Consider the following 70359-nt stretch of genomic DNA (forward strand, 5'->3'; position numbering starts at 1 on the left):
ACTGAGGTGCCCTGGCTTAAACACCCGCGTGCGGGGCAAACATTTCGGGAGCAGCCCTTGCGGCGGCCGAAGCCCCGGTGCGAGTCCCCCAGGGAGGGTCCGGGCGACCCCGAGCTCGCCCCTCGCCGTGGGGTCGCCTCGCCTCCCGCGCCGGCCCGCCAGCGGTCCTCCTGCGGGGCCGCCCCGCCCGGTCTGGGCGACCTGCCCCCCACCCCCCCCCCACCCCCCGGAGCCGCGGGGGGCAGGGCCAGGCGCGCGCCGCCGCTTCCCGCCGCTTCCCCCCGCGCCGCGGCGGGCTCAGTCGTTGCGGGCGGGCGGGCTCGGCGGGGCGCCATGGCCCGGAGCCTGGGCGGCCTCGCGCGGCGCGGCCTCTGGCTGCTCCTGGGTGAGTAGGGCCGGGGCCCCTCGGGGGAGGGGAGCCGGGGGGACACGGGCAGCTTTGCGGCGCACGCCCGGGAACGCGCTTCCCCGCACCTGTGCGCTCCGGGCCGCGCCGCCCCTGCGGGCGTCCTTGGGCTCCCGCGGGCAGCGGGCACCTGGCCGACTTGGCGCTGGGTCTCCGATCCGCGGCCCGCTGATCCAGAAATTAGTTAAAGCTGGGAAGCCGACTGGCACATACAGCGGGTGCCCATTTGCAAACAAACCTCCCCAGGATGTCCTTTGCAAAAATGAGACTAGCCATCCCCTCGCGGATGTTTCCACGGCTTTTTTGTTTGCTTGTGACCTTGGCCCTCTGGCTAATAGAAGTTCAAAGAGGGATTCGGCGAGGAGGCAGCATATCCTCAGCCTTGTGTTTCGAGAGAGATTATAAGCTGGCACCAGGGGCAACAGGAACGGGCACCGGACTTAGCATAATTTACCCTGAAATTGTCCTCAGGGCTCTCCTGTGGTAATGCTAAGAAGCTTTCTAAACTGCTCTAGCCACTGGAGTCATCTCATGGATGTAGTTACTTTTTAAGAAAAACTAAATAGGGCACTTGAGTGCAGGAACCCAGCCGCCCGGAACCCACAGCTACTGCAGGTGCTTGTGGGCTTTCCCCGGAACAGGTGATGTGGGTCAGAAACACCTGCAGCACGCGTGCCCCGAGTGCCGGGACTGGTGAAGGGGTGAGCGCTGTGCTGGCTTTGTAGCGGGACAGCAGCTGGGGTCTTGTGGCTTGTCAGTGGAGATGGCCCAGGACACCTGGAGGAGAGGGGCTCAGGACAGCCCAGGAGCCCCTCTGCATAAAGCCCTTAGCGTCTGCTTGCCCATAACGCGATCTGAAGACTGATCTTGCCCCTTAAAGTGTTTTGGCTGAATTTACGTGTAAAGCAAAATCTTACAATAGCATTCTCTCCTTTTGTGTTAGGATCCCTTTGGTTTGACATGGAATTTACTGTTGTAATCTCCTAAGAAATGAGCATTTCTCTGCTAACAGGGCAGGGAGCTGGGTTGTGTCTTTTTTTTTTTTAAACATAACTGACTAAATAAATGCTCTTTCCTGGACTCCAGAAGCTGCACCTTCTAAAGCCTGTGTAAATAAACACTATGTCATGAGTGCCTATAAAGACCTTCCTTGTTTACCAGGAAAATAACACACATTCTGGTGCAAGTCGAGAGTCCTATAATTTTAACATTAGTCTGAGCGGCCTGGCTAATGTTGTATCTTTATTTTTCCAAATAAACACAACTCTGTGAGGTTATCAGTAAATTAATGTCATGGAGGCCAGCAGAAATTAGTAGAATCATGGAGCACACTGTGTTTCCTCCCAAGTTGTAGCAGGAGCCAGATCTCCTTGGTGATGCAGATTTTGCTACCCAAAATAGCAATGTGGAATTTTTCTTTTTTTTTTAAGTATGCTAGTCCATAGGCTCAAGAACTTCTCTGTAACGGTTTTACAGTCAAGCTACTGTAAACCTGAGCTTTGTGCATACTCTTCTGTTTACAGAAGACTGTGATAGGACCACATGCATCTTAAATTTCGTATATAGCCACTGAAAAGCTTTTCATCAGTCAGCAGAGAAGGACGTTTCCAGAGGACCCAGGGTTATGCTGTGACGGCTGTGTCTGTCGTCAACTCTGTAGGGTGCCCAGCTGCACTCAGGAGCGCTGGCTACCACTATTCTGTGAGCTGGGCGCACTGGGGCCGTTGAGGACATTCTTGCAAGGCCGCTGTGTTTATTGAAATATGGGACTCTGTATCAGTGCAAGTGTAACTGTTTGGGACCAACGGCGATGTCCCAGGAAATGCAATATACGTGACTTCAGATTGTCTTGCTGGTTTGAATCCGGAGGCAGTTCTCACCCTGGAATCCAAAGCTGCAGGATTCTTATTTGCGAAATCACCTCAGTGTGTTCGTTTACTCTCCCTGTGTATTTAACCGCACGGAGACATTTCTGGCTTTTTGTCTCCCGTCCGTTGGCGCTTGCCGGTCAGTACGGATGTGGTGGGTCCCGGGCCAGAGCTGTTGAGTGACACTTCGGTCCACACTGGAAGTGGTCGCGAGCGACGCGCCCGGAAATGTTTTAGGTGGAATCCTTCCTTAAGGCAAAGAGCTACTTCTGTTCCTCCTGATTTTTTTTCTCCCAGAATGAACCAATTCCACAGCTTCTATTTCCTTAAAGTTTGGGTCTGGCAGAGTGTGTGATGAGGTCGCCGCTTGTGGTGTGAATTCCAGTGAAAACGTGGAGCCCCCAAGGGTGGAATCCCCGGGTTTGGCTGCCGGTGCCCCCCACCGGTGGGGGCCGAGCCCGTCCCTCCCGGCACCCCCCCCCCCCGCCCCCGGCAGCGTGGGGCTCTCCTCCCCAGCAGCCTGGACTGGGGCCTGTCCCCTGGCTTGCCTCGGAGGGCAGGGGACCCCAGGCTAAACAGTCTGCTGCCGGAGCCGAGGGGAAGCCGGTCTCTCTCCTCTCGGCTGGATCTGGGTACCGGCTGCCACATCCCAGCCTGCGAGCCGGGGGCGGGGGGACCACGACAAGACAGACAGAGCTCTCTGGACACCTTAGGAGCCCGTCGGGTGGAGCCCGTGGGGTGTTTTCACCCTGTGACCCCACCGCGTTTGCAGGACAGTGGGCGGCAGTCACGCCAGGGGCTTGGAAACCTGCCCAAGAGCCTCTTCTCCAGCAGGACTCTGGGAAGCCCTCCGGACGGACGGACGGACGGACGGACAGTGCAGAGCTGACAGGAGCGAGCAGGGGTGCGGAGAAGGGGAGCCAGGCGGAGGAGGCCGCCGTGGCTTCACCTGCGCCAGGCCCCGCGCCCCAGCCCATGGAGAGACAGAGACGGCGTGGACAGGACTCTGTCCCCACACCCAGGGAGCTGGCCTCATGCCCCGTCCTCCTGTCCTCCCTGCCGGGATGACCTCGGGCCGAGCACTGTTTCTGGAGAACTCCCTTGTTCCTAGTGAGGAGGGTTATGTCAACAGGCAGCAACAGGAGGGCTCCCAACCTAAACAGGACCTCGTTCATTTTCACATAAGGAAGTTATTGTTGTCCGCGGAAGATTCTTTCCCCTAAGATTGTTTTATCTTAGTATTTTCTTTGCTGTGGAAAGACCTGACTCCCATCACCCCTGGAAGCCCGGGTTGTGAGCAGCCCCGCCAGGGCAGGGTCCGGGGCAGGGTCCACAGAGGCACGCGGTCCAGGACTTGGCAGGGGATGGGACCCCAGGGGCCTGAGTCGCGCGGCCAGGCCTGCCTGCCTTTGTTCCTCACTAGGCCTCACGCCGTCTCCTTTCTTTCGCCCTCCCGTGACTCCCTCCCTGCCATGGGCAGATCCCACAGTGCGTCCTGGGACCAGAGAGCAGAAGCCAGCCCTCCTCCTCTCCGGCCCTCGCTTCCACTCTGCCCTCTGCTCACTGCCCTGCTGGGCCTCTCTCTCTCCACCCCTCCCAGGTGACTGCCTCCCTCGGGAAGCCTTCCCTGGTGGCCCCGCACCCTCCATCCCTGGGGGGGGGGGGGGGCGACCCTCCTCCCACTGGGTCACTCACAAGAGCTGGGGTGCTGCGGAGCTGGGCAGTGCCCACCCATGCTCTCCGGGGCTCTGCACCCCAGGCCCGCAAGGCCCACCAGGAAGGACTCTCCTGAGGCGCACGTGCCCCGGAAGGCAAAAGGCAGCAGTTGACCCAAGCAACTGGATACTGATGACCCTGCCACATTGTCACGTACTCTGGCCAGTTATCAACGGGAGTAAAAGCCATTCATGTATCACAAAGCAGAACCCCATGTTGGGGGGGAAGCGGTCTAGAAAGCATAATCACTTAGAAACCTGGTGACATGAACACCTAAGGTTGGCTTTCTCTCTGCATGGTGATTGCCCCTAGGAGAGTCTGTGGGTCTGTTTGTGAGAAGAAAGATGGCTGCTGGCTGGGTGGATGGACAGATCAGGGAGCTTTGGGGAAAGCACTAAACTATTTCTCCTGGAAACTTCCATCTGCCCTAAAGCACAAGTGGGTCATGTAGTGTCATGACTGGGAGGGGGTTCTAGTAGGTAGATACCAGAGAGGTTGGTCAGCGGCCCACTGCCTGAGGCTCTCCTCTTCAGCTTGGGACAGCCCGTCAGCCCCGAGAGAATGGCCCAGCATGAATGTCCATGGGGCCAAGGCTGAGAAGCCTTCCCTGTAAAGGACATCGATAGAGAGTGCTCTTTGCATGAAAGGAAATGAATCCATGGGAGTGGAGCTGGAGGTGGGGGCCCTTATCCTGAGCCCCAAGCACTTTGGAAAAAGCACCCCAGATTGCCAGGATGGTTATGCAAAGGCCCTGAATCTTGGAATTTTCTGGAAGCCTTTATGGCTGAAGCTTGCAGAAAAGAGGGCTTTGAGCAAGGCTGGTGTTGAAGGAGGACCCGATCCTGTGGGCCAAAGCAAGACGTTTAGATTTCATCCCTGGGCAGTGGGCAAGCCTGAATCGTGTCAGACATGGTTTAAAAGAGCCCTGGGCCACTGCACAGCCTCGGGTTGGAGGCAGGGGACCGGGGAGCGCTGGTGGGATGGGGGTGAGGGCGGAGACTTGAGATGGCAGGAAGGAGCCCAGAGAGTCCCCAAGGTACCAGTGAGGGACTCACTATGGGTTTGGGTGTGGGCCGCGAGGAAGCAGGGAGGCATCGAGAGCAGCCAGGTGCCTGGCAGGGGTGGAGGGTGGGGAGCTGGAGCTGCACAGCTGGGCTGCCAAGGAAAACATGGCTGGCTCCTAGTTAAATTCAAATGTCGGATAAACAACAAATTGTTTGGGTATGAGTATGTTGTGTGCAATAGTTACAAAATTGTTTGACACTCAAACTGAACTGGGCGTCCCAGGGTTTTATTTGCTAAAGTTGGCAGCCCCCACCACAGCAGCCACGTTGGGTTGGATGCCCCCTTGGACACCCGGGACAAAGGTAGTCAGCCAGGTGTCCACGTGAGTGTGGGGCACAGCAGAGAGGTATGGCCGGGAGAGGCGTCTGGGGGAGCCTCAGACGCGGGAAGGTGTGAGAGCCACAGACAGAAGGGATGAAGCTGGGGGGCGGGCTGGGGACACAGGCTGGGGGCCAGAATCCAAGGCCACGGACACTGAGACAGATGTGGCTGCTGGGCACCACTGGGCACTTCGAAAGGGGCCGCGTCCGTGGGCTGGTGGGAAGGGAAGGGAGACGGGGTGGGGATGCTCTGTGGGAGGGGGCAGCAATGCGACCTGGCCGGAGCTCCGGCCACCCCCCCCCCACCCCCCCCACCCCGCCCCGTGGACTTCCTCTGTGCGCCCTGGTGTTAAATATGCAGATTTCTGGTTCAGCTGCTACGTCTGCATCACTGCTTATCTGGCTTAGGACTTGTCGCGATTTGAGTGGTGACTGCCCTGACTTCTGGACCGATGGGGAGGATTAATACCAGGAGCGCCTGGTTAAGAAGCGGCAGTCGGCGCCTCCACCCTCCGGCAGGACCCCATTTCCCCTGCAGAGTCCTAGCAGTTACTACAGATGGGATGCTTTCGGGGCGCCTGGGTGGCTCCATTGCTTGAGCGTCCGACCCTTGATCTCAGCTCAGGTCTTGATCTCAGGGTCATGAGTTCAAGCCCTGCGCTGGGTTCCACATTGGGCTCCACGTTGGGCATGGAGCCTGCTTAAAAAAACCAATGGGAGACTTTCTGTGATTTATTTCCACCCGGCCACTGCTGGCATATAAGCAAGCTCCATTTTGTGCATTTGCGGTGTGGTTGGCTGTGTCCCTGTCCTCAGGGTCCAGCAGTGTCATCTTCTAGTTTCGTTCTCCCCCCGCCACCCTGGGCTTTTGCAGCAGATCCCTAGCTCATCTCAGGGAGGCTGGTCTGGCCACCTCCTCCCAGTTGGGACCCTTCATTTTGTTTTCTGCTCCCACTGGGTTGGAGGGCGACACTGTTGGGGTCGGGGGGTGACGGCAGCTGTCTCCCTTTGCCCCGGGCTGACGGCAGCCATGCCTCCAACCTTTGGTCTCTCTGCTTGGGGCAAGATGTTTTTTACTTTATTTTTTTCTTGGCTGGGTGGGAAGGGGACGAGGGAGTGAGGACGAGCCTTCTTCCTGCGTGTGAAATACGCTTTTATGATGTGAAGGAAGAATCACCGAGCAACGCCTGCAGCTGGCGGGATGGGGACATGGTGGGACGGGGTGGAGAGGTTTGCTGGCGGGAATCTCCCCGCATTTCTGGGACAAATGGAGTCTCCCCAGGTCGGGGAGTCTGCTGACGGCTGCTCGTTATCACTGAGTCAGGTTGCTTTGGCGCGCTCTGGGTTTGGCGCTGGGCGCTCTTCCCCAGAGACGCGTGTGAACCTCCGTTCTGTGTTGGGGCGGTCCCCACGGTGCCACTGCGAGGGCCCCCGAGAGCCGAGGGGTCCTTTTTTCCACCTGCAGGACCGGCTGGGTCGGGCCCTTTCTGGCCGCGATCATAATGGAGGGTCTTCCCTGGATTTCCTATTTCTTATAGCAGCGAGGTTGTTTCCCATTTTCTGTGAACTTGTCCCTGTGAACAATAAGATAATTATAGAGATAATTATCTTATTGTTGTAACTGTTATCCGTGGACATTGGCCCTTGTCAGCCCGCCTCCGTGGGCGGATAGCTGCATGTTGTTCCTTGATGGAAGGGGACAGCAGTGTATCAGTTATGTGTCCCCAGGCCCACCCCAAAGAACCAGATCTTTCACCTTCGATGCCAAATTTGTTTGCTTTCATTCTTCCTGCACAACAACGAAACTAGTCCAGTCACTCCTCTGCTTGGCCTCTGGGCTGCCTCCCCCGACTTTCTGTCTTCTGGCCACTGGTAATATTTTCTAGAGTTTCCATGTTTGTGGTTTTAATTTCCTCTTTAACGTATGAATTATTTGGAAGCAAGTTTTTAAAAATCCCAACAGCTCAGGCTCTTTGGTTTCTCCCCCAGCATTGCTGCTTTTACTGTGCTGAGGTCAGGGAGTGGGTCGCGGACCACCCCTGTGTGGGTTAGGGGTCCTTCCTGGCCTTACAAAATTTTCCTTTGTAAATGGCCCAGGAGCCCGGGGGAGCCTGAGGTCTTGTGTGTCGATTTTAGTCTTCATGGTAAACTGTTGTTACTTGGGTGTCCTTGCTTACTTCAGCCGCCCAGCCCCGTCAGTGGCTGAGAGCTACGGGAAAGCCCCGCACGCCGTGGTGACGTGGGGACAGCTCCGTGGTCGCTGGGCCCGCAGAGACCGTGGGCCACTCGCGCACCCAGCCCCGCACGCCCCGTCTTCCGGCAGCCCCCTCCTCGCTCCTTCCATTTCACTGTTGTATTTTTAATTGTGGGAAAATACACATAACATAAAATTTACCATCCCAGCCATTTGAAGGTCTGGGGCACGTTGCCGTGCACCTGCCCCACCACCGTCTCCAGAACTTTCCCGTCTCCCCAGCCTGTAACTGGGCCCATTAGACGCTCGCCCTTCGTGAGCACGAGCGCCTCCAGCCGCAGCCCCCACCGTCCTGCTTTCTGTCTGTGAAGGCGACTCCGGTGAGCGGAATCGGCGGGGGGTGTGTTTTGGGGCCTGGCTCATTTCACGCGGCGTGGAATCTTCGAGACTCGTCCACGTGCAGCGTGTGACGGGGGTCCTTCCTTTTCAAGGCTGGATTGCCGTTTCGGGCTGTGGATGGACCCCGCTTTGTTCAGCCATCCGGGTGTCGCCGGCCATCCGGGTCGCTCGCCCTCCTGGCCGCGGTGACTAACGCTGCGGGGAGCACAGGTGTGCACAGACGTGCACGTACCTGCTGCAGACGTCCCGGCCTAGAACTGGGGAACCGCTGGGCCCCAGGGTAGCTCTGCGTTCACTGTTTCCCGCCATGACTGTGTCCCCGCCAGCGACGCCGGGGCTTCTGCACACCCTCCCCGACTCGCTCTTGTCCGGGCCCTGATGGTGGCCATCCCGACAGGTGTGCGGTGCCATTCCTTGCTTTGCAGGTGGAATTGGACTTTGTCGGGGTGACGGTGTGGTTTCTCACTTCTGAGTCGCACGTGGCCGGACTCCACTGCCCAGCCTTCAGATGTCATTCTGCGTCACTTAGTTTTTTGGCCTGATTGAGTGCCCCGTTTTCTCACGGATTTGGGGGACATGTTCCCAGGTGCCCCCACATGCAGCACAGAGCAGGCGCTTTGGCGGGGAGGGGAGGAGGGGGGCAGGGTCTCTGGGCCACAGCAGGGGTCTGCCAGGCGGGTCACAGGCCCGCGACCGGCAGCGGATCTGCTTGATGAAGGCTTCGTTGGAGCGAGCTGCTGTGTGGATGGGAAGTGAAAGGGCCCGTGGGCCTGAGAGGGCGCTTCCTCTCTGCCCTCCGCCAGGCAGTCCTGGGCCCGACCCATCGGTGAGTCCCCTGCGCTCGGATCTGCTCGTAAGTCACACGCCTGTGCACTGCCTGTTCCAAATAGGCTTCTTTACCTGGTGAGCTGTGAAAATCCGTTTACAAAATCATGAAAACCCTTTGCCCTCCTCCGGCGGCGTCACACGTCCCAGCAGGCCGCCCGGGACGTTAGCGAGGGCGGCGGGCCTGAGGACTCCGAGGGCCCCGCGGGCGGCTCAGCAGGCTGGTCTCAGCTTGACCTCGCACCGCAGCCCCTTTTCAGGAGTGGTCCTCCCTGTGGGGGTAGGGGGGTCCTACCCCCGCGGCCCTGGGGGACCTGCACGTCACCGGGCCTCAGTGCCGGCTGGCTGCTGGCCACCCATCACGTGGGCCTCCCACCTCTGGAGCAAAACCCCCAAAAGAATACAGATGGGGGCTCCTGACAGAGACACGGGTGTCCCAGGGCGCCCACATACGACCTGGTGTCACGGCATGCGGCCCCAGCACCCTCGAGGAGGGACAGAAGGAAGAGTATTTCACAGGAGAGAAGAGAAAACCATCTCATGAGACCCTGGCTGAGGAAGGGTTGAGGCCCAACCCACGTTGAGCTTTCCAGGAGCCGGAAGAGACCTGAGAAGTGAAGGGGGCTGTCACAGGCGAGGAGCGGCTCACCTCCCCACACACTCGCTCCTTCATTTCCTGTGCCGTCGTCAGCCCCCTACACTGCCCAGCGCTGCATCCGGGCGAGGCGCAGGCCCCAAGGTCCTGCGGTCGGCGGCTCAGGACGGGCTCCTGCTGGTAGTTACAACGGGGTCAGAGGAGGGCTCTGTGCTGGGCAGGGCGGAGAAGGTGATAGCTCATGGGGCTTTGAGGGCCCAGTAGCACTTTTTACCGGACACATAAGAGTTTTTAATATTTTCAGTTTGTTGTTGTTTTGTTTTTTCTCATTTTCCCAAATAGGCTGAGGGCAACATGTTCAAACAGAGTTCTACGTACGTCATGCTCTGGGCACTCGGTGACAGCGCAGGCATGTCGCTTCCTGGGGATTTGGGTCCCGAGGGGGTATAACCAGGGGAGTCCTGGAAGCGGGCGGCCCTCTCCTTGCCGCCAGTGAGCAGGAAATGATTCACGGCAGCAGCAAGAACCTGCTGAGCGAGGTTTTCTTCTGATGGCTATTGGAAGACCTGCATAGAGCAGAGAGATCACATTTTATCAATTATATGCTGCTTTAACTTGTGGAAAATATAAAGGAGCATGAGGTAAAAAGTCAAGATCATCTAGAATCACACCACTCAGAGATCTTGGCATTTCCTTTGTATTTATGATGTTCAGCAGCTTCACTGAGGTATGATGGGCGTAGAATAACTGGAATATATTTGAAGTGCACAATTTGGAAGGTTCTGACACATGTATACACCTGCGTGGACTCAAGACTGAGCATATATCCCCCTTGCCCCTGAAAGTGTCCTGGCCTTTGTCATCTCCCCCTCCTGCCCCTCCCTCTGTCCTTCCCCGTCACCCCAGCTGGCCACTGGGGTCTGGCCTTGAGTGTCCCCTAAGTTCCTAAGGGTGGCTCACATTGAAAACCCCGCAGAGGTGGGCTGCTGGTTTTGAGGTGGGATAGCTTCTAGGAACAGCCCATCTTTTGGAATGCAATCCCAGTGGCCTACCTGTTACAGGAGGTTCCCCCTTCACAGAACAAGAGGTGAAGGAGCCTGCCCACTTCCCAGGCAAGGCCTTCTCTGTCTGAGGTCTCTGGAGGCTCCTCCCCCAGCTCACAGGCCCCTCGGGGACACCCGACTCGGGCCCCCAGCCGGGTCCCCCTGCAGGAAGGCCTCCCAGCAGCTACCCTTGCCACAGCTCAGCCCCACCCGTCACCCCCGCCGCCCCCGGCCCCAGCGCGCAGGGCAGTGCAGGGTCTAGGCCTCTCTCTCTGCAAATACGAAATCAGCAGCAGCAGGCTGAGCCCTTCCTGCTGGGTGTGCAGGCACCAACCAAGGACCCAGAAGATGGGACCCATCGGGTTCATGCTTCCGGGTCCCTCATCTCCATTTGAAAACCTAAACTGAAGGTCTCCGCGTGGCTGTCCTGCAGCCCGAGCCCAGAGGACCCCCTTGGGACCCCGGCCGCCCTGTCTTTCTGGCCCCCAGTCGCTTTGCCCAAGGGGTCTGCTGCCTTTGAGCAGCCTCTGTGCCCCCTCCTGCCAGGGGTGTTTTTCTGCTGTGGAGAGAGGGAGCTGTCTCTTTGAACTCTCCCCCAAAGGACACCTAATTCCTAAATAACGCACATGCCAGGGAAGGTTCCTGTGCTAACAGGCTGAGGACGGAATGCTGGCTGCTCACAGCCTCTGCACACGGCCTTTTAAAGGCACGACTTACGAGTGGTTCCATTTGCAGCCGGGCAGGAATGGGACCCGTTTGGCCCCACACAGCTGGTTTTAAAACTTTTGGCAGTTTTAGTCGGCCTTAAAACTGTAAGGTACCCTCGTTCCAGTGAAAGAAATCCCACGAGCCTTGTTTAAGGAACACATTAAGTGTTGCTCTCCGGTACCTAAAAAAGGAACCTGGTTTCCAGATTCTCCTGAACAGCCTGCCCCAGCTCATCCCAGCTGTGGAATGGCCATGGCTCTGGGCTCTCCCAGGACAGGAAAAAAAGGGCAGTGCATGTGTGGGGAGGGGTCTTTGACCCCGGGGAGCAGGGTCCCACGCTGGGGAGGCCGCAGGTGGCTCCCCGAGAGGTGGGAGCTGCAGCATCCAGGGGACTAGCCCAGAGGCAGGCCAGGGTCAAGGCCACGGGGAGCGCTGGCTGGGCTCCAGCGTCACTGTGGGGACAACCAGATGGGGCAGGCCGGGGGGGTGGGGACAGGGGGCCGTTCTCTGCAGCCCGGGGGACGACAGGAGGAGATGGGCCTGAATATACCAGGGCAGGGACACCGCAACAGGAGAGACTGTAGACTGGGCGTGCCCCTCCTTTTGGTCCCCGGGTTGGGGACCCCCAGCAGCAGAGGTGGCACCACGTCTCCCCGGGACTGGCTCTGCAGGACGATGGTGCAGCCCGTCCTTCCCTGACCCGGCAGATTCCTCTGGGGCTCACGTGAGCCCACGTGGGTTTCTGTTGAGCCACCTGACTGAGAGGCGCAATCATCTTCGTCCGCCCTGGGTCTGACCCTTGCAGAGCAGGAGCGGGGCTGGCGCTTGGAAGCACCCTGGCTTGCCTCCACCACAGAATGTCACTGACACGCAGCTGGGGTCGGTGACCCGACACCGGACAGACCCTGATGCGCAGAGTGGCTGCGTGCCAGGGAGGACCCGCACACTCGGCAGGAAGTGGGGCGGCGGAGAGGTGGCCCACGTTGTTCTGAGGAAAGAAAACTGCTCAAGGCCCTGAATGAGGCTGCGGAAGTGGGCTGGCAGGGGCCTGGGTGGGGGGCAGCTGGGAGCCCTCGGAGGGGAGGAGGCGATGGCCGCGGACAGGCCACATTTGGGCCTGGGGTTCGCTGGGGAAGGGTGTGCCTGGCGGGGAGAAGGCAGGGTGCTGGGAGCAGGGAGGGGTGGGGACAAACGGAGGGGTGACCCTTGGAATGAGGCTGGACGAGCAACTTGGGATTCCTTCCATGAGTCGGTGTCTGAGCCCTCCTGAGCTCCCCCTAAGCCCCGGCACCTCACCTGTCCACGGCAGGCGGGCTTTCTTAGGGATACCCTGATGGGCCAGATGTCACCCCTTCCCCGAGTCTGCCCAGATGGCGCCAGGGGTCATCCACAGCTGGTCCTTGGGGTGCATCCGCCGTGCCCGTGTGGGCTCCGTGGGGACACACCTGGGCTGTTGGAAAGTGGCAAGAACTCAGGTGGGTGGGAGGCTCCTGAGGGCAGGGGGGCCCCCCCGGGCTCCCAGAGAGCCCCAGGGATGTGCTCTGCCCTCCCAGCCTCCTCTGCTGCACGCTCCAGTGGGGGCTCTCTGTCCCAGGGCGTTGAGGGACGGGTTGCCTCACCTGCCTGTGGGTCCTCACCCTCCGAGAAGCTCTCCCCACACGCCAGCCTTTCGTCTCCGTCCTTTCTCCCCAGCTTCTCAGGCCTAAAGCCCAGGAGCTTTCCAGGGTGCCCTGCCAGCCCCAGTGGGACCCGTCCCCAGGGGACGCCATCCAGGACAGTGGGCGCAGGGACAGCTGGGCCTCCCCTCTACCTCCGTGTGCTGTGGGGTTTGTTGCGTGTTTTGTCTGGGTTTTTCTTTTTCTTTCATTGCTATGAAATTTTGCTGTGTCAGCTTCAGCCGCCGTCTGAAGATGTGTGCAGCCCTGTGAGTCTGTCGCTTACTTAGTTCAATGAATTAGTTCTCCTCCCATGCCCTTCTCGTATTCCGGTGGAATCAGTGGGCCTTGGGGCCTCCACATAAATCCTCCGAAAGCACGAGGAGCCCCCAGCCTCCGCTGGGGTTCCCCTGCTGTATCTCTTTCCAGAACCCCCAGGATAACAGTTCCCTCTGACCACAGTCCTCTCCTGACCCTGAGGCTTGGACCCTGCGCAGCTCAGTGTGTGGTTGCCTGCTGGGGGCTGGCCACCTGTCCTCTTCCCGAGAGCTGCCATTGCCCTGAGGGGACAGCTCTTGCCCACTTGTGACATCCTGGTCTGTCTTCCAGAAGCACAGGCTCCTGCCCAGCCTCTGTCCATCCCACACCACCTCCCTCTCCAGGGACTCTGGGAGGGCACAGGGAGGGCACACCTGAGGGCCACTTCAGGGCTTTGCTGCCAGGGCTCCCAGCTGCCGGCAGGTGGCCTCTGTGGCTGGCCTGCCCCCCCCCAGGTCCTCGGTGTCAGTCTGCCCTTTTGTTAAAGGCTGCCAGTTGGCTCTGTTACCTGTGACTGAAACTACTCTTTATCTCTTCCTCTCCCAATTTGACACCTTACCCTGTGAACCAGTTGTCACCTCTGCCCCATCCAGGGCTTCAGCTTCCCATTCAGCACTCCATTCTGGCATGGTTATGGGCTGGGTCAGAGCCCTGGTCTGCGGTTTGTGGAATTCATTCATCCTTCCGCCCAGCCACCCATTTACCCACCCATCTCTCCATCTGTCCATCCATCTATCCATCCATCATCTGTCCACCCATCCATCCAATCATCCATCCATCCATCCATTCATTCCATCCATCCACCTACCCACCCATCCATCCATTTACCCACCCATCTCTCCATCTGTCAATTCATCTATCCATCCAATTCATCTTTCCATCCATCCATCCAATCATCCATCCATCCACCCACCCACTCATCCATCCATCTATCCACCCATCTATTCATCTGTCCGTCCATCTGTCCATCCATCCGTCCGTCCATCCATCCATCCATCCATCCATCCATCCATCCAATCATCCATCCACCCACCCACCCATCCATCCATCCATCCATCCATTCATCCATCCATCCATCCATCCATCCATCCACCCATGCCCCCTCCCGTCCATCCACCCACCTATCTACCCATCCACCTACCCATCCGCCCATCCAGTAACTAGCTATTGAGCCCCCAGGAGTTGCATTCTAAAATGGCGCTTAACAGCCTGCTGTCATCACTCACATCTGTGACCCCAATCACCCCCTTCATCATCTGCCCTCTCCCCCCAGATTTGCAGCAAAAGACAGGTCAGGCCCTCCACTGCACTGCCCAGCTTGTTGCCTAGTCCTCAACCTCTTGGGACTGGGCATTGGCTGAGTGTGGGACCCAAGGTAGGTGAGACAACGTCAGTCAAGTCTACACCTCTTCTGGTGCTGGGACCTTGGGCCCGCTTCTGAGCCCCAAAGCCTCAGTTTCCCTTACTATCTAGTAAGTTGATGATCACAATAGGACCTGCCTCCAAGATAATCCGTGCATGTGAAGAGCTTTGGGCAGTACTCGTGTATCATAGGGGCTGGAGTACCAGTTCCTCTACATTTTACTCCTGGAAAATGGAGGCAGAGGCGGGGCAGGAGTCTGAGGGGCCATGGGGCAAGCCCACTCAAGTACACACACCCTTCTAGGCCATGTTTCAGAGTCAGGGACCCCAGAACACCCCACACAACCTGCGTGCCCTGAGGGCTCCCACCCTCTCCTTGGGCCATTTCACCCACTGCCCTGTGGGCTCCCCAGGCCCAAGAGCTGCAAGATGCAGCTGGGTGTCCACACATGTCCGTGAGGCCCATCAAGGAGTCCAAGAACTCCTGCAGCAGGCAGAGCCTTGGCTGGGCTGGGCTGTGCTGGGATCCTTGAGCCACAGGCTCCCTTTCCAGGGATCAGGTGGAAGCAGGCTCTGGGCCGGGCCCCCCATGGGTGCATAGGGAAGGTGGGGGAGGGTGGGCAGGGCCGACTCATGATCCCTGGGTGCTCTCATTGCAGTGCACCACATCCTAATGGCCACGGCCTGCCAGGACGCCAACTACGGCACTCTCCTCCGGGAGCTCTGCCTCACCCGGTTCAAGGTGAGCATGGAGGCCATCGGGAAGACACTGTGGTGTGACTGGGGCAAGACCATCGGGTAAGTCTCATGTGTCCCCTGGTGGGAGGAGTGTGGCTGGGGTGGGGGCTGCAGGGTCTGGTGCCAGGAGTCCACTCAAGGCCACTGGGAGGGGTTCTTCACCAAGGTCTAGGGTGACAGAATGCTGGCCACAGGCGGGGACAGCCTAAGGGCAAAGGAGGATGCCAGTGATGAGTGAGTGTGGATGGAGGAGGCTGTGTCCATGATGACCTGGGCCAGGGTGGATGCTGGGCCTTGTCCAGAGGGGCCTCTGCTGTTGGAGGGTTCCATTTGGGCTGTGTCCCTCTGAGACACATGTGGCCCATCCAAGTGCAGGCGTGTGGGGGACGGTCTAGTGCCCATAGGGCTGAGTCTCCGTGACAGGAGCCCCCGCTCACGGGGGTGTCTCTGCTGGTTCCCTCGGTCCCCGTGGTCAGGTTGAGGCTGTTCTTCCTACCCTGTTCAGGGCTCAGAACTTCCTGGGACAATGGGGCTGGCTGCACTGGAGGGATGGCCCATGAGTCCCCAAGGACGGCTGGCACTGGGCCCCTTCCCCTTTGTGACTTCGGTCTTGCTGCCAAAGTGCCCTTCTTCCCACCTGGCTGGCTTCATTCACTGCTTCCCTTGGCCCCTCATCCTCACTCCCTCCAGTCCCACCTGGCCCTTGGCTGCCACCCACTCCCACCTACTCCCTGTGGGTGACCCATCTCATTCATTTCTGCATCTTCCTTCTTGTCTTTCTTTTGCACAGATGAGCAGGTGTATGAATTTTTCTCTTCTATCCTTCTCACATGAAGTATATTATACTATAGATACTCTCCTACTGTACTATAGTGTAGTATATGCTGTAGATATTCTTTTTTTTTTTAAGATTTATTTATTTGAGAGAGAGAGAGCAGGGGAAAGGGCAGAGGGAGAGGGAGACAAGCAGACTCCCTGATGAGCAGGAGCCCGACACAGGGCTTAATCCCAGAACCCCAAAATCATGATCTGAGTCGAAATCAAGAGTTGGATGCTTAACCAGCTGAGCCACCCAGCCGCCCCCTGCTGTAGATATTCTTATACCATACTATAAATATTCTTACGCTACTCTATGCTAAAGATATTCTTTTACTATGCTATGCTATATTCTTATTCTATACTATAGATTATTCTTGTACTATGCTATAGATATTTTTTAATTTTTATTTAAATTCAATTAAATTAACATATACTGTATTATTAGTATCAGAGGTAGAGTTTAGTGATTCATCAGTTGCATATAACACCCAGTGTTCATTCCTTCAAGTGCTCTCCTTAATGCCCAACATCCAGTTAAACCATCCCCCCACCCACCTCCCCTTCAGCAACCCTCAGTTTGTTCCCTAGAGTTAAGAGGCTTTTATGGTTTGCCTCCCTCTGTTTTCCTCTTATTTTATTTTTTCTTCCTTTCCCCTATGTCCATCTGTTTTATTTCTTAAATTCCACATATGAATGAAATCATGGTATTTGTCTGTCTCTGACTGACTTATTTTGCTCAGCATAATACCCTCTAGCTCCATCCCTGTCATTGCAAATGGTAAGATTTCATCCTTTTTGATGACTGAGTAGTATTCCATTGTATCTATATGCCCCATCTTCTTCATCCATTCATCTGTCAATGGACATCTGGGCTCTTTCCATAGTTTGGCTATTGTGGACATTGCTGCTATAAACATTGGGGTGCAGGTGCCTCTTTGAATCACTACATTTGTATCTTTGGGGTAAATACCCAGTAGTGCAATTGCTGGATCGTATGGTAGCTCTATTTTCAACTTTTTGAGGAACCTCCATACTGTTTTCCAGAGTGGCTGCACCAGTTTGCATTCCCACCAACAGTGCAAGAGGGTTCCCCTTTCTCCGCATCTTCACCAACACCTGTTGTTTCCCAAGTTGTTAATTTTAGCCATTCTGACTGGTATGAGATAGTATCTCATTGTGGTTTTGGTTTGTATTCCCCTGATGCCCAGTGATGTTGGGCGTTTTTTCATGTGTCTGTTGACCATTTGTATGTCTTCTTTGGAGAAATGTCTATTCATATCTGTTGCCCATTTCTTGATTGGATTATTTGTTTTTTGGGTGTTGAGTGATAAGTTCTTTATAGATTTTGGACACTAGCCCTTTATATAGATATTCTTTTTGCACTTTCTTTTCACCTACCACTATATGCTGGAAATCCGTTCTTATCAGCGCATAGAGAGCTTTGTCACACATTTTTGCGGCTGGATAATAGTGCTCTGTGCATAATTTTCCAAGCACTTTCCCATCAAGAGGCATTTGGTTTTCCCAGTATTTTCCAATTTCAGGGAGTGTTGAAGGGAATGACCCTGTGCATATGCGTGCTCATGTTGTCGGAGCTACATCTCCTCGGTGACTCCCCGGGCGGGGGCTGCCAGATGCAAGGAGGGAGCACGCTGTGCCGAGCATGGCCTGTTTCCCTCCAGGAGGGCCGGCAGTGGGCAGCCCCACCTGCAGCATGAGGGAGCCGCTTCCTGCCACCTGCCCGCACACCTTGAATCCTCACCGCCTGCTCAGCCAGAAAGGGTGTCTCCCTGGTGTGTCAGTTTGCGTTTCTCCAGGGACAGGTTCATCTTCTGTTCTCTTTTCTGTGAATGTTTGTTCGTGTCTTTTCCCCTTTTCTGTCAGGTTTCTGGTCCTTTTAAAAGAGTTCTTTCTTTTTTTTTTCTTTCCAAGACTTTATTTTTAAGTAATCTCTACCCCCATGCGGGGCTCGAACTCACAACCCTGAGAACCAAGAGTCGGGCGCTCCGTCCACCGACCAAGCCATCCGGGCGCCCCTAGAGAGTTCTCTGTGTTAGAGGAGACGTTAGACCCTTGCCTGCCGTGCGTGTGAGACATGCTCTCGCAGCTCGTTAGCTGTCTTTTGACTTCGTTCCCGGTGTTTCTGCTGCCATGTAACCTTGTTTTCACATAGCCGTGTGCATCAGCATGTTATCTGCCCGGATCTGAATCACAGCTGGATGGCCTCTCCCCATGCCAGGGTTCAAGAGGATCCAACCCTGCTCTCCCCTTGAGTCTGCGTGGTTTCGGGGGCACGTCTCAATCGCCGGTGCATCCAGCCTTCATTCTGGGGCAGCGTGCTAGGAAGCAAGCTCTGTCTTCTTCCGGATGAGCTGCCTGGTTGTCCTGTTCATTCATGAGCCCATCTCTGCCCCCCCCCATGAGTTGAGGTGCCCCTTTGTCCTGTGTCATCTTCCTCCACACTTTGCTCACACTGTTATCAGCACTCCCTGTTTCAAGCCTTCTCCTACTACCTGCATCTACAGCATGAATTCTCCTCCAGAACAGTCGGTCTTCGCTGCCTACCGAATGCTTACTTATAGCTCGCCTCATTCCAAGAAAAGTTTATTATTACAGCTAGCATTTAATAAGTACCTACTGTGTGCTAGGCAATGGGCCAATCACTTAGCATCTGTCATCTTGTGTAAGTAAGCAGCAACCTCAGGAGATGGTAGGACAAGTTGTAATCCCTACCTTATCTGCCCAGGGGCACAGCTCGCAAGGTGTCTTTGGATCCAAAGTCTCAGCTCTTGGATGTGAGGGCGATCTGGCTGCAACATCTGTCACCCCATTGTTCGCCAGAGTTGATTCGGCTGATCTGGCTGGGTAGGCGGGTGTCCCCTTCCTCCCTCACCGCTCCATGTGCGTCCCTCCCAAAGCTGCGCGCTGGGTCGAAGAGGACGACCGTCCCCGATAGAGGAGGACCGTTCTTCGGTCCAGGGTATACGAGTAGCTGTGCTCCCCTGCTAGAACCTCCAAACAAGCTCTCAAAGTCTCAGCTCTTGACACTCCCCAGGGATACGAGACGGCTCCCTCCTGATTCTCAGGGGAGATGTGGGGATGCCCTGTCTTTGTAGAAGTGGGAGGTGGTTGATGGCCTTCAGTCAACTCATCTTGGCCCCTGCCAACGTCCAGGGGGCCTGGTGGGGCCATTTGCAATGGGCTACCAAGCCTGGTACTCAAGCCAAAGGCAGACTTTCCAGAATCTCCTGGAGCAGTAGAGTTCTGGGGTGTCTTGGGGCAGACAAACTTGTCTGGACGATTGGGTGCAGGAGAAGAGAGGAGGGACCCAGAGAGGAGACCCGGCGTGGCGAGGGGTGCAAGAGCTCCGTGTGCAAGCAGGAGGGCCACCTCCAGGACAGAACACAGTGTCCAGAGAGGAGCAGGGCCCCAAGGTGGAGCAGTGACAGGCAGAGAGCCAGACGGCGGGCTGGTCCCAGGGAATTCTCCCAGCCCCGGCTGGGGAACGACAGGCCAGGCAGGCATCTGACAAAGGGTGCAGGTGCTAGGAGAGACCCCTCCCTGAGCCAAGTGCAGCTAGGGCCTGTCGTTGGGCTACAGGTGGCACCCCAAGAGCAGACCTGGGCAGTCGCTGGGGTCTGGGATCCAACCCCAGGCTAACGCTGAGGGTGGAGAACTCCAAAGGCACGAGGCCAGAGGTCCCTGATTCCTGCTGCTTGAGGTCACGGCTGTCCTAGCAACTGGGCTGGGCCTGCAGGTGGCTCCAGTATGACAGAGGGAGGTTCTGGATCCTGCTCTGAAGTCAGAGGATTTAAAACAGCTGCATGGCGGAGGAGACTTACCTTCCTCCCAAGTGACAAACGTGAGCCCGCCTCCTGTAGGATGCACACTCCGCAGGAGATGGGGACCAAATCCACTGTGGGGCACGTGGGGGCCGCTCACGCCAGCTGGCTCTCTGGCCCCCAGGCTCTCAGTGCCACCTCCTGTGTCACAGCAGACCGAGAGGGGGGCCCTCATCAGCCCTGCTTCACTTAGGACACTGGATGGAAACATTGGGTAATTTCTGAAGTACTTCTCAGCATCACTGTGCATCATTGCTCAGAGATCAAGACCTTGAGAGGAAGCAAAGGGCTGACAAGAGCATTCAGGCCGTGTTCCAGCAAGAGGACAATGACCTGCCCTGGGACTGTGGGTCTGCTTGGTCCATGGCCTTCGACCCTGACCCCAACTCCTCAGTCCTGAGGGTGGCTTGGGGGCTGCTCCTGAGTCCTTTCTTGTTGGGGAAGCTTGGGATTTCTCAGATTCCCCAGGTGTCTGACCTGCCCTGGTCTCAGGTCCCCTGAGGACAGATGGGCTCAGCAGGGCAGGTCCCCAGCCCCCCCCACCCCCGCCTCCGGGCACCAGGCCCAACCCATGATTCCCCCGGGGCTAGCTTGTTAAACTGCAGGCCTGGTCTGCTAGTGGAAATATAATGCCATTTAGTGTATTAACTGGGAATATAATCTAATTTGGGGAGCTACAGAGAACATGGGAAAATGTGTCATTAGAAACTCTCATCTCCAGAAATGTTCCTGTGGGTCTGGGGGAGGGAGAGAAAGAGCAGAAGAGAGAAGGAGAAGAATCTCGAACATGAGGAACTCAAGGAGAAAATGCTTGGCTTTGAAGTGACTGCATATATGGGATTTTCTCCCCAAGACAAAAAGTGCTGGGTGGATTTAGGAGGCCCCTCTGCCATTCCTTTCCTGTCCCACTGCTGGCTCCCAGGTGTCACCTTGAGAAGGGAGAGATGTCGGAGGGGTCCCAGGGGACTGGGTCACCACCTTCCATGACCAGGCATCAGAGAACCCAACTTCACCTTCACACCGGTCAAGGCGCCCCTCCCGTCTCTGCCCAGAAGCTTCTGGATTTGTCACTGCTGACGTCTCCCCAGCCCACGTCCCCGGCGTCCCTCCAAGCGTGCGGACCCCGTGCCAGCATGGAGAGCCCTCCAGGCTGTCCCGAGACGCGGCCCAGTTCCAAGGAGGGCTCTCCAGCCCTGGGACATTGAGGGAAGGACACAGAGCAGATGTTTAGGGTGCGGGCTGCAGTGCTGTGACCTCAGCCAGGAGCGCAGGCCCCAAGCTCCCCTCCCGGGGACTGCTGACAGGACAGGGCTCCTGGGCCCCCCGCGGGACGTTCTTCAGGGCTTGGGGTGCTAGAGAAGCTGCTTGTGTTACGAATCCCAACAGGAACTGTAAGGGAGGCACAGAGGTCTCCCCAGGCAGCGGCTGCCGTCCTCCCAGGGACTCCAGCTGCACCTGGGCCATGTGGCCCAGGCCTCAGGACAGGCCACGCCCAGGGTGCTCAGGCCGCCCTTCTCTGGAGCCTGCCAGCTACCTGGCAGGGCCGCCTGCCCCCGTGGGGGCCTCCCGCCGGGCCGTGAGCTGCCGGGGAGCCCCCATCTGTGCGGCAGGGCATCTGCGCAGGGACCTGCCCTGTGCTCCTGAGTGCTCGGTCGCCCTTCTTATCCGGAGGCCCTGGGACAGGTGCCCGCTCCCCACCCCTCTGCCCACCAGGGTCGGGGCGGGGAGGGGGGCTCCTTCCGTGTCTGCAGAGCCCAGGTGCACAGGGATCCTGACTTCTGGAGGCCTTCGGGGCCAGGGGGGCTGTCCCAGGAAGGTGGCCCAGCTTGCCCTTGGGAGCCAGGCTGGTTCTGCCCAGGCCGTCCCTCCCGCTCCCCAGCCCGGGGCCTCACTGGGGAGCTCCGGCCCTGCGGGAAGAGGTGCGGACACAGCTTTTCAGGGCCAGGGCAGGTGGCCTTGGGTGAGGGTGTCTGCTGTGGTCCTCCACAGCTCTCCGCACGTCTTTGCCTTCCCCCCCATGCTCCTGGTGTGCAAACGTGGAGGGAGGGGGTTCTTCCACTGCTGGTGTCAGCAGAGAGGAAGGACACTTGAGCTGGGCCCGGAGCTCCCGGCAGCCACCCCTGGGGTTTGTTAGGCCACAGCTGTGACAGGGAGGCATCATGGGACTCAGAGTTTGCTGGGCGGGCAGAGGAAAGGGGGGACCTTTTCCTCCACCCTCTCGAATTCAGCTTCTGGAAGTATGCACCTAGGTGGCATCTTGGGGAGAAGTGTACCGTACACACCACCAGGACCCCACAGCAGCAACAGGGGAGGCTGTCTGTGAGTGGAATGTCCATGGCGGCAGCGAGGCAAAGGCCTGCCAGGCCCCTCCACCCTGTGTCAGGAGCTCCACCACGGCTGACCTGGGGGGGCAGGTGGAGGGCTGGGGCAATGGGACCAACCATGGGGGAGCGGGGCATGCTGGAGAAGGAAGGAAGGAGTTGTCTTAGGCTTTGTGCACCCAGATCTGTGCTCTAGACAAGAGGGGAGGGGGGCACGGAAGGTTCTGGAAATCTGCTCTCCCCAGCCTGCACCCAGAGCCAGCCCTGGGCAGGCAGATGCAATAGAAGAGTCCTAGGGACGCCCTCGGGGGAGACCCTCAGACCGTGGCTCCCAGCCCCACCCTGCCCCAGCTGCATCATCACCCCAGCACAAGGTGCCCGTCTGGTTGTGCCCCATCAGCCAGAGGAACGGTCTGCATTTCGGGGGGTGGGAAGCCGTCACGGGCAGCAGCGGCATGTCGGGCCGGGGCGTCCTCATCTGTATGCCTACTCCAGCGAGCGTTCTCATGATGATCCCCAGACAGTCTGTGGATGGCCACCTGTTGGCCTGGAGGCTTTTAGGGAATGGGCAGGAAGAACCCCACTTCCTCCTTGAGAAAGCTCCCAGAAACGTGTGTCTGCAGAGGCCAGAAGCCGAGCGGTCCCTTGTGTGGGGTGGGGTGGGGGGACGCTGGGAGCCAGCGAGGAGGACCGCCGGCCCTCGCTCCTCCCCGCCCAGGGGCCACGGTGTCGTCCGAGGCCCCCCTTCATGTCTGCTGCCGGGTCCTTCCGGCCGCAGCAGAGGGCACATGTGCTTCCCCAGACACGGCCGTGACCGACCGAGTAGAGCCGTGGCGCCAAGCCTGCGTGACATCTGTTTCCATTGAGTGATGAACTGCCCTGCTCCCCCCACCTCCTCGGTCTGGGGATGAAGTCACCATGGAAAGGTCAGCAGCAGGGCGACACTGAGCAGATCCCAGCTGGGAGCGCAGGCTCAGGCAGGTGGGACGGATCCTGGTGACGGGGACATGCGGCAACATGCCGTCCCCTCCTGCCTCTGCCTTGGACACGCATCTCTGACTGCCCGCTGCCCCAGCCCGAAGGCCCCAGGGACGTCCAGGCTGTGCGGACAGGAGTGTGCTGTTAGGGAGGGGGGCCGGGCGGGCTCACGCGGTGCACCCCGAGTGTGTTCTCAGGTGGCCCCCGGGGCTGTGCCCCCCAAGGGGGCAGGGAGCACGCGGTGGGGAGGTACAGTGGATGCGGCAGGGTGGGGGTCACAGCAGCTGTCCCCCCACCACTGTCATCCCCCCCACTGCTGACCTTCAGCCTAGCACTCCTCCCACCCCCAGGGTCTCCCAGGACCCATCCGTTCATCGGTCATTCTGTTGGTGGCCATCTTCCGAGCACTCTTGGGGCCGGCGACACTGAACCCACCGTGGGACAGCCCCCCGGGAGCTGTGGCACGGGGTGGCCGTCTGCCTTCCCCATGCATGTTTTGAGGACAACTTGCTCCCCTGGTGGCTCCCAGGACTTCAGCCCTGGACACTTACACACGGAGTGCCCTGCGGGACAGGTGCCTTTTACGTCTGCGCTCCCCCTTCGCTCAGCTAAAAACCGGAGAACCCACTTTCTTAAAAATACACTCCTTTTGAGTAGCAAGAGGTGAGTTTACCCTCCCAGCCCGGGCCAGCTGGATGCAGCCTAGCTCCGTGGCGGGAAGGCCAAACAAACATCCTGATTTTCGCAATCCTGTTATGTTGAGCCTTTTCCAGGTTTTTGTTATAAATGATGCAGTTCTGTACATATGATCTTCTTTTTTTGACTAATTTCTTTAAGAATTCTTACAAATGGACTTACTACAGCCCATGCCATGAACATTCTGTACTTCTTTTTTTTTTTTTTTTAAGATTTTAATTTATTTGAGAGCTTGAGCACAAGCAGGGGGAGCGGTAGAGGGAGAGGGAGAAGCAGGCTTCCTGCTGAGCAGGGAGCCCAATGCGGGGCTCGATCCCAGGACCGTGGGATCATGACCTGAGCCGAAGGCAGACGCTTAACGACTGAGTCACCCAGGTGCCCTCATTCTGTGGTTCTTGATAGGTTTTGCCCAGTTGCCATTTTATTTTATTTTGTTTTGTTCTGTTTTGTTTTATTTTGGTGCAAAGAGGTGGTCTTATTAAAGCACGGGACAGGACCCATGCCAGAAAGGGCTGCCCTCCCAGTTGCCCTTTTAAGGAATTGTCCTAATTTATATTACCAGCAGCATATGAAATTATTTATTTCCTCATATGTTCCTGAGTATTGAGTTTGTAGAGATTTTAGTTTTGCAGGTTTAAATGAGATTTCTCTCCTTTAATGTGCCCGCCTTTGGCTGTTAGAAAGGAGAAGCCGTTCTACAGTTGTTTGCATTTTTTTCAAGTGCAAATTATCTGACCATAACTTTTGCTACTTATCTTCCGAGTCATTGGGAGTATTATTAATCTTATTTTACCAACTCCTGAATGTGGTAGAAGTTAGCTATTTGTTGTTTTGTTCCAAATATTTTCTCTTCGCATGTCCCTTGTGTTTACTTTGGTGATGTTTGTTTCCCTCATGTAATATATTAGTTATTCAGTTTACATGTGTGCCCTGACTCACTCCTCAGAGGTCTGTGACTTGGGCACAGTCCTATCTGTTCCAGAAATTCAATTGTCGCAATTTCAAGGGAGTCCTTTGGCCACAACATTATGTTCTGTTTCTATTTAGTTGTTATGTGTTTTGAAATAACATTTCTTGTAGTTTAACATTAAGACATGAATTAAAATTTATTTCCTTCCTACTTCAATGATGCTAACTTAATTTGTTAAATATTATTTCCTACCTCCTCCGTTTGGTTATGCGTAGCTTAATACATAATATGTTCTTGTGTACATTCGGATCATTTCAGTTAATTTTTATTTATGTCTTGGGGCCATACCCTCCCTTCCCATCACCGTGGCTCTATAATATTTTCTACAATTTAGAAGATCTCATGCTCTCTTGGTCTGTTCGTTCTCATTGCACTTCACATTATGTTTTGGTTTCTTTGCTATATTTTCTGCCTGTTTTTCCAGAAGAATGAAGAACCATTCTGCCAAGTTCCATAAGCGGTCACATTGAGATTTTTTTTTTTTTAATTTTATTATGTTATGTTAGTCACCATACAGTACATCATTAATTTTTGATGTAATGATCCACGATCCATTGTTTTCATATAACACCCAGTGCTCCATGCAGTACGTGCCCTCCTTAATACCCATCACCGTGCTAACCAATCCCCCCTCCCCCCTCCCCTCTAAAACCCTGTTTGTTTCTCAGAGTCCATAGTCTCTCATGGTTCGTCTCCCCCTCCGATTTCCCTCCCTTCATTTTTCCCTCCCTTCTCCTAATGTCCTCCATGTTATTCCTTATGTTCCACAAGTAAGTGAAACCATATGATAATTGACTTTCTCTGCTTGACTTATTTCACTTAGCATAATCTCCTCCAGTCCCATCCATGTTGATGTAAAAGTTGGGTATTCATCCTTTCTGATGGCTGAGTAATATTCCATTGTATATATGGACCACATCTTCTTTCTCCATTCATCTGTTGAAGGGCATCTCAGCTCTTTCCACAGTTTGGCTATTGCAGACATTGCTGCTATGAACATTGGGGTGCATATGGCCCTTCTTTTCACTACATCTGTGTCTTTGGGGTAAATACCCAGTAGTGCAATTGCTGGGTCATAGGGTAGCTCTATTTTTAATTTTTTGAGGCACCTCCACAGTGTTTTCCAAAGTAGCTGTACCAACTTGCATTCCCACCAACAGGGGGGTTCCCCTTTCTCCACAACCTCTCCAACATTTGTTGTTTCTTGCCCTGTCCGTTTTTGCCATTCTAACTGGTGTAAGGTGGTATCTCAGTGTGGTTTTGATTTGAATTTCCCTGATGGCTAATGATGATGAACATTTTTTCATGTGTCTGTTAGCCATTTGTATGTCTTCTTCAGAGAAGTGTCTTTTCATATCTTCTGCCCACGTTTTGACTTGATTATTTGTTTTTTGGGTGTTGAGTTTGAGAAGTTCTTTATAGATTTTGGATACCAGCCCTTTATCTGTAGTGTCATCTGCAAATATCTTCTCCCATTCTGTGAGTTGCCTCTTTGTTTTGTTGACTGTTTCCTTTGCTGTGCAGAAACTCTTGATGAAGTCCCAAAAGTTCATGTTTGCTTTTGTTTCACTAGCTTTTGGAGATGTATCTTGATAGAAGTTGCTGTGGGCAATGTCGAAGAGGTTACTGCCTATCACATTGAGATTCTAATTGAGATGGCCAGTCACCAATCAGTCAACGAGAGAAAGCAAGGGCTGCTTCCCACGGCCAGCGTCTCTGGCCGCTGTGTCCTGAGGAGCGGCAGCCAACGGGTTGGCTCATCGGCTGCTACCTTCAGATGCTGTCACTTAGCAATTAGCACAAACCTGTCACCGTGGACCAGGCACAGAGCTCCAGTGGGACTTGCCTCTCAGGAATCCTGCTGATTGCATCACAGTTTAACCTCTGTGGGCCTCTGTCTCCCCCCCCCCTCCCCGCCCAGTAAAATGAGTATAAAAGTATTTGCTTCTTTGACATCTCCTGATTTCCCTCAGAAGCTTCCTGGAAGTTTTAGGATTAGGGTCACATTTGCCTGATGGAATATATGTGCTCAGCTGACCATAGGGGTCAAGAGTGGGAAATAATTTACGTGACGTGATAATTACTCATTCCTTGCAAGTGTGAATGAATTCATCACTAAAACCATCAGATCTACATGTGTGGGGGAGGATTTCTTCTTCCATTTTCCCTGTTGATTGATTTGGGCTTTCTGTTTTTTGTTTCACATTTGTATTTCAGCAGTGTTCATTGGGTCTGTATTCTTCACATTCCTCCCTAAAACATAATGACGCATAGCATCCCCTTAAATGTTTCAGATCTTCTATATTCAAAATTTTGTTTAATCTTTGTGTTTTTTTCGTCCTTTGTGTTCTCTGTGTAGGGGTCACCTCGGTCAGCAGAGGGAGATGACAAGGTCCACTTTTTTGGTCATTGTGCTCATTCTTTAGGTCTTTAGAAAACAGGCTAGGTTTTACATAGCAATGTCTTTTTTTTTTTTTTTTTAATTTTTTTTTATTCTTATGTTAATCCCCTTACATTACAACATTAGTTTTAGATGAAGTGTTCCATGATTCATTGTTTGTGCATAACACCCAGTGCTCCATGCAGAATGTGCCCTCCTCAATACCCACCACCAGGCTAACGCATCCTCCCACCCCCCTCCCCTCTAGAACCCTGTTTGTTTTTCAGAGTCCATCGTCTCTCATGGTTCGTCTACCCCTCCGATTTCCCCCGCTTCATTCTTCCCCTCCCGCTACCTTCTTCTTCTTCTTCTTCTTTTTTTTTTTTCTTAACATATATTGCATTATTTGTTTCAGAGGTACAGATCTGAGATTCAACAGTCTTGCACAATTCACAGCGCTTACCAGAGCACATACACTCCCCAGTGTCTATCACCCAGTCCCCCCATCCCTCCCACCCCACCCCCCACTCCAACAACACTCAGTTTGTTTCCTGCGATTAAGAATTCCTCATATCAGTGAGATCATATGATACATGTCTTTCTCTGTTTGACTTATTTCACTCAACATAATACCCTCCAGTTCCATCCACGTCGTTGCAAATGGCAAGATCTCATTCCTTTTGATGGCTGCATAATATTCCATTGTATATATATACCACATCTTCTTTATCCATTCATCTGTCGATGGACATCTTGGCTCTTTCCACATAGCAATGTCTTTTAAAAATTTTTTGGCTTTAAATTTCATCATTTGCTTTTCCCTCTTTTTCCCTTTCCGAAAAAAATATTTGCTTCTTTCACGAGATAGAATTTAGATGCTTATTACATCATCATTTTTTTCTCACCTTTTTTAGAACCTAATAAAGGCACTTAAGGCCGTGAGGTTTCTCCCTCAGGAACTTCTTTGCCACTTTCTGCTGGTTTTGAGATGTCCCTGGCTTCATTGTATCAGACAGTTTTTTCCTTAGGCAAGTACATTTTAATTCTCAAGTGTTGTATTTCTGTTTGGTTCTTAGTCTCTTCTTCTTTTGAGAGAGTGAGAGAACTGAGAGCGAATAGTTCCTGCTTTCGTCTTTTTGTTGAGATTTTCTTTGAGATCTCGCACACGATCACCTTCTGTAAACACACCACCAATCCTTGAAAACGAAGCATGTTCTGCTCATCCTGTTTCATTCCCACGAAAGAGCAATGAACTCTGCTCTGTCGCGCTACTCAGCTCCTTCCCGTGTTCCTGAACTTTCCGTGTGCTTGATAAGGGAGTAGTGGATTCTTCAGTCCTGACCAAACTAGCCTGGTTTCTGTGTCATTTTTCTGGCAGGTGTCTATGCATAGATCTTGCTCTATTTCTATAGCATTTAGATGCCCCGTTATTATGCTGCCAATATCGACCGTGACGTAAGGTTATGACTCTCAGCACATGTGATAGTTCTTGGCCTCGTGTTAGCATTGAAACACCAGTCTGCAGCCCCTTGAAGTTTACTCACACCTCCTCTTCCTCGTCTCGTGTCTCTTGCAAACAGCATATTGTTGGATTTTATGTTTCCACAGAGAGAGCGATGAGCCTCAGAACCGAGAAAATGACCTCATGTTTGTCCTTTCTGTTCAGCCTTCAGGTGCTCCGTTTTTTTGTCTTGATTTTTTATCTTGTTACGCTGATTTCTTTTTTTTTCTTCCCATTGTTGAAACGTCATGTCTTTTATCTTTCCGATGAGCTTGGCTGTTGGAAAGCTCTTTTTCACTCAACCAGCCGTGAAATGTGAAACGCAGACGTTCTGATTTCTGTGTTGGTTTTCTGACAGGGTCAGACCACATACCCTGGCCTCCCCTCCATGAAAGAACCAGAGTCTCTGGGTTTTTGGCTTCCTCGAATTTTGCTTTGTGTCTGTCTCTCTTTCTCTCCTCATTGATTTGGGTTAATGTTCTAACACCTGCCTCTTCTTTCCGTCCTCTATTTTGTTTTTATTTTTCACCCTGCGTGGTTCTGACTTTTGTCAGTAATAATGCTTGGTCTGATTGGGCTCGTGGCTACTCATCTTCGCAAATAGGCTGTTAATTCAAGCATGTCTTACTATTTTTAACCCATCATTCCCTTTCACACGTACCTTTTAAATTCTGATGACTATTCGAAGTAAATCCTAGGAATAAGCCATATGATTAACACGTTCTCAAAAGCGAAAAATTTCTAAGGTGCTTTAAAAAGCTGCCTTTCTACGGGAGTGACAGTGTGGCGGGAAAATACACCCGTGATGAACAGCCTGGGTTTCTGAAGTTGGTGTAGCCGGAGTGCCTTTGTCTCTGAGAAGGCAGGGAGATGGTTTCTTATGTTTTAAGTATCACCTCCAGTGTGGTTGCTTGCAGGTTACTAGAGGCAGGGACTGGGAAAGGACAGTGACGGTGTGGGGCAGGCAGGAGCAGGGCCCAGAGCCCCACGACTGCTCAGGGGCTGCCTTCCAGGAGCCCAAGACAGACCGTCAGGCCCTGGACAGCCAGGACCCCCAGGGACACGGGCTGCCAGGCGGCACCAATGCCTGACTCCCCTCCTCCAGCTTGTCCCGGTGCTGGTAGGGGGATGAGTTCAAGACCCCCTCCAGAAAGCCAGGTGGGCCTGCAGGTCCTTGTGACCTTAATGTCCCCGTGTTCTCATCCTCCTGGGGTGCTGGGGCTGCTTCATGGTGCGCGCTTGTCCCAGGCTGATGTTGAATCACAGAGAGGCAGCTGCCGGTGGTTGGAAGCTTCTCTCCTGCTGTGGGTAGCAGCGGCTTCCCTGCCTGGATGAGCACAAGCTCGCAGGGGGGTAGGACAGAGTGTTGCCAGGCCAGGGGCTGGTGGTAGCTTATCCTACCCTGTCCCGATCGTGGTTCTTCCCCGAAAAGTTAGGCGAGGGCACGTGGGTACCATGAAGGAGTTCCGAACCGGGTATTTAAGTGCTAGCCATTGGCCGCAGACTCCACAGGGGCTGGGTCTATGCTGTGGCCGGTGGGGACCCAGGGGGCAGGACCTTCACTCCCTCCAGGAGCCACACCTCCTCCCAGCCCTGTGGCTGCTGGGGAGCCCCTCCTCCCTCCGAGTAAGCCCCAGGCCTGGTGGAGGGCCCGCGGGTGAGGGTCTCGGCGCTGGCAGGTCTCAGCGGCCCCATCAAGTCAGGAGGGAGACGAGTGTGCCTTCCTTCCCTCAAGCACACCCACTCCGGGCCGGTTCCGGGGAGACAGTTGGTGCCGGGCCTCCCGGGGCTTCTGGGCCAGAGGCGGAGGCTCCCCGACAGCTGCGGGGTCCCTGGTGGCCAGCGTGTGCCGTGTGTGCAGGGACCGGGCACCTCGGAGGGGGCTTCTCCGCCTCGCTGTCAGCCGCGGGACCGCTGTGCCCCCCTGCCAGGTGAAAGCACCACGGCGCAGTGCTCAGTCTCCCCGCCAGGCAGGATACCGTGGTGTAGAATGTTCCGTGGCCCTGCCCTTCCCCCTCCCTCAGTGTCGCCCTGAGTTCTGAATGCGGTAGGACTGGGGCACTGGGGGCCCAGGTGGCAGGGGCCACTTGGACGAGGCCGCGAGCGGGTGGAACGTGGGGGGAGGGGAGCCGGGGCAGGCGCCACTGCGGGGGAGGCTGGAGTGGGGTCCCTGCGGAAGGTGGCATCACAGAGACAAAGGGTCTCCGGGGCGGGACGGGCCGAGAGCAGTGAGACCAGGGTGGGCTGGAGGGAAAAGCCCTTCCCTCCCGTGGCCCGCGTGCCTTCACGAGGATAATGTCCGGGGTGTCGGTGTCCAAATATAGCGCCCGGCTGTCCTCCTAATCCTTTGACTCAGACCCATGCACACCCAGGTCCCAGCGAGCGTGGGAGCGGCAGCTTCACCTTCCTAGACCCGGTGTCTGCACGGGGTCCCTGACCTCCCCCGGGGTTACAGCGAGGACAAGGTGGGGGGTCACGCCGACGCCTGGGCCTCAGCGGGCACAGCTCAGTGGTCAGCCACACGCCCCTGGGTTCTCAGACGCCTGCTGAATTTTACAACTGCAGATTCATGTCCCTGAGCTCCGGACCCCGGCAGCCTGCGTCTTGCCCCAGCCTGTTCTCAGAAGACGCATTGTGCCCCCGCCCGCCCGGTAGGCCCTCTCCACGGGGGGCCTGGTTCGGCAGCACCCCGGGCACTGTGTCTGCTGCCAAAGCAGGGCTGCACACGGAGCCAGGGACGGATTTAGAAACTTCTCCTCCCTCCCAGCATGAGCAGAGGCACCAGAAGCAGCTCGGCCCAGAGCCACGGGACAGGAGCCGTGGAGGGAGGCTGAGGAGGCCAGGCCCCAGCTGGGTGCCTCCTCCCCACGAGGGGCTTCTGGGGGCAAGCAGGGGAGGCAGCTGCCTGCGTGGAGGAGCCAGAGAGACTTGGCTCAGCCCCCTGGGCCACCCCCTTCACTGCCACCCGGGGTCACCCACATGGCCCGCAGTTCACTTGTCTGTAAGGAGAGGGTAGGAACGCTGGCTCCTAAAGCTGCTGCAGGCAGTAACCTGCCTATGGGAATATGTCCTAGTATCTCCGGGCCTGTGGAGGGCGGAGAGCCAGGCCATCAGCAGTCCTGGCTGGGGACTGTTGCCCTCAGCTGTGGGGGGGCATGTTGTTGTCCACCCCAACCTAAGTGGGTCTCCGTTCTGCATGCCACAGCTCCCTGCGTGGTTCCCATGTGGCCTCCTTAGTTGCCGGGTGTCCATCGCCCGGGGGACCAAGACCAGGCCTGGCCTGACCCCAGGCCCCAGCAGCATGTGCTCCCAGCAAGAACCCACAGCCCCTGGTGCACAGGCTGACCAGCCCCACCACAGCAGGGCAGCTGGAGAGGTGCACCCACCTCCCTCTGTGTCTCTGTGGCCTCAGGTCCCCAGAGCCTGATCTCCCAACACAGGACCCTGCGGTCCCCCCGCCTCCTCTAGGCCCGCCGTTCCTACGCCCGCGGGAGCATTTCTCTGCAGGCTGTGCCCCGTCGAGGAAGCCGGGAGGCTGCTGAGGAGCTAGTGCTCTGTTTGCAGAGCCCGGAGAGGAAGGTGTTCAAGCCACACTGTGGCCCGACTGGTGCCAAGCTCAGGAAACCAGGGCTGGGCCTAGAGCTGCCTCGTGTGGCAGCAGAGTTCTGTGTTGTCCACCAAACTCTGTTTAAATCTTCCAGAAACACAGGAAAACACTGGGGTCCCCTCAATGGATAGCAGGCGCCTTGACTGGCGCTTCCCCCATGGGTTTGGGGGTGTGGAGGCCTCCGTGTACATTGGCTCCCTGGTCTCCAGCTCAGCCCTGGGATGGTCTTCCCAGATGGAGGTTGCACACCAAGTCTCTAGCCCAAGGACACACCGCAGCTTGGCAGGTTGTACCCTTCACAGGGCAGCTGGCCAAGGTGGAGGCTGAAGCCACAAACCCTGCCTGGAGGAAGGGGCACTCTTCCCCTTTCCACACATGGCCCCATGCACGGCATGACCCCCACACGTTGCTTCCCCGACCAGCTTGGATGCAGAGCTGAACAGTCTTCCCAGGGAGTCCCCCCCGTTCCCCCAAAGTCCGTTCCAGGTTCCAGGCCCGAGGGTGGGCTCTGGGACTGGCACAGAGCACACAGGTCTGCATGTATGGACTGTGGGTCTGTGCGTTTGAGACATGTGTCTGGGGGGCTTGGGCCCACCTGCAGACCCCGTATCCAGGCAGGGAGCCCCAGAGGTTTCTGGAGCTCCTCTGTCCAGCCCAGGCTGGAGGGGGCAGTGCTCCCCACCACCTCTCCCTCCTGGCCCAGGCTTGGGAAACAAGGGCTCCAGGCGGTGCCCTCGGGGGACCCCAGAGTCGCAGGCATGTCAGACTTGTGCGCTGAGCCCCGCTGTGCCCCCACACGGGCCAGGCTTCCACGGGGAACTGAGGCAAGCCGCCCTGCCCCTCCCAACGTCCTGGTCCGGTGGGGAGACAGAGAGCAAATGGATGAAGAGGATGGGGTGGGAGATGGGGGAGGGGCGCCCCGGGGCCCAGAGGACCCAGCCAGGGCGTGTGTCCAAAAGCGCCAGGCCCGAGTCCTGACTCAGAGGAAATAGGAGGAGTGCACGGGCAGGGGGCTGGGGGCGTTTCGAGAGGAGACCGGGGTGGAAGAAGCCGCTTCTCTGCAGAAGAGCAACTGTGCAATCCTTTCAGGCCTGGGGGGTCACGGAGCAGGTCGTGCCTGCGTGGGTCTTGAGAAGTGGGCAGAAACCAGAACGTGGGAGAGGGGCCAGGTTCAGGCTCCCAAGGCTGAGTGTCTGCCGCACGCACGCCGTTAGGAGGGGGGCGTGGGGGTCACTTCTGGGGCGGTGCCCTCAGGGCCTTGTCTGTGCCCGGGGGGGCAGCGTCTTCCGGGGCCAACGCCCGGGGACTGAAGCGGAGTGACCCAGGCCCGCCGTCTTGCGTTTCTCCCTTGTGGAATGTCTCCGGGGGTGGGAGCGCCAGGCGGGCTGCCGGCCAGGAGACGAGAAGCCGGAGGCCCCGCGGGGTGGGAAGGGGGGCCCTGGCCCGAGGAGGCCTCAGAGGGCAGTCCAGCTCTTCCCTGAGCCCCTTCTGCTATCTCTCAGCTGACGCATGTCCTGGACGGGCTGCAGGTGGTCCTGAGGAACTGTTGCTCCTAGCCCGCAGAGACACCACCAGCCGCTTTCCATTGGCCTTCCTCTTCTTCCCTGGAACCTCCCAGGGCTGTCTGTTCTCTGTTCTCTTCACATTCTTCATTTTCTGAGGAAATAGCACTTGTCCGCCTCCCTCGGCAAGGCCCCGGGCGTCAGGGAGGTGCGGCTGACCAGGGAGCTGGTTCCAGAGACGTGCCGTGGAAGTGACCTCCTCCATCCAGCGGGGTTTCGTAGGAAGCCTGTCGAGTTGTTCGGTCCTGTGTGGGCCAGCGTGTTGGTGGGAACCTGGGGTCGGTGCACATGAACGCCGCAAGCCTAGGGCCAGGCCGGAGCCGCCCGTTCCCTGGGCTCCCTGGGGACACAGGTTGGCCAAGATGTCCGGGGTCCCTGTTCTACAGCATAAGGAGATAAACGGTCGGAGGAACCTTGGAGAAATGCATCCTAAAGTTCGCGTGTGCACGCAGTGGTCACATGAACGCCAAAGCCCTCTTGTCTGAGCCCGCCGACGGCCAGCCCCGGGCCGCAGAGATGCACGGGGGCTCCTTCGCCTCGGGCTCGGCCCCCTTGCCCGCATGATGGGGCCGGGGTTCGGGAGGGCACGACGGTATGCTCCCCAGCTGCGGCTCCGGCTGCAGACCCCAGGGGTGCGGAGTGAGTTGATGAGCCGCCCAGCGTGCTCACTCGAGGCCTGACGCAGGCCGGGCCGCTGCGTGGCTCTCTGACACCGGGGGACGTAGCCTCCGTGGTGGCCAGCCCCTCCCTGCTTTGGAAAGGCTCCGCGTGACGACCGAGTGGGGGGTGGGAGCCCCGACACGGAAGACGGAAGCCACAAGGGAGAAGACAGACCTGGCCACTTGAAGGTGAAGTCAGGCGATCCCGGCCTGTCATGAAACTGCCCTGGCTCCCAGTAATGAATGGGATGTGTGCCCTCGGTTTGGGCGAGATTTTTGTCACATTAAGAAAAGACCCTCTTTGTGGTTTTACAGGGTTGTTTCTTCTTAATCAGAAATGAATGTTGAATTTTATCAAGTGCCTTCTCAGCTTGTACTGAAATGGCCATATAACCTTTCCCTTTGACAGGTTGGAGTGTGATTTTATAGTTAGTTTGAAGCATTTCTGAAAAAACCTTGCTTTAGGGTGTTCTGTGCGACTGGCTTACATCAGCTAGCACCCGCTGTGGTACTTTTGTGTCTGTTCAATCAGTGAGTGGAGACATCCGTGGCTCCAGGGCACATGGACATGCCATCTTGAGAGGGTTGGGATCAGGGTTTTTTTAAACTCTTTAAAAGACCTGGGGAGCTCCACAGCTGCCCCTATGATCTTAAGAATGTGAAAGAACTGCCTGAGTCTGGCACCTTTTGTGAAAGTAATTCTCAGAGCACCTGGGTGGCTCAGTCAGTTAAGCATCTGCCTTCGGCTCAGCTCATGATCCCAGGGTCCTGGGATCAAGCTCCGCATCGGGCTCCCTGCTCTGCGGGGAGCCTGCTTCTCTCTCTCCCACTCCCCCCACTTGTGTTCCCTCTCTGGCTGTCTTTCTCTCTGTCAAATAAATAAAACCTTTAAAAAAAAAAAAGATGTGGTATATATATACAATGGAATATTACTCAGCCATTAAAAAGAGTGAAATCTTGCCATTTGCAAGGACGTGGATGGAACTAGAGGGTATTATGCTGAGCAAAATAAGTCAATCAGAGAAAGACAATTATTATATGATCTCACTGATACGTGGAATTTGAGAAACAAGACAGAGGATCATAGGGGAAGGGAGGGAAAAATGAAACAAGACGAAACCAGAGAGGGAGACAAACCATAAGACACAATCTCAGGAAACAAACTGAGGGTTGCTGGAATGGAGGAGGGTGGGAGGGATGGGGTGGCTGGGTGATAGACATTGGGGAGGGTATGTGCTATGGTGAGCGCTGTGAATTCTGTAAGACTGATGAATCACAGACCTGTACCCCTGAAACAAATAATACATTATATGTTAATTTTAAAAATCACTAAATATTAGTTTTTAACAATTATTAGTGCATTTAAATGATTTGCCCTTTGGAAAGATTTATTTTGTTGTTCTCTTTTAAAAATGTCTTGATTTGGAGACTTACATCATGTATTTTCATATGTTTTTGTTTAATAATAAGATGGTTTACGACAGCGGATTTTTCTCAGGATTCATTTTGGGCGCCATCCCCCTAACTTTTACAAATAGTGTTGGCATTGTGTTCTTAATAGCGTGTAAGCAAATTGTCAAGTTCTCGCTGGACCTCAAGAGTATATGAGTGCTCTTTAATTTCTGGAGATTTGATATTTTTTTAAATTTATCCTTTTCTTACTAATTTCTACTTTTTAATATTGTAGTCAAAGACTACTGATGTACAATTTTCACTGTGGAAATCTGTCATTTTTCTTTGCTGCCTAAATAGAATCTGTGGCCTTTGAAAAGTTGTTGATTCTCTGTAGACCAGACACGTCATATGCAGTCCCTGAATGCGGTTTATTCACTTTATGCTAGTTTTAATCTGCTCACCCCTGAAAGGGGGTTAAAGTCTCCGACATGAAGGCACGGTTGACTCCGTCTCATGCTTCCCACATCTGTAGGCTGTCTGTACACTGGGGAGCTCTCAAAACACACTCCCAGTGTGAATGTCCCCTTTGGCGCACTTCGGTTGCCCGGGGCTGTATCCTGCTGCCGAGACCGCCCCTCCTGTGGGCCCTCCTGTCCCCACCTTCTCTCTTCCTTCAGCTTTGGTTCCCCTTTGCCTTTGAGGTGACCCCAGTGAACAGGATACGTGGGATTTTGTTTTCTTCTCACACTGTTCCTGCCCTCAGGTGTTTGCAGGCTAGTTGTTGAGACCAACAGCGAGCGAAACATCAGGTGAATTAAAGTACAAAGTAAGACATCTATGAAGGAAACCCCACTTTACCAGGAGGCCAAAGGGCCTTTTTGAGGAAGTGACATTTGAGGGATGAGCAGAGGTTGGCCTTGTGAAGATGGGTTTAAGAGCCTTCTAGTTAGAAAGAGCAGCATGTGCAAAGGTCCTGAGGCAGGAACATCAGCCAGCGTAACTAGCATGTAGCCAGTGAGAAGGAGAGGACATGGTTGAGGGTGGGAGCCACATGAGGGGCTTTTGAATTCAGCACAGGGGAGCATTGAAGGTATGAAGCAAGGTGCTAAGATGGACAGCAGGCTGGGGGTCAGGGGAGGGCAGGGGTGGATAGTGGACTAGGCACAGGGGTGCAGAGGAGAGGAAAGCAGGGAGGGGTTTGATGGCCACCCCTGACTAAGCTGGGTGGGGTAAAGGAGAAGGGGTACAGAGAGGCCAAGACCCCTGGGCCAAATTTAGTGCAGGAAAGTGGAAGCTGGTATTAGCAATGTGGGTCGTAATAACCCACCAAGACAAATCACTTCTGCCTACTCCTGGGCACAGTGACTGGGCCACAGGAGGGGAGGGGCCACCTCTGGAGGAGGTGAGAAGTCCATGACAACTCAGGGGCTGGACAAGGTTTCCCAGGTGGTGGGAGACGGGGCTGAGGCAGGGATAACCTGGAAGTCAGGTGTGTTGACAGCTGGATGTGGGCAGAACCAAGCCTCACAAGGCATTGGGGAGGGGGGGGAAGGTCACAGCTGGCCCGGGAGGCAAGGAGCCTGTGGACGCCCCTCCCTGGACGGGGAAGAGAGCAAGGACAGGGGAGCCTCTGGGCAGGGACAGGTCAGGCTGCTGCTGGAGGGGAGAGGCTCAGCAGCCCAGACGGAGGTCCTGGGCCCGACTGCAGGGGAGGAGGAGCATCCCCAGGGGAGGAGACCAGAGAGAGGAGGTGCCCCCGAAGGGCGCCACCTGGTGGCCTCGCCCTTCCTGAAAGGCTGCGGCGGGAGCTGGCCGGTGGAGGCCTCTGGTGGGGCTGGGAGCCCGCAGGAGAGGGTGCAAAGGGGAGGCTTTTAGAAGCAGTTTCTTTCACCACTGTCCAGCTGTTGGCTGTTTTTTAAAATCACAAATTTGCAGTGAACATCTCTTCACATTACTTTTGTCTGCATTTTATGTTATTGTTTTAGGATAATTCCTAAACAGATTCACTGGGTCAAAGGGTATCCCCAGGAGTGAGGTCACTGACGCATACTGCCAAAGTGCTTTTCAGAAAAATTTTATCAACTTACCTGTTAGTGACGGCACAAGGGCCTGCCTCATTTCACTACAGCTTCGCTGGTGCTGAGCATTCTTATTTTTAAATCTGGATGTTCGCTTCTTTTTTTCTTAATAGTGAGGTCAAACTCCTTCTCAGAAGCGTATTGTTTGGATTTCCAGAAGAGCTGTCTAACCAAAAGCGTCACGGGTATCTGGCTCTGCGTCTCGCACCCACCCACACGCCTCTCCAGCTGTCCGAAAGCCTCCCCCCGTGTCATCTGGCGTTCTGACAGGCTCCCCAGGCCAGCCTCGGGCTGCCCGGCCGCCACCTCCCCTCCCCGCGGGGGGTGTGCAGAGCAGTGGGAAGCCACGCGTGATGCGTGATCCCGGACAGGGGGAGGCAGGCAGATGAACTAGACCTAAGTCCAAAAGTGCTTCCTCCTCAGATTTTGGAGGCTTAGACACATGTTGTTGCCTGGTCAACTTTTGCTCAAGTTGGTGGAACAAGAAGCGTACACTTCATGAGCCACATGCCAGTTGTCTGGGAGGAAGCGATGAAGTAACATCCACTTACTGGGCACCTGCTGTATGGTGGGCCCTTGACTTCATTTAACTTGGTCCGCCCCATAACCCTGCCAGGTGGTCTCCTAATTGGAATATAAGGAGGCCAGGGCTCACTCCGACAGGGGACATGAGATCCCCAGGATCACTCACGATAAGCCATGGAGCTGGGATTTGAATCCAAGTCTGTGGGGTGTCAGGCCCTAGCCTGGGATAACCCACATCAGGGTCGGTCAGGGCTAGTTGGGGGACACCACCAACCACAGGTGTCCCCAGAGCAGACCACTTGCCTGGGGCATCCGTGGGCATCGGCCTTCTTGTCAAACAAGTAAACACCCATGAGTCATGGCGCCCTTGACTTGGGACCCAAACATATTGGAAACTCCCACCGTAGTGTTCAGGAACATGCCAAGCAAAGTTTGATTACAGGCCCAGAATAGAATGTCTCAGCCAAAAAAAAAAAAAAGATAATTGTTCAGTTACGTGAGAACTGAAAATAGAGGGTTAAGTTAGGCAAAAATATTTTTCATTATTATTTTGGGCCCTTCAGTCAGTACTATGTTCTTCTGAAGAGAAGAATGTCTGTGCCCTGAGGGGAATTCTCTTATCACACCATTGCTGACAGGGCTCAAAATATTTATTGAAAGTTTCAGCTGACACTTCTGTATAAATAAACAGGATGTGGACGGCTGACTGCATGTTAGAGATATTTTTAGACGGGGGTGGCTTTGCAGACGGGAGGGATAACATTTCAAGGAGAAAGTGCCTGATCCCAGAATAGCCCACCAGAGGCTCACCCTCCACGTGGCCTCAGTGCGGGGTCTGTGGAGTCTCATCTCCTGGGTCGGGGGCTCTTCCCTGTCCTGGCTGGCCAGCCTAGAGATGGCGACACCTCTTTCTAGGGACATCCCAGCCCCACTCCTCAGGCGCTGAGGATGGGGGACAATGTTTAGGATGGACTGTCTGTCACTGGTCCTGCTGACTGGTTTGGTCTGGTGGGCCTGAGGCAGAAGACAGTCATTCAAACCAGTGCTTACAACATGTAAGCCTGTGGCTCATCGACTTTGGGTTTTAACAGTACGTGACACATTCAGCTTTTACCCGGGCCAGGCACTTGGTAAGTGCGAGTTCATCTGTTCTCAGTGAGCCCCAGCCTGTCATGAATTCCTGCCACTCTTTGCACTGGTGTTCTTACTTGAAACGCGAGTCCTTGCTCCGTTAGGAAGACCGCACACCCCGGTCCCCCTGCACTTCGGCTGCTGTCGCCTCGGCCTGCCCTCTCCCTCCTGGGGCCTCCCGTACCCTGCCCTCGCATGGGGACTGAGGGGGGCCCACGGTCCCTGTGCATTCACGGCAGTGACCCAGAGAGCAGCCAGGACAGGGAAAACAGTGGCGGAGTGGTTTGGAGGCTGACGGGAGCTGCGGTGGAGGGGGGCTAGGGTGCAGGAGACAGCCCAGCCTTTTCCATGCAGCCTTTTCAGGCCTCCTTGGGTAGCTCCTCAATGTTGATCTGTAGTCTCTGCTCCATTTACTCACTTTCTAGATCAAAAATCAGAAAGACCAGAAAAGTATTCTTTAAAGATCCTCCTTTTTACTGTTTATGGAGCTCTCCATGTGTTACGTTCCTCTGACTGAAAAACTCGAGCATTTCTTATAGCCCAGATCTGCCGACAATGAATTCTCTCAGCTTCTTTTCTTCTGGAAGAGTCTTTAGTTCAACTTGGTGTGTGAGAGCTATGTTTGCTGGGTGTGGGGTTCTGGGCAGATGGGGGTGTGTTCCCACCACCACTACCAATACTTTGTCACTCCGTTGTCCCCTGGCCTGCACAGCCTCTGGTCAGAATTCTGCTGACATCTTGTCATCGCTCCTCTGTAGGTGTTTTTCTTCTCAACAGACTCTAGGATTTTTTCTCTTGGATTTTTTTCTTTATCTTTGGTTTTCAGCTGCTCGTTTGAACTTGATGGGTCTGTGTGGCTGTTTATCGGCTGTTGCTGTCGCTTTGGTTTTTGCCCTGCTTAGGGTTCTCTGACTTCTTGGATTTGCAATCTGATATCTCACTATTTTTGGAAATTTTTCAGCCATTTGTCCCTTTACATACTTTTTCCACCCCGTTTCTTCTCCTCCTTCTGGGACTCAGATTACAAGTTGGAGTTGATATCATTGGCTGTGTTATTAATTCACCACAAGGGTGCTCTGTTTTTTCTCTTTGTGTTTCCGTTTGGGTAATTTCTTTTTTTTTTTTTTTTTTTTTTTTTAAAGATTTTATTTATTTGACAGAGACACAGCAAGAGAGGGGAACACAAGCAGGGGGAGTGGGAGAGGGAGAAGCAGGCTTCCCGCCGAGCAGGGAGCCCGATGCGGGGCTCGATCCAGGACCCTGGGATCATGACCTGAGCCGAAGGCAGACGCTTAACGACTGAGCCACTCAGGCGCCCCCCGTTTGGGTAATTTCTACTGACCTACCTTCAGGTTCACTAATTCATTCCTCAGATGTCAGGTCTGCTGATGAGCCCATCAAGGGAATTCTCTCTGATACTGTGTTTGTTTGTTCTCTAGCATTTTTCTCTGGCTTTCTTACAGCTTGCATCTCTGCGGAAATTCTCTGTGTCTATTGTCTGCCTTCCCCACTAGACCCCTTTATCATATTCATCTTTTGGAGGTCCCTGCGTGGTAGTTACAACATCTGGGTCATCTCAAAGTCTGATTCTGTTGATTGATGTTTCTCTTGACAAGGGGTTGCTTGGTTTCTGTTGCTTTTGAATGAAAAGTTCATGATTCTCTATTGAATACTGAATATTCGTGTATAGGACAGCAGAGACTGAGGTAACCAGTGTTTCTATCTGGAAATGGGTGAGCCTCTTCTGCCAGGCTGTTCAGGTGAGGTCTGAGTCAATCTTGTCAGGAATTGGGCTGGGCTTGGGGTTTGTGGTTGCACGGTTACTTTCAGAGCACCACAGGCCTCCGTACCTCTAGCAACAGGCTCCCATTGCCTTGTGCTCAGAGTTGGGGCTGGTGAAGTGTCCTCAGTACTGTCCCATCCTGCATGCCTGGGCCACACAGTGGGCCTCTCCCCACCTTGTCTGGGCGGCAGATGGCTACTACTTGTTATTGTGCTATTCCTGTTATTCTGTGCCCATAGAATAGACAGACCCATGCCTTCGAGCCCCTTCCCGCGGTGGCCAGACCCTGCCCTGTATCTGTGGGGTCTTGGCTGGGAGATTCCTGCCCCTCTCCTAGTGGCAGGAGACCTCTGTTTGGTATCATGCAGGATCCTAGGCCCAGGATGGGTTCCTGCTGCTCTCCCAAGGGAAAAGAGTCTTTTCCCCATCCTTCCGTCAGCCACAGTGCATCTTTCTTGTGCCCTGGGGCTGACAGGCTGTACCATCCCTCCCTCAGCAGCTTCAGGCTTTCGCTTCCCAGAAGAGAAGGGCCTGGGAGTGTTGGAAGGGCTATGGGTCTGTTCGCCACAATCCACTGCTCTTCCTCCAGGGGTCTAAGGCTGTCAATTCTTACGTGAGAAGTATTCAGGAAATGTGGAGTGTTTGTGCCTGGCCCCATGTGGCAGCCGGTCTCCTGCCTGCCCCTAATCTTTCTCACGAACAAGAGCCTCATGGGAAGAAGCGGTGAGTCACAAAACCGCCAGTGTGTCTGGGGCCCCAGAAATTCCAAACTGACCTTCCAGCCCACAGTTGGCCTTTGGCAGTTTGTTACAAGTGGGTTTCTCCTCATGTCTGGTGTGGCAGCTGTGGCTCGTTCCCATGCTCTGCCCCAGGTGGGACAGTCCCCGCATTGCTCGGCCTTGAAAGAAGTTACTTCACTGCTTTGCAGTCTCTGCTCTCTGATGGATTCCAGAAAACATATTGTTTTTTAGTTTCTTTGGCCTTTTTTTTTTTTGGCTATCATTCAGGTAAGAGCAACATTCTTTGCAGCTTTCTACCTGATAAGCAGAAGCAGAAGTGACTCACCTTCTGGAAACTACGTCTTCATTTCCCCCAATGTTGAATCTTCATGTATTAAAAAGTAATTTACTCAAAGCATTAAACGTAGAACCACCATATCTGGTGTTCTGGGTGCACCACTTCTGGGTGTACACCCAAAAGAATTGAAAGCAGGGTCTTCAAGAGACGTTTGCCCACCCATGTCCGCACCAGCTGTGTTCATCACAGTCATAAACGTGGAAGCAACCCAGGTGTCCATTGACAATGGATAAACAAAATCATTCAGAATATGATTCAGCCTTGAAAAGGAAGGAGATTCTGACACCTGCTACAACGTGGATGAACCTTGAGGACATGATGCTGAGTGAAATAAGCCAGTCACAAAAAGACAAATACTCTATGATTCCACTTACCCGACGTCCCTCGAGCGGTCACACTCAGAGACAAAAAGTCGAATGGTGGGTGGGGAAGGGGGAATGGGAAGTCAGAGTTTCGTGGGGACAGAGTTTCTGTTTGGGAAGGTGAGAAAGTTCTGGAGACGGACGGTGCTGACGGCTGCACGACAGCATGAGTGCATTTACTGCCACCGAACTGTGCACTTACAAATGGCTAAAATAGTAAAATAAAATTGTGCTATTTAAACTTTACCACAATAAGAAAAAAAGGAAGAAGAAAACAATTGACTGGTATCTGCCATGGGCTGAGAGCTCTTCTGGGCCCTGGGACTACAGAGGTGAACAAAACAGACCCTGTCCTCATGGCACTTATACCCGATAAATAAAACAAATATGTCCCTCCATACAATGAGGAGTGACAAGCGCTGTGGGAAACACCAGTGAGAGTGGGCAGATGGGGGCTGGGCGATAAGGCCCCACAGGGAGCCCTGCCTTCCAGGCCAAGGGGCATCCGTGGGGTGAGGCTGGAGAGGCTGCGATTGGTGCACCGATGGCTTGTTGACCCAGGCCGCTGTCTGAGCGCGCTTGACTGGCCTGCCCTGCCCTTTAGGCTGCCCTTGCATGTGGCACCCCAGTCCCTGGAACCCTGGAGGCAGGGAGGGACGGCCCTAAGCCCCAGCTCACCTTCCAGGGTCTGGGCGCATGCAGGACATCTGGGGAGCCCCCACGACACCATCTGGGGTCTCCCTCTTCTAGAGCCAGGGCCGCTGCCACTGGGCCTGGACTTCTGGGGGTGCTGGCCACGGTGGGGGACGGGCCGAAGAGCCCCTGGCTGGGTCCTCCCGTGGCCCTCGGCCCCCTCGGGGGCTGATGAGCTGCTTTTCCATCTGCAGGAGCTACGGAGAGCTCACAGACTGCACCAGGCAAGTGGCGGACCAGCTGGACTGCTTCTGGCCAAACGCGGCTGTGGACCAGTTCTTTGTGGCCATCCACCGGCACTACTTCAAAAACTGCCCTGCGTCCGGCAGGGCCGTGCGGGACCCGCCCCGAAGCATCCTCTGTCCCTTCATCGTGGTGCCCATCCTGGTGACCCTGCTGGTGACGGCGCTGGTGGTCTGGAGGAGCAAGCGCCCGGAGGGCATCGTGTAGGCGCGCGGCCCCGGGGGCAGGCGGGGCAGGCAGGGAGCCCCGGCCTGGCCTGGGGAGAGCTTCCGGGGCCCAGACGGCAGCACAGGCCCCCAGTCCCCCTCCTCTCCCCAGGAAGAGCTATCGGGATTTCGGGGTGGTTGCGGTACACGCGTTAACCTGAAAGGCCAGAGGTCGAAGCCACCGGGGTGGGGGTCCCAGGGGCTGGGGTGGGGGCAGGAGCGCAACCGTCGCTATTCCCGGGGAGGGTCCCAAGCTCTGTCTCCTAATGTCCCAGCCTCAAGCCAGACTCTGGATAAGTAGTTCGTGGTGATTAAAAGGATGTCCTCAGGGGCGTCTGGGGGGCTCAGTTGGTTAAGCGTCTGCCTTTGGCTCAGGCCATGATCCCAGGGCCCTGGGATCGAGTCCCACGTCGGGCTCCCTGCTCGGTGGGAAGCCTGCTTCTCCCTCTCCCTCTGCCTGCCTGCCTGCCTGTCTGCCTACCTGAGATCTCTCTCTGTCAAATAAATAAATAAAATCTTTAAAAAAAAAAAAAAGGATGTCCTCAAATGTGGGCAGCGTCATTACTTCTGGGGATGGATCACTGAGGGAAGAAGGGTGGAGAAACGCTAGCCCCTTCAGATTCCATCTGCCTCTGTGAGAAGGGGCCGTGCCAGGGCCCTGCGGTGGGGATGGTGGGCAGCCTAGGCGCTGCGTGCCCCGGAGAGGCCCCCGTGGGGCTCTGACGGCCCCACACGCCCTCACCCTCACCACAGGAGCTGGAACCACTGGCCCGAGGACTGTGGTGCCCAGACAGGGTGAGGCCCGTCTTCAGAGATACCTCACCAGCCCTCAGGTCCAGCTCCCCACCTCCATCCTGTCCCCGAGGGCTTTGCCGGCGGTTTCCAGGCTGTTGCTTTCCCATTCACAGTTCTTCCCAAACCCTGCTTACAGCCACCTTCCAGAAGGTTCTGAATCCCCGAGAGGAGCTTCCATGCTGTTCCTCCCCGATGTCTTCTGAGCTCAGACCTCTCCTCTGAGGTCCCTGTGGCCCCCAGCCTGCCCGACCCTCCAGGGCCCAGGACCTGCCCCTTCTCAGGATGACTAATGGGACGGCATGCCTGCACCCTCAGCCTCGGCCTCTCCCTCGGCCCCACAGGCCAGCCCACCCAAACACAGGGGCCCAACACCATTGCCTCCTGGAATGTTCAGCATTCGCGTACCACAACCACGTGGGGTCACCCACCACCCCACTCAGCTGCGCAGACCAAGACCCCAGCCGGAGACCCCCCAGCCTCTTCCTGGGCACCTGCTGTCCCATCACGGGCAGGCCCCTTGTGTGCAAATGGTTTCCCTGACGGAGATTCTCAAGCTTCTGCGCTGAACCATGGGCACCCGGCATGGTGGCGCCTTCTAGGAAAGGAGCTCAGGTGGTCTTAACGGCAGGATAGTTGCCTCAAGGACCAACAGGGACCCCAGTGTCCACATGTCAGGACCTGGCGGAGGGGCTGGTCAGGCTGCAGTGTTAGGGCCCAGCTCCCTCTGCCTTCATATGTTGTACACTTGGGGCCGCGAGCTAGAAGGGAATGGGCCACTGTCTCCATTCATCCCTGGCTCCTCCCCAAGGAAGCCGTCGTGCGAGCAGGTTAGGGTGCAGGCTGTAGGCAAGGAAGCAGGTGGAGGAAGAGCTTGGGGGCTCAGGGCCCAGGTGTCCATGGGTCTTGGCTATGGGCGAGGTCTCAGGAGCAGGAGGTGGCAGGGAGCGGGTGTTGTGGGCTGGAGGATGTCTTCATAAACATCATCACCTGAGCGCAAAGGTGACAGGCTCCACAGCCCCCAGCCTGACCTTGCTAGTCATTCGTCCTGTCATTAGTTACGTGTGCATGTGCTGAAGGCACTGGCTTTATAAGCCTGTGGGTCCCTCTTGTCCAGGGTTAACACCCCTCGTGGAAGGAACCTGGGCCCCGAGCTGCCAGGGCAGCGCCATCATCCTCAGGCCCCTACAGGTGGTCAGGGCCCCACGTCGCCCTATTGCTTCGCCGGGGCTGAGTGAGGAGTCCTTCCAAAATCAGCTTTAGGGCTATGGCATCTTCAAGGACAAGGCTCCCCCTTCTTCCTAAGTGCTTTGCTGGCTTGAGGTGTGTGTGTGGTATGTGTGTGGTGTGTATGATGTGTGTGGGTGTATGTGAGGTATGTGTGTGATTGTGTGGGAGTGTGTGGGTATATGGTGTGGGGGTGTGTGGTGTGTGTAGGTGGGGAGGGTTGGTATGTGTGAGGTGTGTGGTGTGTGTGGTGTGTGTGAGGTGTGTGGTGTGGGTGAGGTGTGTGAGGTGTGTGGTGTGGGTGAGGTGTATGGTGTGAGGTGTGTGGTGTGGTGTGAGGTGTGTGGTGTGGGTGAGGTGTGTGGTGTGTGGTGTGTGGTGTGGGTGAGGTGTGTGGTGTGAGGTGTGTGAGGTGTGTGGTGTGGGTGGTGTGTGTGAGGTGTATGGTGTGAGGTGTGTGGTGTGGGTGAGGTGTGTGGTGTGGGTGAGGTGTGTGGTGTGTGTGAGGTGTGTGGTGTGGGTGAGGTGTGTGGTGTGTGTGAGGTGTGTGGTGTGGGTGGTGTGTGTGAGGTGTGTGGTGTGTGTGAGGTGTATGGTGTGGGTGGTGTGTGTGAGGTGTGTGGTGTGGTGTGAGGTGTGTGGTGTGGTGTGAGGTGTGTGGTGTGAGGTGTGTGATGTGTGTGGTGTGGGTGGTGTGTGTGAGGTGTATGGTGTGAGGTGTGTGGTGTGTGTGAGGTGTATGGTGTGGGTGGTGTGTGTGAGGTGTGTGGTGTGGTGTGAGGTGTGTGGTGTGAGGTGTGTGATTTGTGTGAGGTGTGTGGTGTGTGTGAGCTGTGTGGTGTGAGGTGTGTGGTGTGTGTGAGGTGTATGGTGTGGGTGGTGTGTGTGAGGTGTGTGGTGTGTGTGAGGTGTATGGTGTGAGGTGTGTGATGTGTGTGAGTGTGTGAGGTGTGTGGTGTGAGGTGTGTGATGTGTGTGAGGTGTGTGTGAGGTGTGTGGTGTGAGGTGTGTGATGTGTGTGAGGTGTGTGGTGTGTGTGAGGTGTGTGGTGTGTGTGAGGTGTATGGTGTGAGGTGTGTGGTGTGTGTGAGGTGTGTGGTGTGGGTGAGGTGTGTGGTGTGTGTGAGGTGTGTGGTGTGGGTGAGGTGTGTGGTGTGGTGTGAGGTGTGTGGTGTGAGGTGTGTGATGTGTGTGGTGTGGGTGGTGTGTGTGAGGTGTATGGTGTGAGGTGTGTGGTGTGTGTGAGGTGTATGGTGTGGGTGGTGTGTGTGAGGTGTGTGGTGTGGTGTGAGGTGTGTGATGTGAGGTGTGTGATTTGTGTGAGGTGTGTGGTGTGTGTGAGGTGTGTGGTGTGAGGTGTGTGGTGTGTGTGAGGTGTATGGTGTGGGTGGTGTGTGTGAGGTGTGTGGTGTGTGTGAGGTGTATGGTGTGAGGTGTGTGATGTGTGTGAGGTGTGTGTGAGGTGTGTGGTGTGAGGTGTGTGATGTGTGTGAGGTGTGTGGTGTGTGTGAGGTGTGTGGTGTGTGTGAGGTGTATGGTGTGAGGTGTGTGGTGTGGGTGAGGTGTGTGGTGTGTGTGAGGTGTGTGGTGTGTGTGAGGTGTGTGGTGTGTGTGAGGTGTATGGTGTGGGTGGTGTGTGTGAGGTGTGTGGTGTGGTGTGAGGTGTGTGGTGTGGTGTGAGGTGTGTGGTGTGAGGTGTGTGATGTGTGTGGTGTGGGTGGTGTGTGTGAGGTGTATGGTGTGAGGTGTGTGGTGTGTGTGAGGTGTATGGTGTGGGTGGTGTGTGTGAGGTGTGTGGTGTGGTGTGAGGTGTGTGGTGTGAGGTGTGTGATTTGTGTGAGGTGTGTGGTGTGTGTGAGCTGTGTGGTGTGAGGTGTGTGGTGTGTGTGAGGTGTATGGTGTGGGTGGTGTGTGTGAGGTGTGTGGTGTGTGTGAGGTGTATGGTGTGAGGTGTGTGATGTGTGTGAGGTGTGTGTGAGGTGTGTGGTGTGAGGTGTGTGATGTGTGTGAGGTGTGTGGTGTGTGTGAGGTGTGTGGTGTGTGTGAGGTGTATGGTGTGAGGTGTGTGAGGTGTGTGAGGTGTGTGTGAGGTGTGTGGTGTGAGGTGTGTGATGTGTGTGAGGTGTGTGGTGTGTGTGAGGTGTGTGGTGTGAGGTGTGTGGTGTGTGTGAGGTGTATGGTGTGGGTGGTGTGTGTGAGGTGTGTGGTGTGTGTGAGGTGTATGGTGTGAGGTGTGTGATGTGTGTGAGGTGTGTGTGAGGTGTGTGGTGTGAGGTGTGTGATGTGTGTGAGGTGTGTGGTGTGTGTGAGGTGTGTGGTGTGTGTGAGGTGTATGGTGTGAGGTGTGTGAGGTGTGTGAGGTGTGTGTGAGGTGTGTGGTGTGAGGTGTGTGGTGTGTGTGAGGTGTGTGGTGTGTGTGAGGTGTGTGGTGTGTGCGTGTGCGCGTGCTCACAAACATGACAGTGTTCCAGTAGGAACGAGTCCCGTCTTCCGTGGCATCACGGAAGAGTCAGATGTGCGTTTGTTGGGCCCAGGCAGTGGGGGCTGCCGTGGTCGGGATCAGTGGGTTCCATTTGGTGGAAATGCTGCCTTGCGCCTCTTCTAGGTGGATGCTCGCTTCTGCTGTGCCAGGGGCCACAGGTTCCTAAGATTTTTCGGCTTTGATCAAGGAAAGTAACCTTTCACGGGACAGCAGGCCACCTGGTCTTCACATCTTAACGGGAAGCCCCTCACGACCGTCCTCAGAGTAACAGGAAACAGACCAAAGAGAATCGGTCGCCGAAAGGCAGAGAGAGGCTGGTTTCATGTGGAAGAACGTGTTCTCAGAGCACTTGAATCTAAAAGGGCTACTCCGAGAGATTTCACCACATTTCATAAAGCTCAGAATGTTGAGTGTTCTGGAAAAATGACCGTGTGCTTATTCTTAAACCTTCAAAAACTGTGTTTCCTGTCATCATAGCTGTGAAGAAATAATTACGATAAACTTAGCAGAAGAGGCTGGGGCTCAGCCTCAGAAGCGAACCCCCTTCCTCGCTCCCCCGCCCCCGCCTCTATCTCCTCATCCAGGAAATGGGGATGAGAGCCGTGTCTCCCGCCAAGGCTACTGAGGTGGCTCTGGGGGGCAGCATCGGGGCAAAGGCCAGGGAGGGAAGGCCTGCGGGGAGGGTGCTCTGAGAAGGCTAGGCAGGGCCCTGGGGGTCCCTGTGCCAGCACCAGCCCACAGGACCCCCGGGGAAGCAGGCCTCGCTTGACATCCCCCCTAGTTTCGGGGAGCAGCCCCTGCGACTTGTCGCCCTGAGATAAGCCACGGCGGCTTTCGGAGCAGCGGCCGGGGCCCTGGGACAGCGTGCTCGCTCGCGGTTGTTAGGATGGAAACACGTCACGCACAGTACGAACACTGAACAGTGTGATCACTTTAAAGCCATCCAAGCCAATGGAAGAGAACAGAAGGATCATTTTTAAGTATCTTGGGGGGTTTGTGAAACGTGTATTAAAATGCACAAAAATTGGGTGTTGACTTTAGGGACAAAAGCCTTTTTTGCCAGATAGTTTCTTTTTATATGTTATTGTCGTTAAGAACACTTAACGCAAGGTCTGCCTTCCTAACACATTTTTAAGAACACAATACAGTATGTGCGCTGTCCGGCGTCATGCAGCAGAGCTCCGGAGCGGATCAGCTTGCTTCTCTGGCACCTGCTCCCCGTCGATTAGCCCCTGCCCTCTCCCTTCCTCCAGCCCCCCGCTGCCACCATTCTACTCTCTGCTTCTGCCAAGTGGACTATTTAGATAGCTCAGACGGGTGGAATCCTACAGTATTTGTCTTTCTGTGACTGGCTTATTTCATTTAGCTCAATATCTTCCAAGTTCATCCATGCTGCCTCGTGGGGCAGAATTCCTTTCTTTTTTAAAGGTGAATGATATTCCATTGTGTGCATATATCACACGTTACCTTTTCATCACGCACATTTATGTTGTTTGCATAGCTTGGCTATGGTGGATAATTTTTCAATGTTTAGGTTTGACTTTGGACTGTGTGTTTCTAAGTACCTTTGAGTAGATGTGCACCTGATCTGGAAGTTTCCTTCCCATGCAATAGTTCTGCTAGGAAGGAGCCAGAGAGACCACTCAGGTTTCCCACTTCCTCAGCAGGTCACCAGTTGGCAGGGGAGACCAGTCTTGGCTGGGATAGAGGCAAAGCTCGACCCTGGCCGGGCACTTTCTGTCCAGTCTGGGTTCATGTCCGAGCGTTTGCATATCACAGGGTAGAGGGCAAGAAACAAAAAGCCAGCAAATAAGGTGCTTAATTTGAATGACTAAAGGCAGACTTTCTATATTGTTAGTATGATTGAGACCTCATTATAAATAAACAAATGAATAAAAAAACCAAAGACTTTCATTATTCGTTTCTTAGGGCTGCCTTTAACACAGGACCACAAACCAGATGGCTTAAACCACAGAATTTATTCTCCCAGTGTTCTGAACACCAGAAGTCCTGAGATCGAGGTGCAGGCAGGCCCTGCTCTCTCTGAACCTCTAGGGGAGGATCCTTCCTGCCCCTCCAGCCCTGGTCTGTGGGCGTTCCTTGGCATTCCTTAGCTTGTAGCTGCGCACGCTGGTCTCAGCTGCCTTTTCTCTGTGTGTCTCCGTCTTCTCTTCTTATAGGGACACCGGTCACGTTAGCTGGGGCCCACCTGAATCCACTATGACTTTATTTTAATTTAACAAACTATAACTGCAAAGGCCCTCTTTCCAAATACGGTCACCTTCTGAGGTTCCAGGTGAACACAAATCGGGAGGACAGTGTTCAATCCAGTACACTGGGCAAACTCAAGAGCTGAGTGACACCTCGCTTCTCTCCTTTGCACAGGCCACGATGGCGGACAACTTTGGGAACTGATAATGACCTGCCACCAAAGCTGTCTCCAAAGCCCAACCAATTAGAACATAGAGCAAGGCCAGGTGTCCCAGGAGCTCCTGAGAAAATGCTTCGGTCCCAAAGCTCGGGTGTGGGCCATTGTTCCCACGGATGGTCTCAGACCACCCGTAATGGCTGCTTTGGGGTTTGCCTTTTAAAGCCAAGGACCAGGTCTGCGTGCGTGCGTGTGTGTGTGCGTGTGTGCGTGCATGTGTGTGTGTGTCTTTGTGTCTGGGGGGTGGGTGTGCACATGTGGGCGTGTGTGTGTCTCTGTGTCTATGTGGGGGGTTGTGTGTGTGCACCCGTGTGTCGTAAGGAGGCCTCTGGCAGCCCTGTCCTGGACCCTGACCCGGCCCCCCGAGGCCAGGGAGGCCGCTGTGCTCACCCCGAGCTCACTGGCTCAGCCCCTTCTGTCCCGCATCCCTGGGTGTGGGGGCCTCTCCGAGGGTTACTGAGGAGGCAGTTGACATTTAAAGGAAAATGAGTTTCTAAGATGCCTGAGAACCGTTCCTGGAATCCCTGTTCTCAGCAGCGCACCCTCCAGAGAGCGGCAGACAGGGAGCCAGGGCGCCATCAGGCATCTGACCAGGGCTGCAGAATGCGCACCTGCCAAGGTCACATCCAGCGGCGCCAGGCGCCCCAGGGCTGCCACACACAGCAGTGGCCGTGGTCAGCTGAGGAGTGGGGGAGCTTCTTGCCCCCCGCACTGGTCTCTGGGGGTCCTCTCTGGGGCAGGGAGGGGAGGCAGGAGCCGCGGGCCCCCTCGCCGAGGGTACTGCTCAGGCCCAGGGTGAGCCGGGGCACAGGGGTGACACCCACATGCAGCAGCCTCGGCCCACCGTGCTCTGCCCTTTCCTCGGGAGTCTGTCCCAGGGCCACTTGCAAAGTACAGAGGGACCGTGTGGACTGCACACCAGTCATGCACAATCGGCCTCCCCATGTTCTCACGGAGAGCGCCCAGCCCAGCTGCAGGGCCCGGGGTGGGGGGGGGGCAGGGGGGACAGGGAGGCTGGGTGGGAGCCGCCACCCTTCTTTGGCCTCCTCTGACGTCCAGGGTGGGGAAGCCCACAAAGAGAGCCTGCTTAGTCCCCACGGCTGGACAGGGGTCCAGGCAGATCCCAGCAAGCCCGCGTCTCCCATCCCCGGCATCGGGGGGCCTCCGGGACCACGAAGTGATGTCCCAGCAGCTGGGACACGGCAGCCGGATCCAAACTGCAGCGTCATGACTGCTTCTGTGAGTCGTGTTACATGATCTCCCCCGTCTGATAGGGCCTGGGGACTGTGCTTACACACCCCACTCCCTCACACACATACTCATCCCCACACACTCGCACCCCCATTCACACACACCCCACACTTATACTCACATGCACATTCACACCACCCACACTCACACACGCTCACCCCACCCCCTCACACACTCACCCCAAACACACTCTCCCATTCACATGGACTCACCCCACACCCATACTCACATGCACCCTTATACACATAAATGCATATTCACATGCTCACCCACACACTCACCCCACACTCCCACATATTCACTCATACACAATCACACACTTACCCTCACACTCACCCCCTCTCATCCCACCCCCCCTAAGCTGGCTGGGGAAGCTGACAACAGTTTTACTTTGAAAAATAAGATTAACTAGTTCTATTTGTGTCCTGAGCTGGAGAAATGGCCCCTTCTCCAGAGCTTTGTCATGGAAATTCATAGAAAAAGAATTGGTTGGAAGTCAAAACCCCCCCAAAAAAGCCCCAAGGGAAAAGGACTTGGGAAGTGGACTTGGCCAAGTCTGTATTGTTCCCAGGGTGGCTCATGGTAATGAGCCCATCAGGGTAAAAGTGCTCCAGGGGCCCCTGTGAAGCTTGACCCCCTCTGCAGTCGACAGCCTGCTGCAGGGAGGCAGGTGAGGGGCTGCGGGGAGGCAGGTGAGGAGGCTGCGGGAGGCAGGTGAGGAGGCTGGGGGAGGCAGGTGAGGGGCTGCGGGGAGGCAGGTGAGGAGGCTGCAGCACCTGGGCCTGGGAGCTGGATGGGCACACAGCACTCCTGGAGGAAAACCCAGTCCTCCGAGGTGAAACTTCCTCGGGTTCGTCAAAAGCGAGAACCAGTACAGTCATCATGGAGGACCAATCAGAAATATGTACTGAAATTCTTAAATGTTTATCTCAGTAATTTCCCTCCTAGGAATTTATCCCCAGGACGTGAGTGTAGATGCGCAAAAGGACTTCATCCAGGGTTATTTATACGAGCAAACGAATGGAAACATCCTCAGTGCCCACACTAGAGGACTGCTCAGTTAGATTAAATCCAGATGATGGGAGAAAAGTTTCCTAAAATTAAATACTTGGGAAAATTTTCTCACAGTATAGTTAATTGAAAAAGGCAGATTACAAAATAGGAAAGCAAGATTATCTCAATTTGGGGTGCAGTGTGTGGGTGGGTATGCATGTGAGTGTGTGGGGGTTGTGAGTGTATGGCTGTGTAAATGTGTGAGTGTGGGGGATGTGTGGGAGTGTGATGTGTGGAAGTGAGTGTATAAGTGTGTGTGAGTGTGATTATGTGGGATGTGTGAGCGTGGGGTGTGTGTGGGTATGTGGGGTGAGTGTTTGAGTGAGTTTGTGTGAGTGTAGGGGTGGGGTAAATGTGTGAGTGAGTCTGTATGATTGTGTGTGACCGTATGAGTGTAGGTGGTGTGGGGGTGAGTGTGCGTGGGTGAGTGTGTGGGTTGGGGGGTGAGTGTGTGGGGTGTCTAAGCACAGTCCCCAGGCCCTATCAAACGGGGGGAGATCATGTAACACGACTCACAGAAGCAGTCATGACGCTGCAGTTTGGATCCGGCTGCCATGTCCCAGCTGCTGGGACATCACTTCGTGGTCCCGGAGGCCCCTCGATGCCGGGGATGGGAGACGCGGGCTTGTGGGGATCTGACTGGACCCCTGTCCAGCCATGGGACTTTAAGCAGCTTCTTCATCTCTCTGATAATTTTACATACTTGGGGAAGATGGCCTCGGGTGGGTCATGGGCCCCATCCCAAGGACGGCGTGGAAGCTCTGAAGAGCAGGCTGGCGGCCAGGGGCTTCGTGGGTCTGGGGAGTGGCAGGGGAGCCAGCATGCGGGAGGAAAGTGTGCAGGAGTCTGGGGGCTTTGGGAGGGGGAGAGGAAAGACGTTTTAAGATGTTTTTCTCTCCTTTGTGAACATAACAAATTTAGGAAAGACCTACAGTACTTCTCAAGGCTATTGCTGGAGGTGACCTTGGATTTGGCTTTGGTTGCGTCTTCATGGGACCATGCTGAGATGCGCCATGAGGCTACCGTCTTTAGGCAGATTACCTAAACGTGCCTCGGGTAGAAAATACACCAGATGGAGGGCAGGGTGAACAGTTTGCCGTTTGGCCTTCACGATCACCCCTCCTCTCTACCCTCCCCCCGCCACACACACACACACCAGCCACAATCCCTGAGCTGGGGTGGGTCATCTGGCGCTCTCCGCCTCAGCTGAGTCCCCTCCCCAACACCCACACCCCCGGGAGGCCTGGGCGGTTTGCTCTGGGACTGTTTTCTGGGGAGGGAGGCAGGCAGGGATGTGGGAGGCCAGCGGTGATGGCAGGTGGCAACTGCTTCTCACCCTCCCTGCAGCCCATCGGGCCAGCACCTGCCCAGCCTGCCCAAGGGCACATGAGGAGGTCACTCAACTCTCTCCCTGGCACCCTGTCCTTACAAGAAATAGTTCCACGTTAAAAGAGAATATCTAGTTGTAGCATAGAGACTATGGCTCCACACTGCCTGGGAGCAGATCGAATCCTAGCCCCGCCCACTAAGAAATGGCGAGGCCAGCTGCTCAAGCCCTCTGGGCCTCAGTTTCCTCCCCAGTAGAGCGACTACTATATGTACTTCAGGGTACTTCAGGGAGTCGTTGTGAAGAGAGCTCTCGGCACTGCGCCCAACACATCCTGATCACTTCTTAGCTTGGCCATGGTGATGCACATTCATGAAGGACCTGGGCCCTCGATGCTGCACATGCGCATGAAGGCATGTGTCAGGGTACCTCTTTCTGTCCCTCGGCGTGGTCCCCACTCCATCGCACAGAGGGCAGGAGGCGTATCCAAGGGACAGGACTCAGGGTGATAATAATAGAAAGTATTCAAGTGGTGACATTTGGGGATTCTCTCCTGTTCCCGGGGCCCAGCCCAGGCAGCGCAGAGCGGGGCTGGACCGGTCCGCTGGGGCCGCCGGGAGGACCACAGACCGGGCAGCCTAACCACAGACGTGTACTTCCTCTCAGTCCTGGAGGCTGGCAGTCCAAGATCAAGGTGTCCTCAGGCTTGGTTTCTTCTGAGGCTTCTGTCCTTGGCCTGTGGACGGCTGCCTTCTCCCCCTGCGCTCACATGGCCCTCCCTCTGGCTGATCTCCCCTCCTTACAAGGGCACTGGCCACATGGCTTCGGGGCCCACCCCAGTGACCTCATTTCACCTTCATGACCTCCTTAAAGACCCTGTCTCCAATAGAGTCACATTCTGCGTAACTGAGGGTTAGACTTGCACCTGTGAATGGGAGGGGGCAGGGACCACTTGGCCCTCACAAGAGCCCTCCTCCCCCAACACTGGACTGCCGCTCAGGCCGCAACTGCCTTTTCCAGCTGGCCCACCGCGGCCGATTTAAGCTGCAGTGAAATGAAGCGTTGTAACTCACCATGGAAATGAGTAGAAAACAGCACTGCAGCAAAGCATGATGGGCTACAGCCTGCATCGGGATGCAGGGCGCACTCCTGATGGGGGACGCCAGGCTGCAGGGCTGGGGGCAGGTCTCAGGGGCCGGTCCCCGGGTTCCCAGAGCCAGTGAGGTCAGGGGCAACACCGGCTTTTCCTCTTGTCTGGTTCTCAGAAAAACGGAAGATTCTCCTCTCCCCTGATGCCAGTGTTTCCTGCATGGTGATTCTTCTTGTTTTGGTCCAGAAATAGAACAAAGAAATGAAGAGTAAAGAAAGAGGAAGAAGAGAAACAGATCCTTTCTTGGGTGAGGAAGGACTTGAGAGACTGTTAAAGGGACGGGCCTGCAGAGCCAGCCTGCTGTGAACAGCGGGGAGGGGGAGGGGAAGGGGGAGGGGCAGGCCCGGCCAAGAAGAAGCAACCAAGGAACAAAGCTAGGGCGCTGCTGCCAAGGGATGCTCACGTGACTTACCTCTGCTCTGCTAGCCTGCATCGGCACAGGAGATTATGTCCATTTTGCAGATAAAGAGACTGAGGCACAGAGAGGTGACAGCTCATGCCCTCGGGCCCCTGAATGTGGGTGCTGGAGCCAGGGTTTGAAGCCAGGGCTCTCTGACCCCCAGACCTCCAATCTCCCACTCCCCTGGGCTGCCTCTCTTGGTCCAGGACAGGGGAAAAGTCAGGAGTTGGGGGTTCAAGGAGGGTGAGGGCAGGCAGAGGCGGTCCCTTCCAGCTATTGTGCATTCAGGCAGGTCACAACCAGGTGTTTACGACTCCAGGTGTCCTAAGTCCGAGGAGGCTTCCCTCTGCCTGACCTGTGCGCCTTCCAGCCGAAGCCGTCCTGGGCCACCTCTGCCCCCGAGTGCTACCCAACACAGCTGATCCCTTTGGGAAGCCACTGGCTGGAGACCAACTTGAGGAGCCCCTGTCCAGGGCTCTGGTTCCCCACAGCCGATCGGGTTCAAGGACAGCTCTAGGTCTTGCCTGGGAGAAGAAAGTGGGGCGGGGGCGGGGGTGGTCTCTTGATTCCTGCACTCTACCTTCCCCCAGAGCTGACTGCCTTGCTCAGCTCCCACCTCTGAGAGGCCTGCAGCCCCTCATCCTAACCAAGGCTGCCGATGGGGAACCAGTCTTTCCAGCACCCTTTTTTCTTCCCCACCCTCCCGTTTTCGATTAAAAAAAATTTTTCCAAAATGGTTGCATCATATTCTATTCCCACCAGCAGGGGATGAACAGTTTGGCAGTTCTACAAAAGGTTAAACATAAAGTTACAAGGTGGTGCAGTAATACTCCTAGGTCTATACCCAAGAGACACAAAAACACATGTCTACACAAAAACTTCTATGTTAGGCGTTCATAGCAGCTTTATTCATAATAGCCAGAAGCCAGAAACAATTCAGATGCCCATCAACTGACAAATGGAGATAAATAAGGAGCAGTATATAATGCAATGAAATGTAATGAAATATTTTTCAGCAATACAAAAAAGTAATGTACCAACGCATGCTACAGCACAGATGAACCTTGAAAACATTATGCTAAGTGAAAGAAGCTGGTCACCAAGGACTGCGCATTATATAATTCCATTGATATGAAATGTCCTAAATAGACATCCAATCTATAGAGACCGAAAATAGATTAATGGTTGTGTAGGCTTGGGGGAGACGGGGTGGGGTATGTATTTGAGGGTTAGGGTTCCCCCACTCACGCTCTAAATAAATACATAAATAGATAAATATAATCTTAAAAAAAGAAAAAGGTAACTGCTTTCCAGTTGTGGAGTCCTGGCCCAGGAGACGGTCACACACAACTGCAAGCGATTTTGTGTTTCAGGGAATAAATCAGACAGACGCCAACCCAAGCTGCTCCCTGCGCTTTCCTGCCCCGTCTTCAGCCCGGAAGACACAGGGCTGCCACCAGCTGGGTCGCGCGAGGGGCTCCAACTCATAACCCCAAGATCAAGAGTTGCATATTCCTCCAACTGAGCCAGCCAGTTGTCCCTCCCTCAATTTTTTATTGTCATGCCAAATACTATTTAAAAATAACTTCTTTGGGGGCACCTGGGTGGCTCAGTCGGTTACGCGTCTGCTTTCAGCTCAGGTCACGATCCCAGGGTCCTGGGATGGAGCCCCGTGTCAGGCTCCCTGCTCGGCAGGACGCCTGCTTCTCCCTCTCCCTCTACCCCTCCTCTCTGCTTGTGCTCTCTCTCTCTCTCTCTCTCTCTCTCTCAAGTGAATAAATAAAATCTTTTTTAAAAATTTTAAAAAATAAAATAACTTCTTTAATTATAGAAGTAACCTATACATTATAGAAAATACAGGTAAACAAAATAAATAAGAAGCCTTAATTCTTGCCATTCAGGTAATCCAAAAAAAAATGGCTCATGCTGTTTTGTAAATGACTTTTCCAATCTAAAAAAAGTCACTTTAAGGAAATGACCCCCCCCCACAATGCACACACGACTACACAGTCTTTATAAGCTCCTAAAGGCAATGGTTTTGTCTGTTTTGCTTATTGCTATTTATAACACCTTGATGTGCACGTCCTTGTTTTCTTCCTTAAAAACAAGTGCTTAGAAATGGAATGTTTGGGGTAAAGGGATCCATAAATGTTCTATATATATTGCTAGATCCATTATGAACGTTTGCATCACCCCCACGCACCAGCACACATCAGAGTTTCTACTTACTCACGCTGCTCCTTGTGTTACATACATCTGGTGACAGAGAAGCCAGCTCTGTCCTCTGGATTCTGGCTGGAGGAGTCTTCTTCACGAGATTTCTGCACAGGCCCTTTGCCCATGAACAAATTATTACACTCTATAATAGCACTCTGCTTGCACGATTTGATGGTATACACATTTTCAGGAATGTATTCTATGCACAAAATGCTCCTATCTCCTTTAGTATTTTTTGCACATATATTCATAAATGAGTCAGCTTGTAGTTTTTCTCTGGGGTATTCTCTTTTCAGGATTTTGTGAGCTATCAGGTTTGTGTTACCTTTGTAAAATGAACTGGAAAACTTCCATCTTATTCTATGCCCTGGGATGGTTTCTAGAGAATCGTAAATAATGGCAGTATACGAACAAACATGAAAAGATATATGACAAATATACGAAAGACACCCTTTCTCAAGGCGATCAGGAAAATGCAAATTAAAGCAATAATGAGATGCCATTTTTTTTGTACATCATGTTGGCAAAATTTTAAGAGGGATAAAATCCAGTATGACAATATTAATGGAGATGTGAATAATTATCGGCTTTGGGAAGAACCTATTAAACTCTTCAATTCACCATATAACCCAGGAATTCCACCCTAAGGTATATACTCAAGAGAGTTGAAAACCTATGCCCATGTAAACCTCCATGCATGAATGTTCCTAAGAGCATTATTCAGAATAGCCAAGAAGTGGAAACAACCCAAATGCTCAAGTGATGAATGGATGAACAAATGGAGCATATCCATCCATACCATGGATGTTATTCATCCGTGAAAAGGAATGGAGCACTAATACCTGCTACAACAAACATGAATCTTGGAGACAGGCTAAGAGAAAGAAGTCAGACACAAAAGGCCATTGTAGAATTTCATTTATATGCAACATGCAGAATAGGCCAGTCCGTAGAGACAGAAAGTAGATCAGTGGTTGCCAGGGACTGGGGGAAGAGGAGAATGGGCAGTGACTGCTAACAGGTGCGGTGTTCCTTTTGGGGTGCTAATACAAATGTTCTAGAATTAATGGTGGTGGCTGCACAAAATTGGGAATATACTAAAAGAAATTGAATTGGAGACTTTAAAACAGTGAGTTTTAAGTCAAGTAGATTATATCTCAATTTTCAAAATTGCAAAAAAAAAAAACCACACAAAACAACAAAACCAGGTAATGGTAAAATAAAAGTCACTTTACAGTAGAGAAATCTGGCAAACACCAGCACAACCAGGTGGCCACTGTTAACATTGTCCGTGGTAAGTTGTGTTGACAGCATGTATTCTCAGTATGACGTGCCAAGGATGACACTTCACCTCTGTGGTCCACCTCCCAAGAAACCACAGCCTCTGTCTAATCATGAGGAAAACTCAAGCAAATTCAAACTGAGGGGCATCCTACAAAATATATGACCGGTCCGTCCTCCTCAAAACTGTCTAGGTCATCAAAAACAAGGAAAGTCTGAAAAACTGTCCTGCCAAGAAGAATCAGGAGACGTGACAAGTAAATTCATGTGGTATCCTGGGTGGGATCCTGAATATAGAAGGGCCATTAGGGGGAAACTAAGGCAATCTGAACAAAGTAGAAACTTGAGTTAATACTGCTATGTAGTCTTATTGGCTCCCTAATTATAAGCAGAGCACCACACTAACGTGGGATGTGAAGAACACGGTTGACAGTACAGGGAAGGTGGGGACTCTCTGCATCTCTTTGCAGCTGTTCTGTAAATCTAAAACTATTCTAAAATAAAAACATTTATTTTAAACGATAAAAACAGTGGTTGTCCGTCTCCCACCAGTCTTTGTGAGTCAGTCTCCCTGTAGATTGTCAAATGAACATATCCAACATGGCAATTCAAATCTGATGGCAAAAATGATTGTGGGGGTGGTTCAAAGGAGGAGGATGTAAATATCAAAGGTTTGAGAAAGGCATTGTGAAAAACTGATCAAGTAGTGCTGCAAAAATGATCTTCTTTTGGGGCGCCTGGGTGGCTCAGTCATTAAGCGTCTGCCTTGGGCTCAGGTCATGATCCCAGACTCCTGGGATCGAGCCCCGCATTGGGCTCCCTGCTCCGCGGGAAGCCTGCTTCTCCCTCTCCGTCTCCCTCTCCCTCTCCCACTCCCCCTGCTTGTGTTCCCTCTCTCGTTATGTCTCTCTCTGTCAAATAAATAAAATCTTAAAAAAAAAAATTTTTTTTTAAAAGATCTTCTTTCTTGGCAAAGTCAAACATGCAGGAAAGGACATCACATCAAGCTAGCTATCCTCTGGGCTTCTGAAACCCCAATCGATACTCGATGGATTCTTTGTTCTAAGAATCAGCAGGTGGCACCAGCCCTGGGAAAATGATGGGTCTTAGTTCCTGGAGCTCAGCCTGTGACAACCTGGATCACTCGAAGCCATTCCGGTCTCTCTGTAGGAGGGACACCAGGGCCCCAAACCCCCACAGCTGAAGGATGGCTCCAGGCTCTAAATATACAGCCAGTCACGACTTGAAGAACAAATACTTCACTGTGAATGCTATAAAGGCTCTCTCTGGCTCTCCGGGGAGTGAGGGAACCTCCATGGTTACAAGTGCAGGGAAGGGGCTGGACGTGTGTGTGTGTGCGCGCGCGTGTGTGTTGGGAGGGGAGAATGGGGGAAGATGCGAAAGGATAGGGCAGTCCATTCTATGCAAGTAGCAAGCATCTCTTGATCCTTCTTCCTCGCTCTCCCTCCACCCCCCACTCCCAACCCCCTCTAGGATGCAGAGAATTAGCTCTGGGACAGCCTGATTCTGTGCTTTGGGAAATCCACTAGCACCGTCTTTGGTTACAGAAGTCTCAAAGGTGCTCCTGAAATTCTTCTTGGGGCAAACTGGAACGTGAGCATGGCCAGCAGGAGCCTTACAGGTTCTGGCGTGGGGAAGGCTCGGGTTTGGCTGGGCGGAGCTGTGTCCAAGGTGTCTTGCTCTCCTTTCCCAGGTGAGGGTAGATGGCTTTGGCTGTGTGTGCACTGAGACAATCTTGACCTTGAACTGTGGCTCATTCTGGAGGATCTTTTGAGTGTTATTCCCAGGCAGGGTGAGGCAAAGAATACACACCCACCCACACAGCAGACAACCACGCAGCCCCTAAAATAACAGGCAGATGCATCAATACCAACAGGGACTGAATCTCCACAACGTTCTGTTAAGTGAAAGTGCGTAACAATATGATCCCACGTGTCCACTGATAATTTCTAGTAGGTCAAGCCAGACACTTAACAGGGGTTGCCTCAGGGGAAGGTTACCGAGGACTGGGTTAGGAAGGAAGCTCGTGCGCCCTCTTGAACTGATGGATTTTTGCTGTGCGCATGTGTTATGTGTTTGCGTAACCCAACGTTTCATGTAGTACGCTATAATTTTTAATAGCTAACCTAACCAAACTGGGTCCAAAAGTTAAAATGTTAACAACAACCCTTTTCACACCATTTAACTGTACAATAGCATTCCAAACAAGTATCCTCTCCCACAAGCCAAGTTCCAGCCCTGCCTCTTCCTCCTGCAGCCACCTGGGCCAATCGCTGGGTGCCAAGCTGCCTGTAGGGACTTTACCTACCATAATTCCATCTGCACCCCCAAGACACCCCAAATAAACACATAGTTGGACACAAAATAGCACGTTTACCGGCTGAAGACAAATCCCCTTCACCACTGAAGACAATTTCTCCTTCCAACTGAACTGTGTTCCCAAGAGCCCCTGTCCCAGTCATCTACTGCTGTGTAACAAATTACCACAAACTCAGCAGTTTAAAACAACAGACATGGGGCACCTGGGTGGCTCAGTCGTTGGGCGTCTGCCTTCGGCTCAGGTCATGATCCCAGGGTCCTGGGATCGAGCCCCACATTGGGGTCCCTGCTCAGCGGGGAGCATGCTTCTCCCTCTCCCACTCCCCCTGCTTGTGTTCCCTCTCTCGCTGTGTCTCTCTCTCTCTTAAATAAATAAATAAAATCTTTAAAAAAAAAAAAAAACCAGGGGCGCCTGGGTGGCTCAGTTGGTTAAGCGACTGCCTTCGGCTCAGGTCATGATCCTGGAGTCCCGGGATCGAGTCCCATATCGGGCTCCTTGCTCAGCAGGGGGTCTGCTTCTCCCTCTGACCCTCCCCCCTCTCATGTGCTCTCTCTCTCTCATTCTCTCTCTCAAATAAATAAATAAAATCTTAAAAAAAAAAAAAAACAGACATGTCTTATCTGCCCAGGCGTCCAGGCATGGCCTTGCTGGGTCCTCTGAAACCACAGGGTCTCAACAAGGCTGTCATCCAGGTGTTGGGCAGACTGCACTCTCATCTGGAGACCCAACTGGGGAAGGAAAGGCATCTGACATGGTAAAGCCAGAAGGCTGCACCCTAGCCAAAGTTTGGCCATGTATGATTATGTATGACGTTAATGGTGGCCCTGAGTTGTGCAGTGCACACCTGCACAACTGTCCACAGCTGCCCTGATTCACACCTGTGGATGAGAGCCTTCTTCTGAGCAAGATGTCACTGAGGATTAATATCTGGTGCAACTCTAGTTCCACCAATGAATGATATGTCTATGCAGCTGAGTTGACTTTACACTACACCCTCCTTCCCGGCTATTCCTTGACTTTTCTATTCCTCAAACACATCCAGAATGCTTGAAATATTTTCTCTGGGGTTTTTTACTGCTTTCACCCAAGGCAGTTCAAAATTCCCAGCTTCTGGGAGTTGTTTGTTTTCCCACACTACTGGGTGGTCTCTAGAAACAGAGCATCCAAGTCAGCTGGGGCCTCAGAGGAGACCCCTGGTCCTTCCAGAGCAATGGTGTCACAGCTGTCATGTGGTAGGGACGGCTTCCCCACTACATCTCGGGAGCCATGTCACAGTTACATATTATGGACACACCTCTGACTATTTTTTTTTAAAGATTTTATTTATTTATTTGAGAGAGAGAGAATGAGAGAGAGCAAGCACATGAGAGGGGGGAGGGTCAGAGGGAGAAGCAGACTCCCCGCCGAGCAGGGAGCCCGATGCGGGACCTGATCCAGGGACTCCAGGATCATGACCTGAGCTGAAGGCAGTCGCTTAACCAACTGAGCCACCCAGGTGCCCCAAGATTTTGTTTATTTTAGAGAGAGAGAGAGAATGAGAGAGAGCACATGAGAGGGGGGAGGGTCAGAGGGAGAAGCAGACTCCCCGCCGAGCAGGGAGCCCGATGCGGGACTCAGTCCAGGGACTCCAGGATCATGACCTGAGCCGAAGGCAGTCGCTTAACCAACTGAGCCACCCAGGCGCCCCAACACACCTCTGACTATTAAATGAATTCCCAGACATCTTTGGCACAGCCCAAGACTCTTTCCCAATTAACGATAAACATAGAAGGTGCAGGATTTCAGAATAGCTATCATTTAGCTTGTGTCATTGTTAATTCTTTTTTTTCCTTTGAGAGAGAGCAAGCACGAGTGGGGGAAGGGGCAGAGGGCGGGGAGAGAGAGAGTCTCAGCAACGCAGTGCTCAGCACACACGTGTGAGGAAAGTACCTGCAGCAGAAACAGCCAGAAGGATTAGAGTGAACAGAGCCTCGAGCCCACTTGGACCTGGGAGTCGTCCTGTTCCTGCCAACCAGACTGGAAAGCCTCGACTCCTGAGACACAGCAGAGCGTACACAGAGGGTTTTGCTCAGGAGTGGAAATAATTAGCCCTAACCTGAGCACGGTTCTGGTCCAACCAACAAATCTTCAAAACAAACCCAAAAGAATCAAACTGTTTCCAAGCAACTTCACTGCATCCCAGAATGAAGTTCAAGGACATTGATACGAATACAGATATCCACCCGAGCAAAAATTACCAGGTGCACAGAGAAACAGGAAAATGTGACCCACGATGAGGACAAACACTAATGAAACTAATGGAGAATTGACACAGATGTTCGAACTCACAAACAAGAATATTTAGGAAGTTATAACTGATGCCAGTAATCAATTTATCACCTCTCGGTTCCAAATTCCCCCTTCAGTACACGCTCTGTGGGAATGGGGTCAGGCCTCCTGCCTGCACCAGCACCCTGCTTGCTTCTGCTCACCTGCATACCTAGCCCTCAGCTGTGGCTCACCTCTATCTACCTGCACAGGCCCCCACTCCCTCCCCATGCCCATGTGCCTGAGCATTGGCTGATGGCCTATTCCCAGCTTGAAGTCTGGAGGTTGGGTTCCTGCTAGCCCAGTGGTTACAGACCAGCTCTGGCCAAGATGAACCAGTAAACTTCTCTGCTCTCCATTGGGCCGCACCTACAACCTCTCCAATAAGGTCCAAACCCCAGCCTTGGGGAGGGTTCTCCATGGGCCCTCTCCCTTAGTCCTAGAGCACCATACAGAGCCTTTTTATATTTTATAATCATTCTTTTATCAGAATCTAATACCTCTTTATACTAAACTTCCCCTGTTTAAATCACTGTGTGTTTTCTATATACTATTGAATACAGACTGATATGTAACCGATTCCGTATGTTCAAAAAGTAAAATAGTGACATGGAAGATATTTTAAAAGACACAAATCAATGGGGTACCTGGGTGGCTCAGTCAGTTAAGCATCCAACCCTTGATCTCAGCTCAGGTCTGGATCTGAGGGTCATGAATTCAAGCCCCACACTGGGCTCCACGCTGGGTGTGGAGCCTACTTTAAAAAAAAAAAAAGACACAAACTTTTACAGATGTAAATTGCAATGTGGGAGATGGAAAATATACTGGATGGGATTCATTGCAGATTTGACTTTGCAGAATAAAAGTTGAGTGAACTTGCAGACATAACAGAAACTATTCAAAATGAAACAAAGAGAGAAAAGAGAATTTTTATTTTTTTTATTTTTGTAAGATTTATTTATTTGAGAGAGAGCGCAGGGGAGGGAGGGGCAGAAGGAGAGAAAGTCTCAAGCAGATTCTCCCCTGAGCGTAGAGCCGGATGCGGGGCTTGATCCCACGACCCTGAGATCACCACCCAAGCGCTGAAACCAAGAGTCAGACTCTTAACTGCACCACCCAGGCGCCCCAGAAAAGAGAATTTTTAAAAAGTGAGCATCAGTGTGCTGTGGGACCAACTTTAAGCAACCTAATACATGTGTAATTGGAGTCCAAAGGAGGAGAGACCAGGGAACAGAAAAACTATCTGAAGAAATAATAGCATAAATGTTTCCAGATTTGATTATAAATCCATAGACCCATGCATCTCCACAAACTCCAATTACAAGAAACATGGTCAAAACAAGTGGTAAAGAGAAAATCTTAAAAGCAGCCAGAGAAAAAGACACGTTACACACACACATAGAGAAAGACAGGCATGAAGGTAAATTTCTCATCAGAGACAATGCAAGGGAGAAGACAGTGGGGCAACATCAATAATGTACTGAACAAAAATACTGTCAACCTAGAATTTTGTGCCCAGAGAAAATATCTTCAAAATGAAGGGAAAATAGGGGAACCTGGGTGGCTCAGTCATTAGGCGCCTGCCTTAGGCTCAGGTCATGATTCCAGGGTCCTGGGATCGAGCCCCGCGTCGGGCTCCCTGCTCGGCCAGGAGCCTGCTTCTCCCTCTCCCACTCCCCCTGCTTGTGTTCCCTCTCTAGCTGTCTCTCTCTCTCTCTCTGTCAAATAAATAAATAAAATCTTTAAAAAAAATGAAGGGAAAATAAACACATTTTCAGATACAGAAAAATTGAAATAATTCATCACCAGCACACCTATGCTGCAAGAAATGTTAAAGGAAGAAGGACAATTATACCAGATGGATTGGATGTATGGACCTACACAAAGAAATGAAGAACATAAGAAACAGTAATGATGCGGGTAAATATATAAGATTTTTGCCTTGTTTTATGTATATATAACTAATATATATAGGCTATAATTATAAAAATGTAACACAATACTACATTGTATTAATATAACACATTGTATTATATAAAACTATAAGATAGAATATAAAATTATATAATTATATATTCTAATACTATAACATACAATATATAGTTATATAATCATATAATATAAAGATATATATCTTTAGGGGTGCCTGGGTGGCTCAGTCCGTTAAGTATCCAAGTCTTGATTTTGGCTCAGGTCACTATCTCAGGGTCGTGAGATTGAGCCCCACGTTGGGCTCTGCTGTAGGCGTGGAGTCTGCTTAAGATTCTCCCTCTCCCTCTACCTTCCCCCTCCTCTCTAAAAAAAAAAAAAAGATTTTTGTCTTTAAAATATGATTGTCTAGGGCGCCTGGGTGGCTCAGTTGGTTAAGCGACTGCCTTTGGCTCAGGTCATGATCCTGGAGTCCTGGGATCGAGTCCCGCATCAGGCTCCCTGCTCGGCAGGGAGCCTGCTTCTCCCTCTGAACCTCCCCCCTCTCATGTGCTCTCTGTCTCTCTCATTCTCTCTGTCTCAAATAAATAAATTTAAAAAAATCTTTAAATAAAATATGATTGTCTAGGTAAAAAATCCCAAAGAACTGACAAAAAGACTCTGGAATGAGTAAGTGCTTATAGCAAGATGGCAGGATGCCTGTTAATATCCACAAGTCACTGCTCTCGTAGAGGTGTTCTCACTGGGGACGCTGTGGGACCCAAGGAGGGAATGCAGACTGTGACAAGAGCATCTAACCATTGCCTCACTGAAGTCGGTGGGGGTAAGGTGCTGACCTGAGTCACTTTGGGCGTGAGACTAGAGGCCAATGGACGACACACACAGGCACATGGATTCTGGAAACCAACGAGTAAGACCGTGGATGGCCGATTCTCCCTGTTGAAAGGAGAGTCTGTACAGAAGCAAGAGGAAGAAGCTGGAATTATCCACCTGGTGGTAGATCAAGCAGCACTATGAACGCATGCTCAGTCTAATATCAATTCGGATGGCTACAAATGGAAACAGTTATAGATTAGATGCCTGTCACAGGTGAGCTGTGTGACCCAGGCTGGTATAAACACTTGTATTTGTCGTTCTATCAGCTGACAGGGCCTTAAGGAAGCAACACCCCATGGCAACCAGCAGGCTTGGCACCCAGATATTGGCCTCTAATACCACCTTTGAATAAAAAGGAGAAAGCTGTTTGGTTACACTCTTGTTTGCCCCCACCGTTATCTATTGTCTCTGGAAGCAACAACCAAAATACACCTGGACAGATTTTCCACGTGCTTCTGCCTAGTGGCTTTGGCGCTGGATGAGGTCCAAGCCAGGCAAAATAAAGACAAACCTTTTGAGCTGGTCTTTCAAGGAGTTACCAAACAGGTCAAATAATGACAATTCTTTATGAAGGAGTCTGCTCTTCTCCCTGCTGGCAACGTGGGCTGTTATTTTTGTAGAAATCAACAAAAACCAACCAAATGAGAAAAGCAAAGGCTGTTTTCTCAGAGCTTATTCTGGCAAGGGAATCAGCCACCCTCCGTTATGTTTTGGCAGAGACTCACAGGCAGGCAGAGGACTGGGAGAAACTGAACCTGGAAGGTTCCAGGTATGCCTGGATGGGAGCCTGTGGGCTGGGGAAGCTGGAGGCAGCCAAGTAGAAGCGGGGTGTCCCATGTGACTGGTTCATATGTTTGGCTCTGTCTGGTTGGTCTTAAACTGGAAGTAGGGACAAAACTTAGGGAAGGTGTCGAGTGTCCAGTCCTGGCCATGCATGGCAGACCGTTACAGAAGTAATCGTTTAGCCTTCTGGATTGTTCCTGGACATGGCAGTCTGGCTCCCTGCAAGTCTGACTTCCAGCAGGCTGGCTTCCTGGGTTGAGTGTGGTCCACAGAGGTTGGTGTCCTGGGCAGGCTGCTGCCGGGGAGTGGGTCGGCGTTCTATTTTCATATGTGGTCTGGCCATTGTCTGTGTTTCAGTCTCTCATTTCCAGGCCACTGCTGGGCTGGGAGCAGGGGATGGGACCAGAGTAAGTTAAGACACTGCAGAGTCCGCTGTCCTTACTAAGAAGCAGCTGCTCTTTTTGATAAGTGCTTCCTGAGTTCTTGCAAATCTTTGGTTAATTTCCAGAGTTCCAAAAGTTGACTCTGACGGTCTTCACCAGCTTTTTATTGCTTTCTCAGGGGGACAGAATTTCAGAGATCTTTACTGCAGCTTCACTCATGTCACTTGCCATATTTGTTTTTAAATGGTACAAAGGATGCTCATTTTATAAGTGGACAGAGGTTATTTTCCTATCAGCTGATTTCTGCTTTCCCATCTAATCGTGTGATGGTGGGTAATGAGTTTCCTCTGAGCCAGTGATTTTTATGCAGATATTCTAGTCCTCTGTGATTCCCATCCAGGGCTGCCCAGATCCCATTAAACTGTAAACTGCCTGCCCCCAGTGCCTTCAACAAGAGCAGAGCCAGCCTCGTCTTTTTATCAGCAAGGCTGCTGAGCCTAACACAGGGGTACATGGTGTGTTCTTAATCAATTGGGTGGATAGATAAGCCCCCTCTTGGCTGACCCAGCACCCACCGGCCGGCCGTGTGGATGGTCATGGGAGCAGGGAGGCGTTGGCAGGCTTCACACAGCTGGGGGAGCCCGATGGAAGGGGTGTGAGTGATGGAGAGAGGCAGGGGTATGCAGTGGTACGCGAGACCACACAGCACCCAGAAACTTCCATTCCTGAATGCCTTCCAGAATCCTGACACTTGCTGCCTGACCTGCCCCCAGGTAAGAGACGCTAAGCTTGGAGCAAGTTTGAGAGGATTTCCGTGTGCTGCGTCCAAAGAATTTTGACCCTAAAGAGCAGCACGGACTGACGGCAGGTGGAGCGGAAGACAGGGCAGCAGGAACAGCGTGTGAATTCTCGGCATGGCCCAGAGGGGAGCCGTGTTGGGGTTCACACGTCACTGTGTGCCCTTGCATTCACACGCCCAGGCCCCTGAGCCCCCAGAAACTCCACCCACCCCTCTCCCGCGGCTAATGTAATGGAGTAATGGAGCATGGGCAGAACCAGTATGCAAGCCCACCTTGCATTAGGGCGGGGTGGGGGTGGGGGTGGAGTGGGGGTGGAGGGTTCTGGTACAGGGGAAGCACCTGGAATGCTGACGAGAGGGGCCTCCGCCCCACCGCCTCATTTAAGCCAACTGATGGATAAAGTGAGTCTTCTAGACTCTCAAATGCCTGCTTCTCTGAATCACTTCCAAGAACCCGGGTGGCGCAGGAAGACAAAAGGAGCTCTCTCCCTCCTGAGTCAAACCCACCTGAGCCGCCTTCCACTCACAGCTCAGACACAAGACCGCTCTAGTGGCAAGGGACATGAAGCCAGTTGCCTAGCTGGAAATCGGGGCTGTGTTACTGAGAAGGAGGAGAAGGATGGATGTTGAGGTAGAAACTAACATCCTCCCTGTCCTGCTCTGCTCGGCATCTCTCTGCGTAGCTCCCAGCGCAGATGCCCGCTGGGGAAAGAGTGCCGCGAGTGTGGGAGACGGGACCAGGCTGCTCATCCCCTCTCCCCTCCGTCCAAATCAGAGCCGGACCTGCGGCTTGCGCCCACAGCCCGTGAGCCATACCGGGAATATGGCGCCCCCTACCGGCAGGGGCTGGGACTTGTGGGGAGTGGCAGGAATGTTAATAGAATGTTAACAAGCATCACCACCTCTCGGCGAGTGCGTGGTTCTGCGTGTGTGTGTGTGTGTGTGAAGACCTTCAGGATCTATTGCTAGCTGAGAAAAAGAGGGGAAAGCCAGCTGCTGGGCTCATGTCGAGTGTGATCCCAGAAATGTTCCGACGTACATGCGGACACAAGGCTGTATCCATTTGCTATGGCTGCAAATGACCACAAGCTTCAAACACTGATTCTTTTACAGGTCTGGAGGTGAGAATCTAACATCAAGGTGTCTCCGGTGCTGGATTCCCTCTGCAGGCTCCAGGGGAAAATCCCTTTCCTTGCCTTTTCAGCTTCCAGAGGCCACCTGTATCTCTTGGCTCACGGTCCCTCCCACCATTTTCAAAGCTAGCAGCATAGCATCTTCAAATCTCTCTCTTTC

The 70359-nt window shown here is 53.6% G+C and overlaps 1 protein-coding gene across 1 annotated transcript; it reads left to right on the forward strand.

Annotated features, from left to right (window-relative positions):
• Positions 1-227: 227 nt before the first annotated feature.
• Positions 228-44574, forward strand: RAMP1 (receptor activity modifying protein 1). Its single transcript, XM_064587344.1, has 3 exons — positions 228-385; positions 15134-15272; positions 43786-44574. The coding sequence occupies exons 1-3, from the start codon at positions 334-336 to the stop codon at positions 44039-44041; spliced, it is 447 nt and encodes a 148-aa protein (XP_064443414.1). The 5' UTR covers positions 228-333; the 3' UTR covers positions 44042-44574.
• Positions 44575-70359: the final 25785 nt, after the last annotated feature.

Source organism: Mirounga angustirostris, unplaced genomic scaffold, assembly GCF_029215605.1.
Source record: "Mirounga angustirostris isolate CCGP_5_RB_7025 unplaced genomic scaffold, mMirAng1.0.hap1 SCAF_3, whole genome shotgun sequence".
Classification (NCBI taxonomy): domain Eukaryota; kingdom Metazoa; phylum Chordata; class Mammalia; order Carnivora; family Phocidae; genus Mirounga; species Mirounga angustirostris.

Bases quoted from the DNA above. Each gene is read 5' to 3' on its own strand.
- RAMP1 (XM_064587344.1), top strand. From the start codon at position 334: ATGGCCCGGAGCCTGGGCGGCCTCGCGCGGCGCGGCCTCTGGCTGCTC. The intron at 386-15,133 runs GTGAGTAGGGCC...CTCTCATTGCAG, and splicing joins CGGCCTCTGGCTGCTCCTGG to TGCACCACATCCTAATGGCC. The intron at 15,273-43,785 runs GTAAGTCTCATG...TTCCATCTGCAG, and splicing joins GACTGGGGCAAGACCATCGG to GAGCTACGGAGAGCTCACAG.